General features: G+C 43.8%; 1 protein-coding gene and 1 long non-coding RNA gene across 2 annotated transcripts; one reads left to right on the top strand and one right to left on the bottom strand.

Moving 5' to 3' along the window:
• Positions 1 to 7,718: 7,718 nt before the first annotated feature.
• Positions 7,719 to 40,325, top strand: UGCG (UDP-glucose ceramide glucosyltransferase). Its single transcript, XM_081176766.1, has 9 exons — positions 7,719 to 8,189; positions 21,572 to 21,713; positions 24,352 to 24,454; positions 26,548 to 26,649; positions 28,656 to 28,768; positions 30,095 to 30,273; positions 32,343 to 32,429; positions 35,557 to 35,746; positions 37,746 to 40,325. Exons 1-9 carry the CDS (start codon positions 8,092 to 8,094, stop codon positions 37,914 to 37,916), a joined length of 1,185 nt encoding a protein of 394 aa, XP_081032892.1. The 5' UTR covers positions 7,719 to 8,091; the 3' UTR covers positions 37,917 to 40,325.
• Positions 38,765 to 44,236, bottom strand: LOC308577120. Its single transcript, XR_014003458.1, has 2 exons — positions 43,356 to 44,236; positions 38,765 to 41,935 (listed from the first exon to the last, which is right to left on the bottom strand). It is a non-coding gene; the product is annotated as an uncharacterized lncRNA (long non-coding RNA).
• Positions 44,237 to 72,089: the final 27,853 nt, after the last annotated feature.

The following is a 72,089-nucleotide window of genomic DNA, read 5'->3' on the forward strand; positions in this document are numbered from 1 at the left end:
AGGGATCCTGGGGGAGTGGCCATGTCCGCATGCCCAGGGGGGCCAGGGCCAAAGGCACTTCCCCAGACGGCGGTCCCTGTGGGGGTCTCCCTATTGGGTCTTAGGAACCCCCACCTGGATTGACCACGCGTCACTTCCCGCGGGCGGGAGTGCCCCATGCCCAAGCCAAACCTCTTTCATCTGTATTCTCATTGGTCTCTTGTTACAGTGGTACCTCTGGTTGCAAATGGGATCCGTTCCAGAGGCCCATTCACAACATGAAAAGAACACAACCCACAATGGCGCGTCTGCGCATGCGCGGGTTGTGATTCTCCACTTCTGCGCATGCGCGTGACATCATTTTGTGCGTCTGTGCATGCGTGACCCTTTCCTGTACTTCCGGGACACCACGGGACGTAACCTGAAAGAACGTAACATGAAGTGGATGTACCATGAGGTATGATTGTATTTGGGTTGGGCTATGGAAAGTCCAATGCCTGGTCCTGCAAGGGGCAGTTGGAGCCTATGCTGTTATGGATTGGGTAGGGGTGTATTGCTGAAGAAGCAGGAGCCAGCCAATCAACACCATGCGCTACCATTTTTTGTTGCTAACTTGCATACCTATCTTGGCTTTTTATCCATTTGCAAGGCATTTTGAACAGAGGGAAGCAAGGTAAAAAATATTTCTAATCTACCCATCACTGTAAAGTAACCCTTGCCCTCCCCACACCAATGTGAATGGTTCTGAAATGATAAGCTCTTTTGTCCTTCCTTTCCCCACTTTTCCCCATAGATTTGCCAAGCTGGTGCCTTCCACATGTCAATGGACTACAATTCCTATCTTTCCTGACCATTTGCTATGCTGATTGGATTGGGGCTGATGGAAGTTGTAGTTCAACCATGTATGGAGGGCACCATATTGCCTAACCTTGTCTTATGCTCACCATAACCTGATGCCATCTACAATCTTGTAAAACATGAGGCTCTCGTCTAAAATATTCATCCTCCTCTGTTATGTAGGGACAAAAGAATGCCATTATAGGGTGCTATCAGTAAAATGAGAAAACATAATGATCTCTATAGAAAAATTATCTTTGTTTGGAAAGCCCCAAAGTTTGAACAATCGAGGGCAGTTTCCTACATGATATAGCAGCAAGTTTTTACAGAGAACTGCAATTAATTCTGGATCTCTGAAGAGTGCATTGTGTTTGCAAATATGAATGCACTGCATTCATATTTTAAATTTGTATATGGACCTGAAAACAAATACTCTAGTTCTCAGGCTCTTTCCTGCTTTCCAGTCTCTGAATCTTCACTGATCTAAGTGCTCTGCAAATGCAACACAAAATATAGTGGAATTACTTCTGCACATTATGTTTCCTGGCATTCAAACTTTTCTCTTAATGTGAACAGTTTTGATCATTGGCAAATGCCTCTGTCTGGGGCCCTTCAAAGCAGGGAAGGTCACCCTGCCTTTTAAAAATTGCTGTCAACCTCTGCCTGCCACAAACACACACTTCATCACACTTACCACTACCAGACAATGTTTCATGTGTGAATGTGAATAGGGGCAAAGCGTTTGCATCCATCATGTTAGCTGCTACTGCTATTTTTCTTTTTATTTATGTATTTACCCAGAAGATGCCTTCAGTGTTTCCCACCCTCATTGTTGCATCTTCCATATAAAAATAAGGGGGATAGGGGAATTAGCACCCAGTAGAAATGGGAAGTATGAGTGCCCCTACTGCCAGGAGGACAAAGATGGTGAAGGGGGGGGGTTATCTCCCTCTCTCCCCTTTTGAACTAAAAACAAAATTAGCTAAGAAGACCAAAAGCACTCTTGAACTAGTTTGTGAATAAATTATAGTGAGCTAGCTGCTTTTAAGGATACTTTGTCTCCCTTTTCATTTTTGAAACAAATCAAATCAAATATCTTTAATACGGTCAATGACCAACAAGCAATTTATAAATAAAATAAAATTGGCAATATGAGTACTATTGTACTACAGATAACAGTGGAGATATGGCCAAATCACAAAATTGGTACTTATGTTTATGACCAGGTTTCGACTTTTAAGGTTTTGAAAATTCAATTCAAATGTCATTACTGTTTATTATCGTTCCTTCGATGTTTGCAATTTGAACTCCGTTGCTGTCATCATTGCTCGTCTTATTCTTGTTGCAATGTAACAGTACTTCGCCACAGGCCTGTTGATTTCGGGGTCTTTGACAATTTTAGATAAGATGCAAACATACTAAATGAAGAAGAAGATGATGAAGAAGAAGAAAAGGCTTGATGGATTTTGACTGTGTTCAGAAGGCTTGTAGACTGTATACACTAGGATGTTTAGGATTCAGGTACAACTGCTGAGCCTCCCTTATTATTTTTGCTACTGCCAGGAGGTATAACATTGCTGCATTTTAGTCTTGAAATGTTGTTGTATGCTGTGTAGTGGTTAAGAGCGGTAGTCACGTAATCTGGGGAACCGGGTTCGTGTCTCCGCTCCTCCACATGCAGCTGCTGGGTGACCTTGGGCCAGTCACACTTCTCTGAAGTCTCTCAGCCCCACTCACCTCACAGAGTGTTTGTTGTGGGGGAGGAAGGGAAAGGAGACTGTTAGCCGCTTTGAGACTCCTTAAAGGGAGTGAAAGGCGGGATATCAAATCCAAACTCTTCTTCTTCTTCTTCTTCTTATTACTGCTGTTACTATGAAATTATTCACGGTAGATTTTGTGATGTATCGGTCTCAGTGTTGTAAGCCACTTGAGCCAAATTTTTGTGTGTGTGGAAAAGGTAGCATACAAATAAAGTGATGCTGGTATTCACTGATGGAAAGAATTGCATTCTAGATGATTTACAAATTAATTCATCCTAGATAGGCAGAGGGGTGTGCTTTGCGTAGTGAAATACATTGGCTTGCTGGCTTGCTTGAGTTGGCAAGAACACAATGCCTTCACGTCCGTCCTCCGTCCCCCACCTGAGATCTGGATTGCATGGATTCATCCATAAGGGTTGGTGGTCAGGTGACCCTTCCTTGAGACATGCAACAGGACAGGCCTAGAAGACGGCTATTTTATGAAGCAGTACGTCAGCTTGGTAACAACATGAGGCTCAAAGAGTGTTCTATTTTAAGACGTCTCTACCAGCTACAGATTGGCATCTGTCACAGTCACAAAAATGGTATGCAGTTGGACATGCAATTCGGATATATCAGTAAGTCGGTGGCTATTCCTGATATATCTGTGACACTGGCTTTAGATTTCCCATCAAGAGTGAACAAAGTTCCCCAGCCCAGAACTGTTTCTCCTCTCTTAAAAACATAAAAAGAGCCCTGCTGGATCGAGCCAGCATCGTGTTCTCATGATAGCCAACCAGATCCCACCCCCCTTTTTTAAAGTATATCTTTATTGATTTAAAATAAATACATTTATGGGAAAACTGACAAGCAAACAAATAATGAAGTCAAACAAACAACCACAATATAAGAAACAACAAAATTAGTATGACTATATATAAAATACAGTGAGATTAATTGGAAGTCATTTTTAATTTCTTTCTTTATAAGTTTTATAATTGATTTCAGTATCGGGAGTATAAATGATGTTAGATAGCCAACCAGATCCCTATGGGAAGCCCAAAAGCATGACCTGAGTGCAACAGCACCCTCCCCACTTGCCGTTTCCAGCATAGAATCATAGTATTGTAGAGTTGAAAGGGGTCACAAGGATCCCCTAGTCCAGTCCCCTGAAATGCAGGAATCTTTTTGCCCAGCCTGGGTCTCGAACCCATAACCCTGAGATTAAGAGTCTTGTGCTTTATTGTGCTTGCTGCCTCAGACAGTGGAAGTAGAACATAGCCATTGTGGCTTCACGAATATGTCTAATCTTCTTTTAAAGCCATCCATGTTGGTGGTCGTTACTATGTCTTATAGGAGTGAATTGTTCAACTGTGCACTTTGTGAAAAACTGCTTTGTTTTGTTTGACCCGAATTTTCCAACACTGGATGTCCCTAATTTCGAGTATTATGAGAGAAGGAGAGAAACCTTTCCCTATCTGTTTTCTCTACACAGTGCATAGTTTTATATACCATTTCCATGTCCCCTCTTTCTTCCCTTTTCTCTAAACAAAAAGTCCCACATGTTGCAGCTATGGATTGTGGGCGGGGGGGGGGGGGAGATTTGATTCAGTTCACAACTAAAGGTCAGTCTACCCAATTCACACCTTCTGAAACAAATGCAAACCAAAACAACCATCGTTCAAAATTAGTAGTTTTCCAAATTCTGCAATACAGTTCTCCAGCCAATATGTACCAAAACAGACTAAGGTAAAGTGTGCATAGAATGCATATATGTTAGTGAAAATCATGTGCAGAAATGCATTTTACTATGGGAAATGTAAATATTAGGGAAAATAAGCTGTGCAAAAATGTGTATATTGGGCAAAAATGCATACAATACCTTAGGAGGCAGTTACACTGAAATCCTGGTTCATTTTTGTAAGGACTTTAAAAGAATCATACTGCTGTGGTAGTGTGGAGAACTGAACTTTTAAGATAGGAGAAACAAGAAACTGAGAGAAACTAAAAATAACAGAGTTGCCCATTCCTATTTGCAACCTTTCCTGATAGGTGAATTGCTCCAGCCTGTTAATCATTTTGGTTGCCTCTTTTCTGAATTTTCTTTTGGCTTGTAGTTTTCTAATTTGCCTCTTTCCCCCCATCTATAATTGGAACTCTGCTTCCTCTTTCTACGCCAACTCCTTTTTCTGTTCTGGTGCTCCTCCTGCTTGCAACAGCCAATCTCTTATCTTTCAGACCTCCTCTCCCTTTTCAAGTTCTTCCTCAAAATTATTGTCTTGATAAGGTGTTTTGTGAACCATCCTACCATCATTCTTCCTGCTCTCCACAGTCATCATACTCAATCCTCAGAACTCACAATTCCCTGGCCCCTCCTTCTCCCATCTTTCTGATAATGCCATTTCCTTTTTAGAAATGGTCCCTGCAAAATTCCAAAGCTGCTGTCTAAATTTCTTGAGCTGAAAGTGGGAAGCAAATGGAAAAAAGCAGCACTGGAGTTCAGAGAAGGGGTTACAGTTTGAAACTGGAGATATATAACTGCTTTGTACAAGGAAACTTCCCGCTTCTTACTACAGTATATTGTTAACAACAGCCATAGTAATGGTGGTGGAAGCATATACATAAAGGCTCCTGACTCCTCTGGAGCAATCCTTTTAGAGGATGCAACAAGAATGGGATAGGACTTTCAGTCTTACTCTACTAACTCAATGTGTTCCAGAAGCTGGCTTCTGTTGAATGAAACTTGTGTGGTTTTCTTCTCTTCTGTCCTTTTAGAAGCAAGCTATTGCCAAACGTGGGAGTCTGAAACTGATGATGTACTTCTTCTCTATTTCAACCACAAAGGATATTTCAGACAAATTTTGATTTTGAAACGCAATGATAAGGAAACAGCTTGGGTTCAGCGGATTGAATCTAGACTTATTGTTATGCTTAGAATGACTAATTTATAGCGCAATCCTAGGCATGTCTGTGGAACTTTCTCTCTAGTGAGTGGGCTTAGGGTTTCAGTCTTAAGTTCCATTGATTTCAGTGGGTCTGCGCTAAGCATGACCAAGGAAGCGATTCTAACTCCCATTCTTGCTGGAAAAAACACTTCTCCATCCACTCGCCTGCTGCTCATGGCAGCCATGGCAAAAAAAGACAAATGGCAGTAGGGTCAAACCGTATCTGGAAGCAATCACTGCACCAGTGGGCCTTCTGCCTGCATGTCTGGCAGCCAGCAGGAGATTGGCTAAGCTGAATGAAAGGACACCTAATCCACATACACCCCTCACAGCCTGATGTATGGGGGAACTGAACCAGACAAGCCATTGACCAAAGCCAGCAGGCTTGTCTTACGTTCACCAGGTTTATCTACCATCCTATCCCATTTGCCACATCTTTTGAAGAAGGAGTTCCAGAAAAGCATCTCACCCATATTAATCACTAAGCTTAAATGTGCCATTGCAACACCATGAGTTTTGCTACAGCAAACAATCCACTTTTTCTTTGTCGGAGGCTCTGCGCTGGAAAGGGTTCCCTTACAGAGGACATAATGAGGGATTTGCATGTGTGGTGTGGGGTTTCCTGCTTTAAAAACTACCCACCAACTCACCTTTCTGTCTGCCCCCTTCAAGACTTTTTACAGTGCTATATGAGGTTTCTCCTTTAATTGATTTGTGGGATATCTGTTAATTTCTGGAATGGCACAGGTACTTCCTTTTGCTCTTTGCTCTCTTGCTACAACAGAGAGGGTTGTGTTACTACAGCCATCAAGAGAATGTCTTTGTGTGGGTATATATAAAATACATATGTGTGTGTGTGTGTATGGACATGGCCAGGATTTTTATTAGGGAGGGCCAGGCTTTCTGTGGGGGGGGGGACCTCAGATTTGTATTTGTATTGTTATGCCCATGTATGTGTCTATGTCAGTGTTTCCCAACCGGTGTTCCGCGGCACACTAGTGTGCCGTGAGACATCGGCTGGTGTGCCGTGGGAGGGAGGCGGGCGAGTCGGGCGGCGAGAGGCGGCGGCGGCGAGGATCCGCGTCGAGCCGGGGGCGGCTCCGTGGTGGTGGTGCCGAGCGGCGGGGCAGCGCGCGCAAAAGGGAGGAGCGCGAGACAGCGGAGGAGGAGGAGGCCGGCATGTCCGGGCAGCAGCAGCAACAGCAGCAGCAGCAACTCCCGGCGACGGCTCCTCAAGCCCCGCCGCCGCCCCCTCCTCCGCCCGCTATCGCCGCCACCACCACAACAGCCGCCGCCGCCTCAGCTGCCGCCGTCCCTCAGTCCCTCGCTCTGCTGCCTCCTCCCACCCCGGCAAGGGGGAGGGAAAAAACTTTCACTTTTGTGCGTCCCTCCCGGCGTGACGCTGCGCGCTGACGTCACGGGGCGGGGCTTTAATGGTGGTGTGCCGCGAGATTTTTTTCCGGTAAACAGGTGTGCCGTTGCCCAAAAACGTTTGGGAAACACTGGTCTATGTGTGTAAAATCAGGGAAAGGTTGGGCGCGGAGACATGACGCTGTGACGGACAGAAAGAAAAAACAAAAGTGCTTCCTTCCATACGCTTTTGACCCCAAGTGCCCAGAAAAATATGCCCAAATCTTTCCACAAGTATTTTTAATTATCTACTTGATTCAGGGGCGCAGCTGACCCCTCCCGACCCCTGGCTACTCCCATGAGTGTGTGTGTGTGTGTGTCTACACACATACACACGTGTGCATGTACGTGTTTGTGTACAGATATATTAAAATGTGTGTGCATGTGTGTAAAATCTGGGAAAGGTGGGGCGGTGGAGACCTGGCACTGGGAAGGACGGAAAGGACAAAAAAAACCACAAACCCAAATCCCTTCCTGCTTGTCCTTCCCCTCCCGCGCGCGCCCCTCTCTCCTCCCCACGCCAGTCCGGCTGCGGATGACATCACCGCCCCCTTTCCCGCCCACGGTGACTCACCCTCACTCACTCTCTGTGGCCTTTCCCCGCCCCTCCCTGTGACGTGAGGAGGGCGGGGCTTCCCTTGAAGCGGACGGCGATGACGTCAGCATCGCCTGGGGAAGAGAAACTTAAACGGAGAGAGAGGGGTGAAAGGAAAGAAAGGGAGGGTAGGGGGCGTGGCTTCGGAGGCTGACAGCATCGGGGCGGGGCGAAGGGCGCGAGGCAAGTCCGTTTGGCTCAGCGGGGAGGCAGTCAGTTGCGCGCGGGAGCGAGCGGGCTGCAGCAGGAGCAGGAGTAGCAGTAGCGCTAAGCGGGAGGCGGCGGCGGGGCGAGAGCGAGCGAGCCCGAAGGGAGGGGGAGAGAGGAAGGGAGAAGCGGCCGCCGTCAGGGGAGGAAGCGGCCTGGCAGGCGAAGAAGCAGCAGGAGGAGGAGGAGCGGGGGAAAGGAGCGAGGCAGAGGGGGAAGGAGGCGGGTGGGCGTCCGCCTGAGGGGCTACGTGAGGGCAGCCGGCGAGTGGGAGGGGCCTCCTCGCTGCCGATTCTTCCGCTGCTCGTGTTGAGGAGGACCGACTCCCTTTCCTCCTTCTTCCTCCTCCTCCTCCTCCCGCGTGTGGCCCACGGCGGGGATGGCGGTGCTGGATCTGGCCCTGGAGGGACTCGCCATCTTCGGGCTCATCCTCTTCCTGGTGCTGTGGCTCATGCACTTCATGTCCATCATCTACACGTAAGTGAGGCCTCCCTCCCCTGTGTGAGGGTCTCTCCTCCGTTTCCACAAAAGGTGGGAAGGAAGGAAGTGGGGAATTTGGGGTGGTGCCAAAATATTAAGGGGTGGGTGGGGGTCGCCCAGGTAATACCCGCCCTGCATAATCGATCACAAGGCCACACACCATTTGAATGGCAATGGTCATCCCCTTGTGTGTGTGTGGGGGGGAGGGCTCTCTGGCTCCTTCAAATATTTTATTTGGGGGGTGGGCGAAGGTGGAAATGTGCCCCCAGGCTCCTATGGGGGGGATTGAGGTTTCTGGATCTCGGTGTGCTTGCCCCCCCCTTCAGAAACCTCCATGCATTCTTCCTCCCTCTCTGGTTACATAGCTGAGGCACCTGCTTCGCCCTGCCCTGCCCAGCCCATAATACTGATAAAGGCATGAATGTTGCCCTGTAACCGCAGGTGTGTCCCCTTGCCTTGCCAGTCTATCGTGTTTTTGGCCATCGCCGAAAGTCACCCACTCCTTTCATGTGGGTCCTGGGGTGCAGGGTGAATGAAAAATCGGGGGGAGGTAAGCTCTGCCTGCATAACTGATGTGGCGCATGCACACCTTTTGAACGACAACACCCATCAACAATTTTATTGGGAGGTGGGCCAAAAGGACCTTGGGGCCCTAGGAGTTGGGTCCTATGGCTGTCCCCCTAAAGTGCCACATACCTCAAGCCGGCTTTCTCCTCCCATTTTCACACGCATGCTTTGCACACACCAATGAACCTCGCTTGTGTTCAGTGTATCTGTAGTCGCGCTGTCCCTTTGGATTAACATAGCCTGTGCTAAGCAAGAGCAGAGGAACAAGTGGAGTGCCAGCTACAGAGTTGATGCTGATAGTCATAATCATAGTCCCTTTCAATTCGTCTTGTTTGCCAGCTCAGCTCATTCCTGTATCACAATGTACATAGTTATTTGAACCTGTTCCTTATGGCGTCTGTCCAGATGGCCACCTACACAGTTGCCTTTATTGCAGTGTAAGTGGTCTATGCATGTGAATTTCATAATGAACATTTTTATGATACTGTGCTTTGTTGTTGTTCACCTGTCTTACCTATTTAGAGGCAATGGCTATGGAGCAACCATGGCAGACTTTGATGATCAGTGCTCAACTGCAAGCCTACCTCTTAACTCCCATTTCAAAATACTTATGCTGTTCAGTGGAATTTTATGTTGCCGTTGTATCGGTAGCCTGTCTTTCCTCCTAGATCCTCAAGGCAGTGCCTATATTCATCCCCCCTTTCAGTAAAGGCTATAGCTGACAACTTGTTTCTGGTTTCCTTGTTAGTGCTAATATTGCAGGCATGTGTGTGTTCTTCACTCTTCATTATAGTCATATAATGCTCTTAATGTTCACTGCAACCTTGCATGGATTCATCGTGCATACATACATTTAAGGGTATTCTGTGAAGACAAGGTGTTCATTGTCCTTCTATGCTTACTTCAGCTTGTACAAGCAAAGTGTGAAATAGAACAAATGATTTCAAAGTAGGACATGTTCTGCTTCTCAGTGAGGAGCCAAAAAGATGTGACAGTACAATGTTATATACTGTACATTACATTGGCTTATCACCGAAGAGATTGCTACTCATAGCTATGTTGCAGTGGAGGTGTAAGCAAATGTTGGAATATTGAAATATTATGGAATTAATCTAATATTGAGAGAAAAAGTGGCTAGAATATTTTACGAGGTAAAATATGTTTTGTTCTTGAGAAACTGATTTGGTGGTGTGTTTGAGGAAGAAAATAGCATATAGGAAAAAAGATTGAGAGATTACTATTTGTTAGTGTTGATTCTTACTTGAATGAAGCACTGGATTTCTCATGCCTGCCACTAATTACTACAGATGGATTCCTGACTTACACATGATGTATTGAAATGAATCCAGTGTCACTAAAGTTCTCTTGTTTGACCTTTTTGGGGACTCTATTGAAAAATTATATGGCTGTATGTGTGTGTTTACAGGACTGAAGTAGTAATGATTTGATAATAAAGCAATAATTAGTTTGGAACTGTAAGCCTATTTATGAGCCTTAATACTGCGATTGTGACAGATCTCTCTGGTTTTCCCAGGAAGCCTCCGGATGTAAATACAATACACCACACTCCTCTGTACTCTGTCATAAACTTTAGCGTAAGGAGTGTCATCCTTCTTGTGCAACAGAATTCTGCCTGTGCAATAAAATTTATTCTTCTGCAGCCTCCTGTGCCTCCCAAATTTGTTTTGCAGGGTTAGGTGATGGGGGGGGGAGGGAGGGATGTCTTGTTGCAGCCTATGGTGTGTTGTTGGCTATTGCCTTAAAAGTGCTGCCAAAGCTTTCTCTCTTTTTTCCCTTTTAGTTTGCTAAAAACTGCTGTGAAAGGCAATAGGACTTAAGCTGCAAAATTACAACAGGGTGCCATTAAACAGATCTGCTAATTATGAACTTTTTTTTGGTGTGGTGTTCATGGGAAGGAAATATTCCTTTTCATTTGGTGTGTATGGCACACTAATAAAAGTTAATGCACTGTGAACAAAAATATCCATCATCATCAAACATCTTGGATGACTCCAATTATCGTGCAGTGTATATATGAGTACAGCTGCAGAAAGCAGTTGAGGAATTGCCATACAAGCAACTATGCCAGTGAATTTGTTACTCCCTCTTTAGCATGCTTGAAATTTCCTTGAGCAGCATGCATATAGCAACCTATGCATGGTGGTTATATGAGGGCAGGTAGCTGCTAGCATACTAGGTTTGTGTAATGCACAAAAATAAACTTGTGCATGAAAATGCATATGTCCCTGTATGTCTGAGTATTAGTACTGTCCTTTTACTGTTAAATGATTTGCTTTCAAGGATTATTAGTTCTAAAGTCCTGTCAGTGACTTCTTCAGCAGTTTATCAATCAGTTTTAAAGTTAAAAACAAATCTGCTACTGCATCTGCTGAATTTTCTTTAAGTCTACAAGGAAGAAACATATGCACAATGTTTCCAGAAATAATGGTTGTTGCAATAATACAGCCAAGTACTGTAGCAAAAACTGTATCTTATTTGAACACCTTTAAGATAATTTGTAGCATAGCACTCTCATACTATAATAGCTAATGGTTCTATTATAAAATGGATAAATTTGTTGTTCAGGTGTCGGACAATGGCCTAAAATAGGTATGTAATGCTCAGGGAATAAAAATATTGCCTTCTAATACTTGTTTTAAATGCTTTTCACATATTAAGTTATATAGTGGGTCTGTTTGAAATTGTGACTCTTTCTATACTTTATGTATTTAGATGTATTATCTACCCTTTTGATCCTGCATTTTCTAAATATCACCCCATTTTGGAATTCTTTTAATTTTATATTAATAGTGCATGGATTGTGTTGTCATTAAACAGCATCCCGGTAATCGGGAGACCATGCTTGCAGACATCATAAACACAGCCCTATAAGCTGCATTTAAAACCACCATCATACAGTTTTGTGCACTTTAAGCTACAGGATGTGTGCAAGTAAAAATAGGGTTGTCTTTATACAGAATTCCTTCCATGTAACACTATGATTCACTGATAACGGATTGGGGAAGTGCTTGAATTAAAACAAAATATGGGACAGGGATACTAAAAAGACAATTGAATACTAGAACACTCATCTGTAGTCCCTCTGTAGGAATGGATACACTCCTTTGCTCTGGGTCTCTACATGCATGCTGATCAGAAGCGTTTGCAGTACTGATCTGTTTGGGATATGAGGAGCATCCCACTTATCCCCCTTCATTGATGTCAGAGCTGACTATACATTGGGGTGATAGTAGCTCTAGTTCCAAATGAGCACACCCCACCTTTAAAAAATAATAGTGAAAAGTGGCTAGTAGTGATTACCGTCTACAGAGGAATAGTGTTAAGGGAAGGTGGTTTACTTAATCCTTTCTCTTAAGGCCATTTAAATGCTCAGTATTATCCCTCAGTTGCTTTTCCCTGTAGGAGAAAGATAACAGATCTTAGTGTATTTTGCCCTGTGGGGACTGGAGATAAGCAGCTTGAAAGGCATGCAATTTGTGCAGGGAAAAAATCACCTGGAGAGAAAGAGCCCCTAGCCCAAAGGTACTCTCTAGCATTATGAGGTTATTACTGATGGCAAATAAGTGGATGCTGATATAAATCTAGGGGGAAATCCGAATAAAAATGGTAACTCTCCTAGCATTAATAATGCTTGAGAATAGTTTTTAAGGAAGAATAGATTTTTTAAAAACCCAGAATGGTACTTATATTAATTTATCAGACTCAAAAGGCTGTTAATACAGACAGGAGATGCTTCTGAATAGTAAAGCTCTTGAAACATTAAATGAATGTCTAATGTATTGTAAGAAAGGAAAATGTGCTTCCCTACATAATATACGTTGACTTCTGTAATATACTGCAACATCACATCTGAGCATAACATCTTGCTAAGGTGGGACTTGTGAACAGCCCTCTGATTTTTTTCTATAGCAAATACACCCCCCCCATAAAGGTATTTATGTTCAGTCTAGAGGCTTAAAAGGGGGGGTGGGAATGGAGTGAATGGAAGTGAATGAATAACGTAGCAGAGTTTGGTTGCCTACCTTGCAGTGCTGAGGGTGCCTTACTGCTATCCTTTGAGCCGATCTGTTCCTCTGTAGCAGCATGTGTTGCTGCTAATAAAATTACATTTATTGCACACATACTATGCAAGGAGCTTTATTTGGTGCAGAGGAAGTAGAAGGTGGATAGAGTCTCAGAATAGCATCCAAAGGGCTGAGAGGAGCAGTCCTGCCCATCACCCTAAAAAGTATTGCTGAACAGTTTTGGCCACCAGTGATAAACTCTCCTTGAGCTGTATTCTTACTTGTGTTGAGTAAGCAGTATTGAGTAGGCTTGCAAATAACTGCCTAGTCCTCTGATCAGCATTAGAAATTAGCCAGGTGTGCTTTGTGACTAGTGTGGGTCCAGTTGCGACCATATGGAGATCTCTGGATGCCAGGTTGGTAACTGACATCTCCATCTGGCTGGCCTCTCCAGCTTTCTTAAGCAGGTAAGCAGAAGAGCTTATTTATTGCATTTATAGCCCACCTTTTTCTCCAATGAGTACATGGTTCACCCCTCCCCCTCTGCAGTTAATCCCTACAACAACTCTGTGAGATTGAGGCTGATCTTCCAGGTCCTAGCCTGACACGCTAACCACTCTCCCACAATGGCTTCCTAGGGTACTTCTGCTATGGGGCAGCTATATAAATTAAGCAGGTAAATAAATATCGAGAAAGCAAATTGTCCCTTGGAGAAGGATCTGAAATACTTTTCTTGAAGCTTGAATTTGTTTTATTCTGTATTGCTTTATTTGGTGTTTTAATGTGTTGTAAACCAATTTGAGATTTTTTTCTTTAGAATATAAAGCAGTATAGAAATGAAATGAATAACAATAAAAATAAAAGGTGCCTAGACATTTCATTGTGACAACCACAAACTCTGTTTAGGGTGCCATTTGGTGATTAGCTTATATATCTAGTTTCTAATACTGCTTCTGAGGCTTCTGATAATTTTCTCTAGGTGGCCAAGTGGGATAGCTCTTGTGCAGTCCCAGCCCCCCTTGTAGAAATAAGGGAACTGCCTGGAGGGATAGTCTTAGTCCTATTTAACACAGATATATCTTCTGAATTAGGTAGATGAGAATGTTTCCCTTCTTGCAAGTGTGAGAGAAATAACTAAGTGAGTTTTCTTTAGAGTCTCTCCTGAAGATTGCATAAAGGGCTTGCTCCCTCTGTCTATTCTGGGCTGTGGAAGATGGGGATGTTCTTACATGGTTACTCCAGAATGGAGCTCCATTTTAAGTAGAATTCTGCATACAATATGCCAACTGGCAGGACTGTCTTCCTTTTCCATCCCTGCAATAGGAACAGAAAGAGGATGCAATTTCTGCCAGACCCACTTGTTCACCCAGTCAGACAGACACAGAGGAGCTGGCTGCTTTATTTCTTTCTGCCTCTCACCTCCTGCTAGAGTGAAAGAGACAAAAAGGCCTGGATGGCTATATTTTGCTTTCTGTCTCTTTCCCTGGTAGTAAGAATAGAAGGTTGTACACTCTCTCTATAGCAGGATTATGCACTTCTGGCATTTCCATTCCTTCCTGACTTCCCATGTCTTCTAGGATGCTGTGGCATAAGAGCGCAGCATATTTTCAGGTTTTATTGTACAGTTTCTATTTCCTTCTGAGACGGGATTATGGTTCTAGTTATTTCTGTTTTTCTGCTGCTGAGCTAATGGAAGTTTTGGAGTTTATTTACACCCATAAAAGAGCATCAGGGAAAGGTTGAATACTCTTGCTCAGCACTATTGCTCTAGTCAAATTCATACTCTTGTGGCTGCTTTCAAAGTTGTTTCTAAATGCAAAATTAGATAGCTGATTTTGCTCCCACAGATTGAGCAGTTTGGCTTTTAGTTCTCTCCTAGTGCATTTTGGTGTTTTCCTTTTAATGTCATTGTATAGTTTTTACTGTCTGCAAATCTATCCAAGATTAGGTGTTTTTTAATTTTTTAAAAAGATAATCTTAAATATTTCACTTCATTTTCTGACTTTTACTCTGCAAGTCTGGTAAGCATACATTTAATTAATTCAACAAGTTATTGACAAGGATACTGAATACCATTGAATCCTTAATATTCCCACATTCATCTTTCCCAGTTTGTTGTGTATTACATTCTGTACTTCCATCTTCACGTAATTTTGGTCAGCTCTGTAATTTCTCAAGCTTGCTTATGAGAATGATATCTGGAACTGCAATAAAAAAAACTTACTGGGATCTATGCACATTGTAGGAACTGAATTGCATAATGGACCAATTATTTTTCCAAGTAAGGTAAATGGGCTAGTCTGCCAGATCAAATGGTATTGATCACTAATATTCAGTTTCATCCAGTGTTTGAATATTAATATTTCCCTGGTATCTTCTAAGTAAAATAAAATTACTAAGTCTGTAATTTTTGGCTTTTCTCTTTTTAAAACCCTTTTCCTGAGACCCTTTAAGGTACCATATATACATAATAGTGATTCCAATTTAAATGAATTCAGATTTTCTTGATGCAAATGTCCTTATCATTTCATGATCATCTGCTTCTCTCTTAGTGTTCTTTTGTAAAGGATGAACCAAAGTAGGTGAGAGTCCACCGTTCATTCTTTTCAGCATTTCAGCTCCCTACAGTTCACCTAACCATCCAGTATATTCTCTAGTCTCTTCCTTTGTTTCTAGCATATTTCTAAACACTTTAAACACATATTTTTAAACACTATTTTTAAACTTTGGCCTTTGGGTAGTGTAATACTTTTTGGGAAGGTATTTTCCCTCTAGATAAATCCCATTATTGTACCATTCTTTCCACATTCTGTAACATTTCCCCCCTCTTGAGATAATTAAAAAGATTCCAGTCCTAACTGCATTAGTTTTATGCTGTAATTTTCCATGTGGATATAATTTAGCATGTGCAGCTTCAAATATAGATTTATTCAAAACCTAGCAGACCTTTTGGAAACAACTTGTACAATAACAATATAATTTATATAGTGCTTTCAGACGTTCAGAATAGCTTCACAAGCATTACTAAAATCCCATAAGATACATTACTGTTACTATCCCCCATGCTGCAAATCGGGAGAGGAGGTTGAAAATAGTGGCTTGCCTAAGCTCCCTAGTGATTTCACTAGGGACTTCCTCATTTGCATGCACCAGCTCTATGGAAAATTATTATAATGAAGATGAGCTTGTTTTCTACAGAAATCCGCTGCTTAGGAAGTTTTTTTAATGGAATTTTGCTTGCATATTTCACACACATGTACCCTAAGTATGATCTACTTACCAGAATATAAAGAAGCAGCATAGGGGCTTTAGAACAATATTTTGGAGTTTGCAAACCTCTGTAATACCATCCTAGGCCATCGGTGTTATGCAAGTGTAAAAATTTCAGGGGGCTCAGTTTGGCTGACAGTGTGTTGAGATTCCAGATTCTATTATTCTACCACTTGTCATGTTTTATATCTATGCCATTCCTTTTATATCTTATATATGCACCAAAGTTGCATGAAATAGCTGTTGTCTTTAAATACCAACTGGAGAGTTGCATTAGATCACATCAAAGGCTAACATGACCCTATAGGCACTTCTTTCCCTTTTTGGAATGCTGTGTCCTCAGGCTGTAAAACAAATTGTTTCTAAAACTCTCCTGGGTTCTTTTGAACCTGACTCTCTTTTCCGATATAGGTGCGGTTAAGAAAAGTGCACCTGTGTACACTTGTTTCTGTTTTGCTATTTATAAATATCTGGCAGCTTTGAGTACACAGTGAGGATCCTTGGGAAAACAGCATTGGTTAAGGGAGAAATTGCCCTTGGACGAAATTCACCTTTGATCAATGCTATCCACCTCACCTGTTGGTTAAAGGGGCACGCCCTGCTGTAGTTTACAGATTATGATGGACTGATCCCCTATGGCAAAACTTTATCTCCAATAATGCTCTTAACCTTTGAAGGGGATTGGTCCTTTACAGTTTAGAAAGCTTTGGGGAGCATTCGACAGGTGTCTTAAAAGATAATCCCTTTTCAGCTAAGCCTAAAATGTTTGCTTCCCTTTGTCCTCACTCCCAGTCCAGGCTGACTGTAGGGAGGAAAAAATGCCAGTTTTCTGAAAAATGCAAAGTTTGTGCTTTACTATTGAATCACAGCCCTTCCCCTATGATTTAATGGGCATTACCTCTGAATAGAATTAAACATTGATTTTGGTGTCCTCCCTTTAATGTTTTGTATGGAATTTCATTTGAGTGGGGTGGTTGTTGCTGTTCTAATTATATTGTACTTTTATAAACTGTAACCTGCCCTGGGATTTTTCTGGTGAGGGGGGTGGCCAAGAAATATTGTTACTACTAATAAGCATTTGATTACACCCTTAGTTCCTCATGCAAAGGTTCTTAGTCAAGCTACAGAGCAGGGGTGGGGAGTTTGTGGTCCTCCAGATGTTATTGAATGATAACTCTTTTCATTCCTGACAATTGGTCACAGTGGCTTAGACTGATGGGAAATGGGGTTAATATAATCTGGAAGGCTATAGATTTCCCACCCCTATATAGAACATTTTTTTGGTTCCACCTCTCCTTGCTACTCAAGAGGTTACTTATGGGAATGGGTCATTTCCCACTGACTCTTCCAGCTGACCCTTAGGTAAAGTTAGTTGGAAACAGGGGGTTTTTTTAATTAAAAAAACCTTTCAAAATGTAGGTCTTTTTTGTATGTATTGTCATCCAGACAGGGTTTGTTTTAAGTTTGTGTGGGTGAAAAGATGTGATAGTCACCTCCTTTGTACACTTTGCAACATCATCTTAGTACACAGGATTTCAGTTTAGTCATGCAAAGCCAAAGTTGCTAGCAAGAAAAATAAGCTGGACTAAAATTGTTTATATCTCTGTAGTGGGTGAAATATGGTGCAAGTGAGATGAGATCATAAATGCCTTCTCCATCTGCTCAGTGCATCTTGTTAAATCATTAACAGTAACATAATAAAAAGCAATCACAAACATAATGCTTAGAATTAAACATCATGAACCATACAAATATTGGAGAAGCTGGCAGCTAAGTCTTGCATATCTTTCAATGAGAAAAGTGCATCCCTGCACTTTATCTTGGAGCCCATCTCAGATCCAAAGCCTATCGCAGAAAAGGCCCTGATATTGTTTGCTAAAATAATTTTAATTGTGGGCTGACCTGCTTATCATAAAGGTGTGCACACACTCACAAAGTCACTTGACTTTGGACTGTGGTTATCACAATATGCAGAATGATGGCAAGTACTTGGGTGTCTCATTAAGCTGTTCTGAATATACCATAATAGGGTATAGGGTGGTGATTTGAACATTCCTTTATTTGTGAGTCTTTCAGTGCAATCCAAACCCAAGATCTGCCAGAATGAGTGAGTTTGTATTTGGGTCTTGGGCTTGCCTGGCTAAACTGGGGCTAAGATAGCATAAATCCCTCAATTTAGCTCATCCAATGGAACTGAGCACTGGCAGAACATGGCCTTAATTCCTGAAAGGGCATTCTATGGGTAGGTCCAGGAACAACTTGCACCTGTTTTTAAACCCTTTCAGTTCTGTGATGTGACTTAGCAATGCAGTGGAACTTAGCCAACACCAATGGTGGTATATTTCAAATTCCTCCTGAACAGAGTTTGGAACAGCAGTAACTAAGTGCTACTTTCTGTAGTTAGGTTTGGTCTGTTGGTCACTCACCCCCAATGCAATGGCATGCACAGTATGGACACAAGGGAAGAATTGCCCTATTAACTTTGGTGTTGAGGAGTTCTTCTGCATGCATCACATAATGGAAAATTGTCTTCTTCAGAACATGGCTGAACTGCTGATGTTTGGAAATTTAGATGATGCTTAAAATGCAGAATCTTGAGGTTACAAACCATGAATGGTTTTCATATAGGTTTTACTCAGAGGAGACCTGTTGGAATTAGTGGACACAGCTTGGCCATGTACATTCATTTTAGTGAATCTGCTCGAAGTAAACTTGGTTGAAATACTGCCCTCTTTGCATGGATAATATGTTTGTGCAAACAATGTGCCAATCCTTAGAGAAATATGAGATGTTCTGTTGTTAGAACAGCCTGTCTAAACAAAACTTCGTTAGTAGCTATGCTTCTATTAGTGTTTTGTGTGGAACTGCTGCACCTCATGTTTATTAGGCATCCACATTACATCATCCAAGTATTAGCCAGTCTTCCTGTGCTTTCTCTCAGTTTCTTCCATCATTTCTCATTGTGTACAAATCTGACTTATTTGGAGAATTGGAACAGTAATGCAAACTCCATAGGTGTAAGTGATTTTTATTGCTATTTTCTGCCTCACCATAAGGTGTGCTTTCCATTTATATAATGTATCAGGAAGGTAAACCTCTAGCACCTTAACATGTCTGCACTCTAAACTTTGTGATGGGCCATTTGAGCACCATATTTATTTTCAATCTAAAAATAATTTCTTTATATTCAGCTGACCACGAATAAAGTTGTAATGCGGCAGCGGGGGGGGGGGGGTCAAAAGGCAAAATCAAAAGGGAATATTTGATTATCCAAGTGAAATAGCTGCATTTAGGAATTTTGCAACTTGCCCTTTGATTGAAGAGTCCTCCAGTACAGTATAAGAAAAGATAAACAGATTCTTCAGTATAAACTGCATTTAAAAAGATGTACACATAACTGACACACAACAAAGTGGCAGTTAAATTTCAGGGTAGCAGTTGGAAAGAATGGTAGATAGAGTCAGATAAAATGATTATTTTTCGTAACTGATATTGTGAATGATGACAGTGAACTTGCATCAAGAACAAAGAAAGTGGATTCTAAAGCAGCATATCTACTTTTGGGCCACCCTGTATTTAGGAGTAGATAGTCAGTTTAAATAAGGCACTCCATTCATAGAATTAATACATGGCAAACCTAGTAATGAGGGAGTTTTAGTTAATTCTAAAACTCCTTTCTGGCATTAATCTGTCTCCTGGCCCTTGCAGTAGACCTTAAGGAAAAGTGTGTTAATGTGTGTTTGAGATTGGCAAAAGGGACAAATGCTTCATTTCTTGTCACCAATATTTTAGCAACTTTTTTTTCTTAATTAAACACTTCTGATCTACAATTCCACTCCAAAACATATTGAGCACATTGAATAAATGACCAGCCACTTAATGCTGACTTAAATGGACACGGATGTGGCTCCTCTTTTCCTCTTGGATAGCCTTGTGGAAAGAGACGCTCCTGGCAGGGATGTTGCTAGAAAGGGTGCATGAAAGAGGGTTGATATTCCAACCAGTGTATGGAAGGTTTTTAAATGCTGGGCTTGCTGGGTTTTGTGATTTGTGATGGAAGCTTTATGAAACTTGGTTCTTTTCTTTTAGAGCATACAAATCCTTTAAGGCAGAAATATGTGGGAGGACTGCTGAAAATGTTTGTAACCTAAGCTTATTTGTGAACCTACTTGCAAGTCTACTAATTAAGCTCCATCAACTCTCTGCATCCCAAATTGCTGGAACAGTTTTGCCTCAAATTTACTTATTTAAAGGCATTTCTAAACCACTTATTTAAAAATCTGTAAGTGGTATTCAAAAATAACGTAATATAAAATATCATAAAAATCATAAAACATTATCAGAAAGACCATAAAATACTTTTAAAAACAGACCATCTCATGAATCTGGCACAGAATTGCCTTCTTTTGACCATGAGGGGGGAAATGGTACTCATATCTCAGCTTCAGATTGTTTTCCACATTTCAGCTGTTCTAAAAACCAGCTGACTTGGCTGTAGAAATAACTTCAGGGAGTGTGTGTAAAAGGGGTGGGGGTAAATTAATGGTTGGGTTTGCGGGTCCTTTCATAGTTAACCTTCTGCTACATTATAAGGAAACCTCAACAGTTATTTTGCAGTATAAACTCTATAGACATCTAATTTATGGCAACTCCCCAAATGTTTTTGTGCTCTGTTCTAGAAAGTTACCAGCCTCTGTGCATGCAACTTAAAAACACAGGACTTACAAACATCTCCTTTTTTAGTGTGAGCCTGTTTAAAGTACAGTATAGATATGGATTAATAACTCATGATTAATATAATCACTAGGATGATTTTGTACCAAACTAGATGCGACATAAAATGCCAAGTGGCATTTTTTAAAAAAAAACACCCTGTCAGCTGGAGATGGCTGATAATTAATTATCAGAGCAGGTGTGGAGAGGAAATTTAACACTTTTCTTCAATGCTTAAAGACTTGAGGGAAAACCCTTTTCTGCAACCAATAGAAAATATTTTTGGGGAAATTTGTCACTGTATAGAGAGGAAATATCTATTGCTGTAAAAAACTCAGAGGAGGGATTCAACATTAGCAAGCTAATTGGTTTAAAATTCTTACCTCCTTGGACAAAAACTGTGATCTGCAAAACACAGTTCTTATTTCTGCAAACAGTTCCTGTTTCAGCTGTTGGGAATGAAGAGCATTGGTCCCATAGTGCTGATTCACTCTATAGCTTGGTGGGCACTGAAAAAAGGGAGATCTCGACTGGTCCTGTGCATCCATTCTGCCCTTTGGGGTCCTAGTCAGATAAGTGCAGTCAGGTGTGTGTGCTGTACATAAACTTGTAGAATTGTTGGATGTGGTGTTTCCCTTGCGTCCTAACCTGCTATTTAGAGCACACCAGCATGCAGAAAGCTATTTTTGCAATCTCTACTACAGAAACTTAACTGTAATTAGCCTTACATCAAACTGTAAATGAACAGCAAAATACGAATGTTTAAATAACCAGTGTTCCTAACCAGCATTTTTCTTTTTTTAGGCACTTACACCTAAACAAGAAAGCGACAGACAAACAGCCATATAGCAAGCTTCCTGGCGTTTCACTTCTGAAGCCTTTAAAGGGTGTTGATCCAAACCTTATCAACAACTTGGAAACCTTCTTTGAATTGGATTATCCCAAAGTACGTATCAACAGTCTTCTTTTTTTAAAAGCTATCCTCTTGGTCTTCTCTCTTGCCTAATGGAATATTAAAATGCATAATACTTCAAAGCAGCCTTCTCCAACCTGGTGCCCTCCAATGGTGGTTGGTCTCCAGCTCCCATCAGACCCAACCAGTGTGGCCAGTGGGCTGGGCTGGTGCAAACTGTAGTCCAGCAACATCTAGAGGGCACCACACTAGGTAGGGATGGCTGTGGATTACTGTCAGAAGTCTTGCATCTGTAACAATAACCAAAATAGGTTGTAGCACGCATCTAATTCCATACCGATAAATGGACTGAACAATTTGTTTTCTATGCCCCCGCTGGGTAACAGGCCTTTGGGGTCAGAGTGCATAACAAGCTTACACTTGTTCCTGCATGGTTTGTTGGACTTGAGCTACTTTCATTTCAGTATTCTCCTCCAGTACAGAATACTGTGTTTCTCAGAAAGATCTTTTGCAGAAGCACTAGGAATAGAGTTTTTGCCAGCTCAGCTCCAGTTCATTTCAGTGGGTCTGGCAAAAGTGATCAGTGAATTTTAATGACTTTATCATTAATCCATGTTTTACTTTTATTTGTGCTTGATAAGATAGCTAATGTTGTAGATGAATAAATTCCATATAAGTACAGTATTATGTAAGCTCACAGATGTTGACAGCGTCTTCCCAGAACTTGTGATGTGAGTACGGGGTCAGTTGTTTCCCTTACTACATAAAACTTGTTCAGACCTGCCTACTATATGCTTTGAACTGTAATTTGCTGGCCAAGTGCTCTTACTCTTATCTGTCTTAGCTGATACTGACCTATATGAACTGAAGGAATTCCCCTGGATGAGCCAAGCACTGTAGCATATAAAGTTACAATGTGCTACCCGGAATCTTGGCAATATCTGACAATCCCTCGATTCATTTTCTGGGATACAGATGTCTTGTTCTTAATTTCTTCTGTCTTTTCCCTTTCTTTGTAATTTTATTTTTCTTGGTTTTCTCTAGTGCTTAAAATTGCGGTAGCAGTGACTGGCTTGTTTCCTAAGAGAAGGGGGAAAGTCCTAATATCATGAAGAGCTAATTTGAATAAGTGCAGTATGAGAAGAGCCATATTTTATTTCTTTTTAGATATTGTATTATATTTGGCCCAGATTCTAAACTTTTATTTACTGCAGCTTTGTATAACATCACAAGTTTCATAGAATTGTAGATAATCCCAAGGGTCATCTACTCTAGCCCCCTGCAATGTAAGAATCAACATTCTTAGAACAACATTCTTCAGGGTTGTTGTTTTTTAAATGGAAATATTTATATAATGCCCTCTATGTAAAAAACATTTAAAAGAACACTAAAAGCAATGGAAAACAATAATTAAAACGATTGGCTACTCAAAACAGCTATATTTGCCTGTTAGCATAAAGTCTTCTAGCTTGAAAGTCAAATGCACGGTTTCTCCTAAATCTCCTGGAAAAATGTTCCACAGTATGGGACTGTTGACTTTAAATTCCTGACTTCTGGCTGAGGCTAATTGGGCCTTTGTAACATTGGGAAGGGGGGGGGGCGGTGGGACTAACAGCCCTCCTCCAAATAATCTCAGTGATTGAGCTAAGATAGAAGGGCCCAAGCAGTCTTTAAGGTATTTTGGACCTAAGTTCAAATCCAAGTGATGGTGACATTTATTGTAATGGTAGAGTTTTAGAAAGGTGTGTCAGTTAAACATTATTGTCTGCTATCAAAATTGCTGATTCAGAATGTTAAGATCAACCTTCCCCATCCCCATTCACATTTATGCAAAATCAATACTTAAGGATAATTTGCAGTATATACTTTATGTAGAATATATCTAGCCTCGTTAGCTTACCCATCTTAGGTATGAGTATCATTTTTTCAGAAGCTTTTTGGGTAAGCAGGAACTGTATATTTATGTTAAAATCTTACTCACCTCAGCTCTCTTCTGGGAAAGTAGTTGAATTACCGGTATATCCTGAGTAAAATTAAGTCTGCACTATTACTCTATGTCTCTTGATTATTTTTCCTAATTGGAACAAAAGATACAGTCACATCCTGAAATGAATGAATGCATTTCATTGGTTTCTGGAGGGCAAGGGGAAAGGGCTTGATGGCTGCATTATTAGTGGCTGAATTTGTGAAACCATCAAATGAAATATTATCAAGAAGAAAAGGGAAGCACTGGCACATTCTGTTTTATAGAATGGATGTTTTCTATCAACTTATCTGAATGCTGCTGCTCTAGGATTTCTGTGGCATAGGACTCATGGAAAACAGATTTATTTATTTTTATTCAACTAGGGAAACTGTTGGGCAAATTATGGCAGCAGCACACGTAGAACTCCTGTCAGAAATGTAAACCTTCTGTGAAGTTCCATTTCTGTTTATAGAAAAGCTTGTGTCTAAGGTTTTCTAGAGGAAACAAATGTTATCTTCTCATGGGGAAAGCTTAAGAATATTGCTTTTACATACAAGATAGTGTAATATCTAATATCTTACATCTTACACCCTTCTCCTTTTTTATTTTTGTCATTAAACATTAAACTGTTTTCTCATATATATGTGTGTGTGTGTGTGTGTGTGTGTGTGTGTATCTCAATTTGCACTGTATCTCTTTTCACAGTTTGAAGTGCTTCTTTGTGTACAAGATCATGATGATCCAGCCATCGATGTGTGTAAAAAGCTCCTTGGCAAATATCCCAATGTTGATGCGAGGCTATTTATAGGTGAGTGAGGAAAGAGTTCTGTCATGCTGTTGCCTTTGAATAGATTGGACCAGTTGGCACAGAACCCAAAAGATTTAAAAAAAGCTTAATATGTTAATATGCAAGTACTGTTGGTCAAGAAGTATGTAAAGCATTCTTGCTGCAGAGTTGAAGATCAGTAAATCAAATTCAAACAGCGCTGAAAATAACTTTTCTGTGCAGGTGACTCCTTCCATATAAATCTAGAATTAAAAGATTCCTACCATTTTGAAATGTATCTCTGTCATACACTGTTCCAAATGGAAATAGCTTGAATGCCCTATTTATCCATCCATTCTTGTATGTGTATACTGCCCTTCCTTCAATATATCCCAAGACATTTCACAGTCAGATTTAACAATAAAGTACAATTATACTTAAATTAGTACAAAACAATTTAAAAAAGAAATTGAGTTTTCAGGAAAGCATCCATGTAGCAGTAACAATTCTGGATCTGCGTTGACAATGGCTGCTTTCTTTAAATTTTAAATTTTCTTTAAGTTTTGTATCAGCAAGTTCTCTGTTGTAAAGGGAAAGGGAGGGAACCTGATCTGCAGTTTCTCTTCTCTAACCACTCCTTTTGTAAAATGTCTTGCAAGTATATGTGGAAATCAGCTGTGGAAATGCAGCAAAGGTGTTTGCAAACATGTTTGCTATAAAGGATGATATTATTCTCAGCTTTCCAACAAAATACACTTAGTGGCAAAATAGAGAAGTTGACCGTGCCCCTTATTGCTTATTGTAGTATCAGCTGAGCTGTTTAGTAAATAGAAGATGATGGGCTTGATTTGTACAGCAGCACCATTTAAGAGATGTGGATGCAGTTAGCAAGATGCTATCTTATCTTATGTCTCTGTGCTGCTTGCTGCAGGCATCCATAGACGACTGCAGATTATGCATAAACATCCTAGAGCTCTATCACTTATTCCCAATCCCAGTCTTACTCAACCCATCTTTACGCTGATATTAGGAATCGGCCGACTATTGTCTCCTCAGCTAGATCAAAATGTAACATTAAGGTTGAGAACCTGGTCAGATAGCAGAGCACCTTAACGTTGAGCTGAGAAGTATCCTTTCATCTCCATTTTTGTTTGCAGAGTAATATCACTGGTGCAACTGGGGAATTTTAAACCAGGACTTAATGGCTTTGTTGGGTGGTGGTGGTTTAGATAGCTCCACATATTAATTAGTTTGCTTGTGAAGCAAAGCACAATTTTAACATTTCTGTTCTCACCCTGTCCCCCACATCATATATTAGAGGAAAGAGAGAAATGTAAAACAGTTTGCTAACCCTGTAAAAAGAAAGAAAAAGTTTCACATTTTAAATCATAGCACCATCTTGATTACAGAATAATAATAATAATACCCCTCCCATCTGGGTGGCTCCCAACAGAATTAAAAGCACAATAAACCATCAAACATGTAAAACTTCGCTAAACAGGGCTGCCTCCAGATGTCTTCTAAAAGTCAGATGCTTGTTTATTTCCTTGACATCTGATAGGAGGGCATTCCACTGGGCAGGCGCCACTACCGAGAAGGCCCTTTGCTTGATTCCCTGGAACTTGCTCCTGGTGCCCTGATGCCAGTGCTTTTTTTCTGGGGGGGGGGATGCAGGGGTACGCATACCCCTAAACATTTTTGTGAAACTAAGTTTGGCCTCATTGAGGGGCAGTAGGAAAATGAGAGCACCTCTAAACATTTATTTTTAGAAAAAACGCCCTGCCTGGTGCTAAATATGCTTACCTGAGAATAAGCACCATTTTGTTGCAGAAAAGGGTGGTATGTTTTAAAGCAAAAAGAATGAAACGAGCACCTGTAATTCTGTACATAGTTGACCAGCTGCCTCTGATTATGCAAGAACAAAAGGATGCTGTAGTCCTGGTGGGCCCTAGTGTCAGCTGAGCTGCTGATGCAGGGCCTGTTTGCTGCTGTCCCCACATGCCAAACTCCAGGTGGTAATTTAGGAGGGCTCCCAACCTCAGCCATAGTTTTCAGCCCTCACCTCACTACTGAGCAGTATATTCTGAAAACATATGCATGATTTGTGCAAATAACTAAAATTTTGTATTTTTCAGGTGGGAAGAAGGTTGGAATAAACCCAAAGATCAACAATTTAATGCCAGCGTATGAAGTTGCCAAGTATGATCTCATATGGATCTGTGATAGTGGTATAAGAGGTAAGTGTGTACCATCAGCAGTAGTAGGTTTTTTAAAAATGTTTCCTCATTACGTGCTCTTAAAGATATTGCTGCTGTTTGAACACTATCCATGTGCATAGCACTTGACAGAGTAAAGTAAGACAGGTAAAAAAGACAGGAGAATTTAGAATTCAGATTTCAGAGTAACTAGTTAATAGTAGGGCATAGACAGAAAGGGGTAGGGAAAAGCAAGAATAGCGTGGTTCTAATGTGAACAAGTGAAGTTGTGTTAAGATTAGAGTATTTTGTCTTTAGGGATGCGGGTGGCACTGTGGTCTAAACCACAGAGCCTAGGGCTTGTCGATCGGAAGGTCGGCAGTTCGAATCCCCGCGACGGGGTGAGCTCCCGTTGTTTGGTCCCAGCTCCTGCCCACTTAGCAGTTCAAAAGCATGTCAAGTGCAAGTAGATAAATAGTACCGCTCTGGCAGGAAGGTAAACGGCGCTTCCGTGCACTGCTCTGGTTCGCCAGAAGAATCGTCCGCAACTGGTATTATAAGGAATGGCATGTAAATGGAAAATAAGTTCTCTCAATTTACAGCACGGATTAGTTCTGCTGCCAGCTTTGCTTTATGTATTACACTTGGATGAAGCTTGAGTAATAAACCTGTATTTCCTTGAATCAGCATTAGAGTAGAACATCTTGCACCTTTTGCTTGCTGTATCTAGTGTAGCGGGTGCATCTTGTGAAAAGTTTTTTATGGCCCAGTGTTTTACTGTAGCTACTGGGATCCTGAAATCCACCTCAGAAATAAACAGCAAGCTTCCTCCTTTCTCACTATTGCTGTTTCAATCAAGATCTCATTATGGTAGGTGTCAGCAGGCTGGCCAGAGCTTTGGAAGACACATTACTTAACCAACTATCTGACAAAGTCTTCTAGATCCAACACTTCCAGGCCTGAGCAACACTTTAAGCAGTTGAATTTGAATTTTAGAGTTTGCCTCTTACTCTTAAAATTGAAGCGTCTGTAATGGTTGTCTTTATCTTCTACTGCAGTGGGGGACAGACCTCCAGCCCACATGCCTCCTCACCTGCCCTGCACCTGATGTCATATTGGATTTGAGGTGTGGGCAGATAGAGACATGGAAACATGGGCTAAAGCGGTGCTGATCAGTGATTGGCAGTGCTTACAAAGCAGAGCAGGGCTTTGTAAGTTCCACAGATCAGTTCATCATCAGTGCTTGCCTTAAAGTCCATTTGCAACTGTAATTTGGATTCAAACCATGCCTGCAAACAGAGGAAAATGTCTGTCTGCAGATGCAGTTTGAATCCAAACTGTGCCTGAGGATGGACTTCAAAGAGGGCCTTTAAGTGTGCACTGTCAGTCAACTGATTGGTGCTGACAGCATACCTGTGAAGCAGCATGCTGTCATCACTGATCAGTAGTTGATGCCAAGAGTGATCCCTTTTGAAGCTGTTGCCTGACTTATTATGTCAGGTGATTGACAGGTGGGTGGGGGGAGGTAAGGATCCAGGTCCCAACCCTGATTCTAGTATTCCCCCCCACCCCGTGATTTCAACCTAATACTCATATTCAGAATATTGTCACCAACTATAAACAAAGAGTAAAGGATTTCTTGGAATTATCACTCTTTCCTGTTACTATTTTGCAAACAATATGTAATAATCTACTGCTGTTTGAAAACTTGGATATTATTGAGAAGACCAATATTTTACCAAACATATAAGGATTGTATCTAGTGGTGTTGCTCAATGGATGGTAAATCTTCCATCAGCAGAATGGGAGGGAAGCCACTTTAAGCAATTCCCTTCTCCCCTGAGCTCCCCACCCCCATAAATCTTCTGCAGAGGGTTGGATGCCCTTCAGAGCAAATTTAGGGATGGGGAGTAGCTGAAAATGGCTTCCTTTACCATTCTGTGGACAGAAGCTTTCTGCCAGTTAAGAGACACAATTGGGATGTAAATCCATAAGCTTTTAAAAACATTAATCCATGGATGTAAACCACAGTCACATTTCATTTTTAGTAACGCCAGATACACTAACTGATATGGCCAATCAAATGACTGAAAAAGTTGGACTGGTCCATGGCCTGCCCTATGTTGCAGATAGACAGGGCTTTGCTGCCACTCTAGAACAGGTGAGTTTCTTTTTGTCCTCTTCATTTCTTTCCAAATTGTTCCACTCCTCCTATTTTATATACTTAATTTCCATGAGTTAGTCACATTTTCAAGCTCAAAAAGTATAGAAGAAGCACTGCTATTTGAGTAGGAAAAATGTGCATGACTAATAACAGGTTTTTGGTCTTTCACTTCTATTGTAATCCAAATTCCAACAAATTCCAGATTACTTGTTATCGTTGAAGAATAAACACATTGAAATGTTTTATTGCTTACAATTCCATATAGAAAAAGGATAATAGCAGCAGCCCTTTCATCTGGGCTTTCAAATGACATTTAAGTGAGAAATCCATTAGAATTTGTCTTTTTTCTCTTGTCCACATGTCTTTTGTTTTGTTCTTCTGCGCCCTGTATTTTTGTGTAAGCAATATATGGGGTGAGAGACCATTAGTCTACACTCTTGAATTCTGATCTACTGGTAGTTAGTACAACAAAGCCTGTAACATTTCCTTTAGGTGAATTGTTATATTTGCGGACATGACTGAGATTTTGCTCAGGGGCAAATATACTAGACTTAATTTATGTGCAGTGGCATGGAGCAGTAAAGGAACAAAAGTTTCTTTAGCGGCTGCTGGTCTAATCACAGGGCATTTGTTGCTTGCTTGATTTGATGTTTCATTGCTTTTTGTGTTGCTGTTCTAACTTTTATGTCTTAACACTTTTTGCCATGGAAAGCCTGTTTCGGACCTGACACTTTATGTCAAACAATGTATTGTTTAGTGTAATTTCAGATGAATGTTACTAAGTGAAAAGAAACATTTTGAGGCATTTCTTTCCTTGTCTGCATCCAACTCTTATCTGTCATACCTCTTTCCCTCATCTTATCCCTTGTCATCCTTCTCCATTTTTTCTACTAGAAAACTCTTGTTATAGAAATTTTGCTCAGGCTACTGTAGCAGGTGCTACAGCTTCTATCCTGTCTGAATAATGTTGACCTTCATAGATCCATACCTGCCATTTTAGCATGTGATAGATCTTTGATGCTCTAGCTTTATGGATCGTAGAAGAAAATTTCCTGAGTAAGGAAAGTTGCATTTGGGATTCCTGCAGTGCTTGCAGCAGATGTTACTATAGCTATAAATGGTTGCATAAGGGTAAGAGGTTTCTTTTCAGAACAAAACTTTACAAACAGTTGCAGAATTTCAAGATGACTAATTATGCATCTGTCTCTGCACTGATTAGAATTCATAATGATTGGTAAGCAAAGAATGCAAGTCTTAAAGAAAACTGCCATGATAGGAGAGAACCATAGATGATTACTTAGCCCTGCCTTTTTCTTTTAACAGGTATATTTTGGCACTTCCCATCCAAGGACATATATTTCTGCCCATATAACTGGTTTCAAATGTGTAACAGGAATGTCTTGCTTGATGAGAAAAGATGTCTTGGACCAGGCTGGAGGACTCATAGCTTTTGCACAGTACATTGCTGAGGATTACTTTATGGCCAAAGCGATAGCTGACAGGTAAGATGATATTCAGATAAAGTTCTCCTTGGAGTACATTATTTCAAGCTGACTGCATCCTTTGCTTAAATTTCTTTGCATACGTAGTCAAGCCCAGCCATAACCCACAGCCTTCATGTTATTGGTTCATGCCTATTGGATTGTATCCATTCTCAAGAGTAGACCCATTAAAATGAATAGCTGTGATTAACTTGGCCATTGATTTCAGCAGGTCTACTGTTGAATATGATTTGTTTGAATACAACCCAGTGACTTCTGAAGCCTAAGTAGTACAATGGAGCACAGTTACCAGTGTTAAAGGGAGTGAACGAGTAATAATTGACTCACATCAATATAATGCTAAACTGATTAAACTAATCTGTAAGCTATTTAAATAAAGATTCTTTGTTCAGTGAAGCTAGTGAACCATTCTTCTAAACCTATTTATAAGAAAGAGTTCACCCTCTGGCCATCTGTCATGGATGCTTTAGCTGAGTTTCCTGCATTGCAGGCGGTTGGACTAGACAACCCTTGGGTCTCTTCCTACTCTACAATTCTATAATTCTATGAACTTCTTGACTAGTGTAGCAAATGGTCTGGTTGGTTCATATAAAAATAATTTAACATATCAACAGTTTCAAAACCAGCAGCAATTAAGACCTTCAAGACAAACAAGCAAATGCGTTTTTAAAGCCCATTTAAACAGTTGTATAGAAGAGGCCACATAATTTGGCAGGGAGGGAGTTCTGTAACCAAGGAACAAGAGCTGAAAAGACTTTCTCTCTTCTGCCTGCCAGCTTAAATTGATGTTGCTGTCAGCCCTATAATCGGAGCCTCCAAAGCTAATATTAACATATGGGCTAGTTTACATAGGTGAAGGTACTCTTTCTTCTAACTTAGTTCAAAATATATAGTCGTACCTTGGATCCCAAACTCTCTGGAACTTGGACGTTTTGGCTCCTGAACGCTGCAAACCTGGAAGTGATTGTTCTGGTTTGCTAATGTTCTTTTGGAAACCAAACATCCAACGGGGCTTCCGGGGCTTCTGATTGGCTGCAGGAGCTTCCTGCAGCCAATCAGAAGCCGCACTTTGGTTTCTGAACGTTTTGGAAGTTGAATGGACTTCTGGAATGGATTCTGTTTGATTTCCACGGTATGACTGTATGTCTTTAAAGTAGAGGTGGGAAACCTCTGGCCTGCCGGCCTTATTTGGCCCACCAGGCCATGTGCAAAGTGCCCTTGTGAAAGGTGCTACAATCAGATGATTGGTTTTGCAGAATGCTTTGAAACTAGCTTCACAACATTCAACAATCAGCTGAATAGCACATCTTGATAAAGACTTCCACAATGGAGTCTTGCAGAGCACTTTGCTGGGTCTTGCGAAACTTACTGCAGTCAGCTAATTATTGGGTCTTGCGGAGACGATTGCAAACTTGCAGAGTGCTTTGAAAAGCAGTTTGTGAGGCTGTGCATTCACCAACACTGTTTGATTTCAAAATAGTCAGGTGACTGGCAAGTGAGTGGCTTCACCCACCTATCAAGTTTGGCCCACAGGGTGGGGGAGGAGAATCATCTGGTTCCCTGGCCAAACCCAATTCCATCACCAGCACTTTGAACTGAGCTCACCAGAAAACTCCTGGGTGTATCTGCTTACAACTTTGCAGATTAAATCTGCTTTGGAGAGGCTGCTACACTTGCAAACTATATCTGCTTCTGTGAAAAGAAAAGTTATAGTTGTTTTATAAATTCTCCATTATAGTGAATGGGAAGGAGAACAAATTCATCTTTAACAGATCTAATTCTGTCCCAAATAATAAGTTGAATTGAAAAGACAGATAGTAACTGCAAAACAAATTGGACAGCTTCCCCAAACTAGAGATACAAGTAGAATCTTCTGATCTTTGCATACCCCTAGTAGTAGAGTAATAAGCTACATTCAGAAGCACTGTTAACAGCTGTAATAAACATTTAAGAGACGTATTCAGTAAACGAATTTAGTGTTTGTCCTTGACAAGTGTACAGAAGTAAAATGGTCACAAGAACTGTTGCCTGTTATCTTGGTTACATTCTTGGTGTGCATTCATTTTCAGGGGCTGGAAATTTGGAATGGCCACACAAGTTGCAATGCAGAACTCTGGTTCCTATTCAATTTCCCAGTTTCAATCCAGAATGATCAGGTAAAAATTTGAACTTTTTATTATTTCGTTTTCTGGTATCTTCAATTGTAGATCATAGTTTTGATCCAATCTGCAACAGTGCTAAATACCAGTTTACTATTTCACATAAAGTTTTATGCAGGAATTAGCATTAAAAGCAATATAGAACAAGAGATTGTTTGAAACATTAACGCAAAGTAATTACAAACTGGGCCCTGCAGCAACTGTTGCAGCATGGAGTGCTTCTCTTCGAGGTCGTAGCCCCTTCCTTGTCCCCGCCCCACATTCCTGCTTCTCCTCCTAAACAAGGTAGCATTCTGTGCTCCCTGAGCAATCTCAGTCATCGTTGAGTCATCATTTTTAAAATCCATTTTGGATGTGTGTTTGTGTGGAAAGACTTGTGTCTGATCTTGGCTATGTTTATTTAATTCTTCCATTGATGCCCCTCCCAGCCACCCAGTTGTCACCCCACCAAAAAAACCACACACATAAGAACTCTGCTGGTTCAGGTCAAAAGCCTGACATAATCCTTTTCTCACAGTGGTCCCCCAGATGGCTATGGGAAGGCCCACAAACAGGATCTGAGTGCAACAGTGCTCTCTACACTTGTGGTTCCCAACAACTTGTATTGGGGCATGGGGCTAGTCTTTGAGATTCCCCTCAGCTTTTTCCTGGCAGATTTTTCTGTACTTGGGCATAGGTCAGAGTTACCTTGAGTCTGTTAGTACTTTTCTATTATGTATTAGTGGTGGTATGGCTACATGAGTATGGGAAGGCTTGGTATTGGCATATAAATATGATCAGTTTTCAATTTCTGACTGCCAACCTGCTGGTTTTTCTACCTTTTCCAATATAGTGTGATTAAAATTGTAGCAGTCATTAAACTAATGATAAATCAATTCAGTTTCATTAATGAGCCCTTGTTTAGTTTATTTTGTAAACAATTCTCAAGAATTAGAACGGAGGAAATCACTTATTTCTTGATGAGGTAACTCTGCCTTCTTCAACTAAGTGCATTGATAGATGGTGGTGTCATCTATTCTAAATAGCTTATCCTGCCTGATCTATTACAATGATTCACAGAGTGGTAGTAACCTTGTTTTTGTTCCACACTCTTAATATTGACATTGTCAAAGTGATCAGTTTTCTTAGTTTACTAGATCTTGGGTAAATACATTTGATGTCTTGTTCAAAGGAACACAGGTGAATAGTAAAGAGAACCTGCACAAGCGACGCTGACACAAAACCCCACACATACATTAAGTAAAATAGAAACACCGCCACCCGACCCCACCCCCACTCACCATCCCCCCCGCCTCTTTCCCCCTTTATTTCCTAATGTAACACTAATGAATCTATCTTAATCCATTTTAACCTGATTTGTAGATAGTTATGCTGTATCATAATGACCATTTCCTCTTTTACCACTGATTAAGAGACAGTGCCAGTCCTTATATAGCCAGAATGGTATTTTCACTTGAAAAACGTGGATATATACCTGTGCCATCTTGCAAAATGTCACTGTATAGAAATGAATTAGGTTAAACCAGAGAGAGAGAAATAAGTTAAAGGACACTCTTCTCAATCCTCTTATTTTTTCAAAAGAGATGAGGCTTTTCAAAGACAAAATGGGGAAAGCATCTGTTTTATAAATGTCTACCTTGAGAAAGTGTTTGGGTCATGCAGCTACTTAGGAGTGAAACACATCTTAATCAATAATGATGCTTTCACCCATGATACATTAAGGGCTTCCCACTCAGCATGAGTGGGATTCAACCTCTTCTGGAGGAGTCGCACCCTCTCTGAAATATCCATCATTGTCATTAGAGGCTCAAGTATCCTCATTTTAGGCTAGTATCCTGGCTTGAAGCCTATTTAGGGATGGATACCTGTCACCATGCATGATTTGGTAATGGCTTGGGTTGCTGTAATGTATTATATGACACTTCGGCTGGTGCAAAATATGGCAGTGAGTATGTTACCTGTGAGCAGGCACGATGAATGCAACTCACTGGTCCTTTCTTTCCTGCGCTTGCTTCAGATTCATTTCTGGGCCTAGTTTATGTGCCGGTTTGGACCTATAAAGCCCTGCACTGTGTGGGAACTTAGTACTTCCTGTATGTACCTACCTGTAGTGCAAAGACCCTTCTGTATCCTCTCTCAATCTGAAGCTCAGAGGATGGACACAAAAAAGAAGGCATTTTGATGATGGCCTTACAACTCTGAAATGCTCTCTCTAGAGAAGCTTGGCTGGTACCCGCATTAATGTCTTTTTGATGCTGTGTTAAATCCTGTGCTACTGTTGGTGGTTTTAGTGTACATAGGTATTTGAGAGCCGTTTTATCTTTGTACTTTCTATATAGTATTGTTTGCTGGCTTTATTGTGCCAGTTTTACATTCGGGTATTTATGTTGACTGTGCTTTTATTATAGTGGGTTTTTATGCTCCTCCTGGATAAATTATTTTATGAGAAGTCTTCTAAATAGAATAAATAAACTTGAAAGCAAGTCCCACTGAGTTCAGTGGGAATTTTTCTCAAGAAAGTGTGTGCATAATTGCAGCCTAAGTCCTTTTTAACAGTTATTAAACAAAACAAAACTAGGGCATTTGTCTCCTGTTGGTTCTTCAATTATTATTCTCACTTCCTCCTAGGTAACATTGGCATTCAAAAAGACAATGTTCGTTCTTTTTGAGTAGCTCTCCTTCCATATTGATTCCTTTGTATTCTCAAAGTGGTAGAATTCCAGCTGTTTTTCCTTCACTTGTTTAGCAGTCTGTACCAGCATTTTCCCTGGCTTGTCTCTACATCCCAGATATTTTTTGTGTTGTGCATGCCAAATACTAGGTTAGCTATTGCCTTCAGACCCCAAACACAGAAATGCAATGGGGAAATAAGGTGCAGGTGTTCTACTGGCTGGTAAAAACCTAACTAACAGACATTTCCGGGCACTGATCATTCATACCAACACTACTGAACTTTGGATATGTTTGTATATCGCTGCATTGTGTTGATTTTATTTTGTTAACAACCTTGGTATTTGCAATGGAAACGCATTCTATAAATGATCTTAAATAAAATAGCATCTTGTTAATCTAACTTGACAAGTATTGTCAGTTTTAAAATACATTTCCCCCTTTTTAATTCTAGATGGGCCAAGCTACGGATCAACATGGTTCCAGCCACAATAATCTGTGAGCCGATATCGGAGTGCTTTGTTGCAAGCTTGATAATTGGATGGGCAGTTCACCATGTGTTCAGATGGGATATAATGGTGTTTTTTATGTGTCACTGTTTGGCATGGTTTATATTTGACTACATTCAACTCAGGGGTGTCCAGGTAGGTTGTATTGATCAGAGCATTATATTTAACATGTGTATTGTTTTAAATTATCTGAAATCATTGACGTAACTTTTTAAAAATGTGTTAGAACTTTTTCATCCTGGTTAGAAGACGTACTGTAAATAGCTGTGTATAGAGGTAATGAGAGCTGTAGTCTGACATCACTTGGAGGAAACTGCACTGACAGCCTCTTATGTAATTAATGCTTTCACTGAATGAATTGGCTGGCTGACCAAACGGTATGCTCATTAGACAGGCAAGAGTATATTTAAACTTCAAGAGTGATAAATTAATTTGCTGGCAGGCCTCACTGAAACAATGTTGCTTCAACTATGCCAATACCCCTCTGGGATGTTAGTTCTGACACAATTTTGTGAAGCTTCATGTCTTCTTCAGCTACTTTCTCTCTGCTTTATATATTACTTGACTAGAAAAACTGCACAGGCACCTGTTGTCTTCACCTTCAGCTAACAATAGAAGGATTAGCTGCTCTGAGTAGCCATAGTCCTGCTACTTCTGAATACATGCAGAAGGTCCCAAATCCAGTTTTTTTATCACCAGTTGAGAGGAATCTCTGGTAGCAGGATTGAAAGACTAGTATTTAGCATTTTGAAGACCTTCTCAACTCAGAGTGAACAGTTCTGAACTAGAAAAACCAATAGTTTATTCCTAAGAAGAATCAGTAAGCATCAATTATGAAATGCATGTATACCCTTGGAAAGATTCCTTATCAAATTGAGTTTAGCCTGATTTGCATGTCATGCTCAGTCAAACCATAGCTTACTGCAAACATGTCAGTGTGTGGGATCTGTGAGAGAAGATTGCGGCTGCTATCCTCCGCTGCCGTTGTGTTGCTGTGCTGATGCCGTTGTGTGTCATCCAAATTTAAGCTCATGGTTTACTGTTCTCCAGAGTAACGATATGTAGCCAAAATTTATCGTATGGGTTACAACATATAGTTTGTCTGGCAGACAAGTTCAGACAGCATAATAAGCCATGCCATAGCAGTGTGGCAGTAGAATGGCCAGGGAAGACAGTGTGTCCAATATAGGATGGGGGGGACGGACACCTGGCTTGCTAGTAGTAAATGTGAAAAGAATCTAGCAGGCTTAACATGAGTCAACGGTATAATGCAGAAAAAAGCTACTGCTATTCTAGGCTTCATCAACAGAAGTCTAGTGTCTAGTGTGGTGTTAAGGGAATTAATAGCACCACTCTATTTTCACTTGGTCAGACCACACCTGGAGCACTGTGTCCAATTTTGGGCACCACAATTTAAGAAGGATATTGACAAGCTGGAATGTGTGCAGAGGAGGACGAGCAAGATAATCAAGGGTCTGGAAACCTTATGAGGAATGGTTGAGGGAGTTTGGTATGTTTGGCCTGGGAAAGTGGAATCTGAGAAGAGAGATGATAGCATCTTCAGATATCTCAAGGGCTGTCACATGGAAGATGGAGCAAACTTGTTTTCTCCACCCTGGAGGCTAGGACCCGATCCAATGGATTCCAGTTAAAAGAAAGGAGATTCTGACTAAACATCAGGAAGAACCTTCTCATAGTAATAGCTATTTGACAGCGGAATGGTCTCCCTCGGGAGGTGGTGGTCTCTGATTTTTAAGCAGAGGTTGGATGCCCATCTGTCATGGATGCTTTAGTTGAGATTCTTACATTGCACTAGATGACCCTCTGGGTCCCTTCCAACTCTACAGTTCTGTGATTCTATTATTGTAGTCTCCTCTTCCAGAGCCCATGTGTTCACACTGTGCCGTGGTTTGGCTTAGTGTGATGTGCGAACTAGCCTATGTTTCTCAAGTGTTAGCTTGGGTTTTGCATGGAATAGTGGCACCATAGTGTTGCAGAGCTAAAGAGCAATTGCTTAAGTTTTTCTATGTTAAAGTAATGTTATTTTTGATTAAGTTATGTTCATTAAATAATTATTTATTTTAGTTGTTGGCATCATCACTAAATGTGAACATCTGTTTTGTCTATTCCCCAGGGCGGTGCTCTGTGTTTTTCAAAACTTGACTATGCAGTAGCATGGTTCATCAGAGAGTCTATGACGATATACATTTTCCTATCGGCCTTGTGGGATCCTACTATTAGCTGGAGGACAGGACGCTACAGATTACGCTGTGGGGGCACAGCAGAGGAAATTCTGGATGTATAGCCACAGCTTTATGACTGTGTATTTCGAGAAAAGAAAAAGGAGAAAAAAAGAAAGTATTATAAATTATGTTTATATAAAATGCTTTTAAAAAATCTACCTTCAATAGTTTTATTACCTGTATGTTTTCATATCTGTTCTTTAATTTATTTTGCATGGCACTTGCATCTGTGAAAAAGTACATCTGTAGTCTTGGCCAAATGGTATCTTGTTTTTATGTACAAAATCAAATCAAGAGAATTGGTTTCAGGATTCATTTTTCTTGGGAATGTTCTGCAGCAAGTTCTAAAGACAGTATCCTTCAGTATAGTAAAAGCTACTCTTTGTTAATCAAAGGACATAATCCACTGGGAATAAGTTCTACACTAGTCCCCTGGAAATGAAAGGGAGTTGTGCAAGAGCGCAGCTATGACTCTGTCCCCAAGGGTCTTCTGGCCACTGGATTTTATCCACTGAAAGGCTAGCAGCATTTTTATTTAAGTGCAGTTAGCTTTGGGAAGCACAAGTGGCGGGGCACAAGGAGAGAAGCCTTTTAGATGATCTATGCCTACCTCTTGTAGTTGCTGCAGAGCAAGTATAAATAGGTAACTAGGCCTTACAAGTTGAAGCTGGAAATTTGTATCTATCTGTGTGTATGTATATAGATATATATATTAAACAACTTTGGTCTCGCCGCAATGAGCCAAAAGTGGACAGAGTTTGATGTTGTGGGTGGGATGAATTAATGGTTAGCTATGCCTAGAGGGCATTTTTTGGCCAACTCTAATCGGTTCTGTCTCGAACCATTTTAAATCACTGTGCTGTAATTAGCCAAGCTAATCTCCTTCATTCCCATTTTGACTTTTTTAAAAGGGTAGGGTTTTTTGTGTTTTTTGTGTGTGTGAGTGAACGTTTGATAGTTATGGGGAGAGGGGGAATGCATTTCAGAAACATTTCACATACGAGCTATTTTCTTACACACTGTGTCTTCTTAAGAATGTAATTTCATGATGCAGGTATTTAGTGTCTTTTTTTAAGTGGGCATAGGTCTCTCTCTTACACTAGTCATCCTTAAATCTCTGATTGCAATAGATACTTGTCAGTATATTAAAATGCAAGATGAGTTTGCTGTTACTGATATGGAATGGTAAGCTTTAACTATCAAACTAGGTCCGCTCTAGGCTTTTTTTCTTCCTTTAGTTAATCTGGTCTCTCAATTGGGTTTTTTATATTCAAGTTGTAACAACTGAAAAGACTAGGTTATAAGCAAGTTGTAAATGCATGCTGTCTCTTACCCTGTTTCCTCCTGTTGGCTTGTTTTTCACTGTGGGGTAGCTGTTAATGTGGTGAACTGGACTTGTTTAAAACAGACTCTGGTTGCAAAGCAAAATGGAGAGGGGCACAACATAAGCCTTTGTTTTCTTTTTATAACCGTATTTATGTTGCTTTTTCCTCCAAATGGGCATGGCATGCTGTCACCATAAAAGTATGTGTATTCCAGTATGGCAGCTTTAAATCCTAAGTTTTGGTACTTCTGTGACAAAGAGCTTACTCTGTAGCATATTAGCAATAACTCTGAGCATTTATAGAAGTACATTTTTTCCAGTTTACTGAGCCAGTCCATTTAATTGTCCTGTACACACACCGTGTAATATAATAATGTGCGTGTGTGAACGCGCATGTTTGTGTGTAGACAGATCCTATGAAACATTCCCTAGACCAAAACCTTTCATCCTGCATTCTCTTTATTTGCCTTATGACATTACAGAATATGTTTTGAAGGGCATCTAATTTCCACAAACAGAGGCTTTTTAATGTGTGTTCCATTATTTACATGTGAATTGGGAAGAAATTCCCGAGGAAGGCTGCACACAGCAAACTAGTCTGGTTATGACCCACTCAAGTTGCGTTTTTGTCATCTTCATTGTTTTATCACTGTTGTCTTGATTAATTTTGCTTATAATGTTTGTGTGGGGTTATTTTGTGTGAAGTTTGGTTGATGCCATCCATTATACTGCTAAAGTGAAGCTTAGCTGGTCTAGCTTGATGCTAATCACCATGTCAGCAGTGTAACAGAAAAACCAAAAAGGCCTGACAGACTTCAGTGTGTATGTGTGCGTGTGTGTTGTCACTATGAAGAATTGTGTCAAATAGGTGTGTGTGTGTGTATGTGTGTTTGCATTAGTGAAACCTTTATAATTAAAGGAAACTGATGCTTCACTCAGATGAACAACTTGATTTCTTATATAAGAAATCTGGGTTGATTATGAAATGGAAATACTTTGAAAATATTGTAGTATGGCACTGTGACAGAACAGAGCAACGGTTCACAATGGCTAATTTAAACTGTCTGTCAACATGTTAAGAATACCATGTTTATTTAAAATCATTGTCTTGTTTTTTGTTTAAAAATAAATTTTGAATACAATCAAATGTTTTGAGAAAGTAAATCTATTTATCGCCTTTCTCTCTCTCCATTACATCCTTTTAAATGCATTTCATATACAACATGTGTGTGACTGTTTCATTAGAAGACCAAAACTTAGTGTCTCTCTCCCCCCTCCCCCGCCAATCTTGTATCATTTACATTGTTCTATAAAATGCACTCTGGATAATTACATTTTCTGATATCAAATTAGGGTTTTTAATATCCATTCACAAGGAGTTTGTCTCTAAAACTTCAAAGTTCCTTAGAAGCCCAACAAGCTGGAAACCTGTAAATACGTCACTACAAGCGTCTTGCACTCTGGGAGTTTCACTGAATACACTTGTTTCCCATCTCAGCTGCAGAATGGGTGGACCCCTGTAGCTTTGCTACAGAAACATGATTTATTGTTCTTATACCATGTTGTTCAGTCGTTTAGTCGTGTCCGACTCTTCGTGACCCCATGGACCAGAGCACGCCAGGCACTCCTGTCTTCCACTGCCTCCCGCAGCTTGGTCAAACTCATGCTGGTAGTTTCGAGAACACTGTCCAACCATCTCGTCCTCTGTCGTCCCCTTCTCCTTGTGCCCTCCATCTTTCCCAACATCAGGGTCTTTTCCAGGGAGTCTTCTCTTCTCATGAGGTGGCCAAAGTATTGGAGCCTCAGCTTCAGGATCTGTCCTTCCAGTGAGCACTCAGGGCTGATTTCCTTACGAATGGATAGGTTTGATCATCTTACACCATACTAACACTTGAATACCTTGTCTGGGAGATGTATTTCAATTGGCAAACCTGCAATTATTTAATTTAATTTGTTATATTTAAATATATATCTGCACTTAATTGGGATTCATAGTGGATATTTTTCACGATTGTACCTTTTTCAATTGCTTGTTTGCGTTTGTGCAAGCTCCTGTTCTAATTCTGTGCCCTTCCTTAGTTTGGCATTTATCTACGTTCTGATTTAAGCATCAGATGAAATGCTGTGGGGTTTTATGTTGTTGCATCTCAAGGAAGTAGCAGCATAACTGAGGTTTCAAAGGAGCAAACATGTATTATCTTTACAAGTCCATGATGCAGAGATAAGGGCTGAAGAACATATGGTTATCTTTAAAGGGGGGGTGGTTTGAGGAGGGTGCGAAACATTCTACTAAGATTTGCCACAAAGAGAAGAGTGTAAGCCTGCCGGCAGGGCCCTGTAGTTTTTGTTAATTTTTGGTTGTACACAGCACCTAGAGACCTGTTAGGTAATTTCTAAATAAAGTACGATGACACCTTGCTTAAAGCCACTCAATGACTGCTGTGGTTGAATTGGTATTTGAATATCCAGTCATCTTCCTTTTATGGAGCTATGCTAGGGAGAAAGCTGACTGGGAAAGATATAAAATGAACGACAGTTCACTAGCTTTTGAAAAAGAAATGAAATATAATTCAGTAGCTTTTCACTCTCAGATCAATTTTGGCTTTAGTCACACCATTGTATTTTAACATTTGAAATTGCTATTGCAGTTGAGAAGGGTTGTTTATTTTAAAACTCCTCATAGAGGCTGATGGGGCTGAGCCTAGAAGGCCTAATCCGTGTTGAAAGGGCACACACAGTTTTAACAAAAGGCATGCTCTGTTCCATCAGCCTGGACTTACATTCGCACATCAGCACAGAGGATGGATTTTCCTTCAGCTAAGTGGCTTGTCTTCCTTAACAATTGCTTCATGCTGACTAGTCAGCATTGTGTTTGTGAAAGACATCAAATGCAACATATTGGATAGACATGCTTCTGGTGCAGATGCTGGAAATGGTGTTGCAACTTGCCTGCTGCAACTCATGGCAGCAAAGGAAATCTATTAAAGTGCATTATACCCAGCACTACACTCATAAGAGTTGCACCCAAGCAACGGGACTTCCCCTTTCTCTCTCTTCCCTGTGCACCCTCAAAATCTGTTCTGTTGGAGTCCTCCAACCCTTTGGAGCAAATTGAGGGTAGGGGAGAGTACCAGGGAGGAAGAGAGGGAATGGTGATGATGATGATGATAAGAATAAGAATACCCCACCCATCTGGCTGGATTTCCCCAGCCACTATGGGTCTCATTCAGCACATATAAAAACATAATAAAAGTCAGACATTAAAAACTTCCCCATACAGGGCTGACTTCAGATGTCTTCTAAAAGTTGTGTACAGTGGTACCTTGGGTTACAGATACTTCAGGTTACGCGTTTTCGGGTTGCGCACTGCACCGAACCCAGAAGTATCGGAACGGGTTACTTCCAGGTTTCGGCCAATAAAGCAAGATGAGAGCCGCAACCCCAGAGTCGGCCACAACTGGACTTAATGGTCAGGGGTCCCTTTACCTTTACTATATTGTAAAGCCTGGTACATCAAGGACCCTTGTCTTCAATCTGCAGCCGTAAAAAGCCATGCTGCAGTTGGGACAACTTCATGCTATCCCAGCATCAAAAGCCCACCTAATTAAAAGTTTGCACTTGTTTCTGGGAGGATGCCAAGGAGAGGCAACGCTGGGATCCAGTAATATAGTTGGGACACAACCTTGATGTGCCTGAGTGGAAAGTGCTTCCTCATGAGGACCCTTTTGCGTCTTGCAGGGCTGCTCCAGAGGGTTGGCTGGCCTTGGATGTAAATTGGCAGGTCAAGGCTGAGAGCAGAACACTCTCGGTTTGGATCTGAGCCCAGTATCTCTATGAAGCACATAGAGGGCTTTGCAACTTAAAGCTGGTGACCAGTAATGAAACCAGATAATGTATGAAAGCGATAAAACAAATTACAAACAATAGGGAACAGTAACAAAATTCAAACCGACATAGGACAATAGTTGTTTTGGAGGGCTTATGGAATAGGTAAAGAAAACGCCGTATCTTTGGTATTTCCTTTTAATTTGAAACAGGGTGAAGACTGACCAGAACCCTGGCCATAAAGCAGGACGCAACTTGGAGAAATCCACATCCATGGCCTGAAAGCATACAAAATCATTTCACCTGTTAGTGAAAGAAAAACAGGGAACCTGTGCACCTATTATCATATGACTGGTGCCATGAAAAAGAGAGATCTTAAGCTCTTCTGGATATTGGCTGTCTGTCTCTTTGCAAAATTCCCCTGCTAAAAGCTTTGTCCCACCTTACTTGCTTTTTCATGACTCTAGTCCATAATACAATTTGCTAGTCTCTTAAAGTACTGTAGGGCTTTTCGTTTACACAATACCCCTCCTAACATCTGTCCAAGTTACATTCTGCCTATAACAATGAGGCCTTCTGTGTCCATTCTTAGATCTAGCTAGTGAACGGCTGCATTATAGAAGTCAGACTGTCATTATTTTGGGCATTCAGCAAGCCAGCTACGCTTTATTGGAAACATGCAGTAAGAGCTGTCGGGATAATTTTTTCCTTCAAGTTTTAAAGGGAAACAAGATACTGTTCTGGATACTGGAAGCTTTCAGTTGTGTTTAAAACATTCTTCTTAATGGCTTTTAAATGATAACGAATTCTGAGGGGACTTAAATGACTTCTGGGGAAAGTTTAACCCGTCCTGGTTTTTCCTCTTTCTAGAGAATGTGAGTTTATGCATCACATCTGGCTCTTATGGCTGCCACCTGTTGAGACGCATTATTTTCTTTCTTTGAAAGCTTTCAGTGACATTCTCTCCCCGTCCACCCTGCCCCAAGCGAAGGAAGCTATGAACTATTGGGTGAGCAGGGGCCTGTAAGGGAGAGTAACCACTGTGTAAACAAAATTTTGTTTAAAAGTTCCTGGCTTTGCACAGTTGTTTCCCCCGACGTTGCCTCTTTTTAATGCTATAAATCGAGAGAGAAAACCCCTCAGAAGATGCAGACCATTAAAAGATCTCTGCTTGATCAGACCAAAGGCTCGTCTAGTCCACAGTGGCTGGCCTATGGGAAGCCACAAGCAGAAGAAGAAGAAGAAGAAGAAGAAGGAGGAGGAGGAGGAGGAGGAGGAGGAGGAGGAGGAGGAGGAGGAGTTTGGATTTGATATCCCGCTTTATCACTACCCTAGGGAGTCTCAAAGCGGCTAACATTCTCCTTTCCCTTCCTCCCTCACAACAAACACTCTGTGAGGTGAGTGGGGCTGAGAGACTTCAAAGAAGTGTGACTAGCCCAAGGTCACCCAGCAGCTGCCTGTGGAGGAGCGGAGACGCAAACCCGGTTCCCCAGATTACGGGACTACCGCTCTTAACCACTACACCACACTGGCTCTCCAGTGCACTCTTACTTCTGATCATGCTAGCTATGATGCTGGAGGGGTATAGGCTCCCCTTTCTTTCGTCTCCAGTGAAAGAGAGCCTACCAACCCTCTAGGCAATTGGTTCCATTGCCAAACACAAACATCTCCTATTTAACTGGAATCCAACCTCCAGTGACTTAAACCCATGGAGAACTAACCCCATACCTTTGAGGCAGCAACAAGCCAGTCTCTGCCCTCTGCTACATGGCAGCTCTCAGGTATTTGAAAGAATGCTATCCCCTCCTTGCCCAGTCTTCCCAAAGCTGAACATGCCCAGTTCCTCCAGCCTTTCCTTGTTTTCCATATTGCTGGCCATCTCTGTTGCCCTCCTCTGAACCCATTCCAGTTAGATGAGAACCTTCTTAAACCTGTGATGCCTGAAGGGCCATTTATACAGTCTTTCCATGCCTGTTTCTTTAAAGAAGAGGCAGGACCAAAGGTGAAGAACGTGTGTATTGATTGTAGCCAGAAAAGAACAAATTGAACTACAAAAGCACGACCATCGTATGTGCACCATTATCCCACCCCCACCAACACACCATTTTTCCATGTACCTTTTTTATCATTTCTCCATGTGATACAGGTAATCCTGCTAGCCAGGCTTTAGAGATGACTGATAACTAGCAAGTACAGTATGTGAAGCAAAGTGATCCATGGGAAGGCGATTGAAGGGTTACTAGCAGTTGCATTTACAGCTCCTGCACCTTAAGGCTCCAGCTTTCAGTGCATGAAACGAAAAGGAATTGAGAGCCTGAATATTAATCGTTCACTTCCAATATGCCTTTGTTGTAGCCACAAAAAGAATCTTAGGTAACTGAGAACACAGACTTCAGAAACGATGCTATCTGAAAGGGCTCGCTCATAATGGCAAGCCACAATAGGCTCTTTGACTAAAGGGAGCCTGAGCTGCAGGGAGGATGGAGCTAGAAAGCTTGACATTCCTGGGAAAATGTTGAGTGTTCGTTTTAACTGTTAGATGACATACCTAGGTTATAGAGTCCTGCGCATGCTTTTCTGGGCAAAAGCCCAATTGAACAGAGTGGGACTGGCTTCTGAGTGGTGCTGACAGATGTGCAGGTTGCCTTATTGCCAGCAGTTTGCCCTGTAAAAAGTCTAATGCTGCAATAATAACCTCTGGCCAGCAGCAGGGAGACTTGACAGAGCAGCACACCCAGCACTATATCTGTAACCCAAGTGTCCTGATCAAGACAGAAGATTAAGGGGGCAGGTAGGGGGAAATGCCCCTTTGCTGTGCAGCAAAGAAGTCTGGGTTGGCCCTATCCCTTCCCCAAATTCCGTGTTTTTTGCTTCCCCTCACAAAGCTACAATTGTCAGAGTTCCCTGGGAAGATCCACTGTAGACAAGTGGAGCAGAGGGGACTTAACTTTTGTGATTGCAGTCTCTTTAGGAGACATACCTGATGTGTTGTTGTTAATACATTTATTACTCCCCTCTCTTCTCTTGAGTGTTGTTCCCTTCATACCTCAGGGGGGAACTGCTGGGAACCTTAGTCTTGCCTGGTTAGCAAGTTCTAGCTGCTAGGCTCAGTTGCCTTTCCGTTGTTCATAAATAAATACAACTTCCCAAGATTAGGGCAAATCCATTGTAAGGTTTTCCTTACAAAGTGAGGAATTCCCATGGGATACTACAGGGATGGCCAACTTAGCCAGCATTTTTAGAACACTACAAGGGAAGGTATGATTTGACTGAAATTGGAGAGGGGGAGTTGGGTAAGTAGGGCTTGTGGCTTTCATTAAAGGTAAAGGTAAAAGGGCCCCTGACCATTAGGTCCAGTCATGGCCGACTCTGGGGTTGCGGCACTCATCTTGCTTTATTGGCCAAGGGAGCCGGCGTACAGCTTCCGGGTCATGTGGCCAGCATGACTAAGCCGCTTCTGGCGAACCAGAGCAGTGCACAGAAACGCTGTTTACCTTCCCGCCGGAGCGGTACCTATTTATCTACTTGCACTTTGACGTGCTTTCGAACTGCTAGGTTGGCAGGAGCAGGGACCGAGCAATGGGAGCTCACCCCATCGTGGGGATTCGAACCGCCGACCTTCTGATCGGCAAGTCCTAGGCTCTGTGGTTTAGACCACAGCGCCACCCGCGTCCCGTGGCTTTCATTAAGAGCCCCCTAATGTTCTCTCCTATAATGTAAATACTGAAATGGCTTCTGCCTCATACCTTGATGATTTGTGTGGTGTGGAAGCCTGCGCCCCAAATTTAGTAGCATCACCTGACCTATAAACACACACACTCTTTTATTTCCTGACAAACTCATGTGTGGGTAGGCCGTCACCCATATAACATCGCAAGCAGATCTTTCATGTTCTCTTAATGGTACTATTTGATTCTGCTGATACTCTTCTCGCTCTTTTTTTTTTAACCTGCTCCTGTGACTATATACATTTTTAGAAGTGCAGTGCTTTTTTCTGGGGGTACTCAAGAGTATGTAGTATTGTCACCTTCCCCACCCCACCCCCCAACTTTAAAAGTGTGGCACTTACCGTAAAAACTTCATAGTGAATATGGGCACCTTTTTGCTTTCTTTCTTTTTTTTAAAGGACTGTATAAGTGCATATTTTTAAGTCTGTGCTTTTTTATGATCTAAAGTTTGTTATAGACTGTGTTTAAATATGCGAGCTGCCTTGAGAGGGGGTGATCCTGAAAGACAATCCAGAAACATCTCAATAAGTAAGTAAATAAAACACATTGTGCACGGTTTTCCAGTTGCATCTGTCCACACATGCAGAGGTTAGTGATCCAAATATTAGTTATAGGTAAAAAAGGTAAAGGACCCCTGGATGGTTAAGTCCAGTCAAAGGTAACTATGGGGTTGCGATGCTCATCTGAGGCCGAGGGAGCCGGCGTTTGTCCACGGACAGCTTTCTGGGTCATGTGGCCAGCATGACTAAACCGCTTCTGGTGCAACGGGACACTGTGACAGAAACCAAAAGCACATGGAAATGCCGTTTACCTTCCTGCCACAGCGGTACCTGTTTATCTACTTGCACTGGCGTGCTTTCAAACTGCTAGGTTGGCAGGAGCTGGGACAGAGCAACGGGAGCTCACCCCGTTGTGGGGATTCGAACTGCCGACCTTCTGATCGGCAAGCCCAAGAGGCTCTGTGGTTTAGACCACAGCGCCACCCGCATCCCTTTTGTTAATTATAACAATTACATGTAGATGTGCATGCACCTGCAGTCAAGTGATGTGCATACGTGAGCCCATCCATAGGTTTGAAAGACTCCAACCCATCGTGTTAGCCCTTTTTCCTGCCGTGTTCTTTGTTTCTCCAGACACTTACCCGCCTTGCCCCTTCTGACTCCTCATTCTGCATTTCCTTCCTTTCCTGGTTTCCACAGCTGAGCTAGCAGCTGAAGCAGAAATCTGCTTTTGCTGTGAAATCTGTGTTGCCTTGGGGAGGCAGCTGGGAAAAGGCAGGCAGCAGAGCCAATGCCACCGTTCCCCTTTGCAGCTGATGCCTCTGGCGATGCCCTTCAGATCTGGAGTTGTAACAATTTAACTTTGGATCCTGTGGCGGCGACAGCAGCCGCTGCTGCTCTACTTATTCTTGGAGGCGGAAGTGTGAAGGCTCCTGGCAAGTTAAGGGATTTAATCGGTAGGCTGGAGCATTATTAATGTCTTATTTCCTCTGGGACACCACAGGACCAAATGGAGCTGTCCGCTTTTAAGAAAGACTCTCGGAAAAGTTCACTGGCAATCTCATAGGCCAGATGTTGTTACCTTTTTGTGGAACTTTGCTTAGCTGGCCATGTGCAGAAATAAAGCTGCTGCCATAGCTAGGACAAGACAGGCGACTTCAGTGACACTTCAGTCTCATTTTGTAAATTTTCTCCCATAGAGATAGTAAAATTTCTCCCATAGAGATAGAAAGGGAAATGGACAAGCAGAATCTGTTCTCCAGAACCACTGAGTAAAAAAAGACACCCCAACACAGTTATGCTTTGAAATTCACACTTTTCTGAATTTTGCAGCACACTTCTCCTGCCAAGAAATGTGCCTATTAGGGGAAAGTGAACAGAAAACACACTTATTAATGGAAATAACATAAACAAGTTCAGATACAAATAGCAGAGTTGCAGTTGTCAGGATCTCTGTAGTTGGGTGAGATTCATGAAGTAAGGCAGACAGAAGTGAGGAGGGTGGCATTCTCTCTTTACCTGGCCTGAGGAAGGAGGAACAGAGACAAGAAGTTAAGTTTAGGTGTCCACCGTGACCTAAAGGTGCATTGTCACTGTTGGGTTGCTGGCTGGCTGTTTCTTTGGGTGGTGGTATTCCTGACACTGAAGCAGAGACGGCTTACTATCTCTCTGCTTACTGCCCAGAACATCCAGGCAGCCTTCAGACTTCGCTTGCTCACTTAGGGTTATACAAGCCAAGCCTAACTTCCTTGGGTTTCTAGACACCCTCCTAATATGGTTAAGACTAAGTTGGCGGCTAACATTCTCCTTTCCCTTCCTCCCCCACAATAAACACTCTGTGAGGTGAGTGGGGCTAAGAGACTTCAGAGAAATGTGACTAGCCCAAGGTCACCCATGTGGAAGAGCTGCATGTGGAGGAGCGGGGACGCGAACCCGGTTCACCAGATTACAAGTCCACTGCTCTTAACCACTACACCACACTGGCTCTCACTGGTAGTGAGCTGCTGTGTGTTATCATGCAACGGAGAGTGTCAAGGAGGTTGCAAGAAGTTTCTGGGCTAATCGCAGCATGCAGTTAGGATATAACTCTTTTTTTCCATTGGGGAGATGCAAATTTAGGCTATCCAGCTTTCAGGTGAAAGTGCTTGCTAGATGATGTTATTTGATAACTTCTCAGAATTAATTTAATGCTGAATGAAGGGTGTTTACTTGCATTACATGATGCAGAAGTTCCAGGAACAATTTAGGCATGCATTTACATGTCCAATTATGTGTTTTTGTCACTGTGGGAAATTAACCGGTCTAGGGTAGGGTTGCCATATTACAAGTGAAAAGCCAGACAAAAAAGTTGTTGAGCAAACATGTATCCTGGTTGGAGGGTGTGATAAACAGACTTAAACTAGTTTAGCAGTGGATGATGACAGCAATGCCATTTTGATGTACGGTACATCCGCTGCCTTCTAGAGGGACAACACAGTTCTGTACATTTCCAGCTTATTGGAAGGCAACCGTGGCGTGTGCCCATTGAGAAGCACCTGAAATGTCACAAACAAGCCCTGCAATACCTGGAACAATTTTGCAACTGTCTTTGAAGTGCACCTTGTGTCTTTTTTTAAAAAAGAAATGATGAGGAATTTGCATATAAATGAACAAATGCGCATCTGCCACTGTGTGTGGAGGTGTGTGTGTGTGTGTGTGTGTGTGTGTTAAAGGGCAGACATTCTGTATGAAGCTCAGGGAGGAAAGAATCTCTCTCTTTGGCGATCACTCGTAGAAGAAGGGGCAAGGTTGATCCAGCATTTGACCTGGGAGACTTGTATGTGAGCAAAGGAAAAGGCAAAATGACAGGTTCACCCATTCACACTATGAGAAGTGAGGTTACAGGGAACCAGGCAGAGGGCCTTCTCAGCAGTGGCTCCCTCCCTGTGGAACACCATCCCAGCAGATGTCAAGGAAATGAACAACCATCTAACTTTTAGAAAACATCTGAAGGCAACCCTGTTTAGGGAAGATTTTAATGTTTGATGTTTTAGCGTGTTTTTAATATTCTGTTGGGAGCCGCCTAGAGTGGCTATGGAAACCCAGCAGAATGGGAGGGGCATAAATAGTAAATTATTATTATTATTATTATTATTATTATTATTATTATTATTATTATTAACTTAAGATGTGAGAGCCAGGCTTGAATCTCCTATCATTAAAAATGAGGAGGTTATGGGGTGATATGATAGCCACCTAAACATTAGGAAGAACTTCCTGACAGTAAGAGCTGTTCGCCAGTGGAATTTGCTGCCAAGGAGTGTGGTGGAGTCTCCTTCTTTGGAGGTCTTTAAGCAGAGGCTTGACAACCATATGTTAGGAGTGCTCTGATGGTGTTTCCTGCTTGGCAGGGGGTTGGACTCGATGGCCCTTGTGGTCTCTTCCAACTCTATGATTCTATGATTCTATGAAAAACAACAACACCAAACCCTGAATCAGATTGAGGCTTTCCTGCATGCTCTTAGTGATAAAAATGATACCTTGTGCATTGGGCTACAAAGCTGAGCACCATACATGCATCTCCCCACACATCACCCCCGCAGAGGTAAATTGCAGCTTCTGGGGCAAATTCAACCAGGAAAACAATGCAAAGGGGAAAGATTAAGTGCCTATCATACATATGTATGCTACAACAGCAGCAAGAATACTCATCGCAAAGTATTGGAAGACACAAGATCTACCCACTCTGGAAGAATGGCAGATGGTGACAGACTACATGGGACTGGCTGAAATGACTGGCAGAATCCGAGATCAGGGGAAAGAGACGGCGGAAGAAGATTGGAAGAAATTTAAGACCTATCTTAAGAGACATTGTAAAATTAATGAGTGTTAAACTGTTGCGGCTATAGAAGTAAGCGGATTACAGATGTAAAGATTAGGTTAAAGGAAAAGAAAGGATTATAATTAGATTAAATTAAGGGTGAGGATTTGCGGAACTAAATATTTGAAATTGGAATGCAGAAAGGGGAGGTATGAGGAGGTCGGTGAAGTAAGTTTTAAGAGAATAAGGATTTGAAATTATATTTGTTTGTCTTTGTGTGTGTTTGTTTGTATTGTGTGTGATTTTATAATTTGTGAAAACTTAATAAATATCTTTAAAAAAAAAAAGATTAAGTGCCTATTCTGCAGTGCTACATCTCTTTGCCATACAAGGTGGGGAGTCTGTGACTGCTTTTGAGTTTCAAAACAAGTCAAGCGATCCAACTGCAGATTTCCCGTACTGGGTGGAGTTTGGTCTGAAGAGTGAGGCAAGCCTCCGGTTTGAAATCAGGGAGAAACATCACACTCACTTCCAGGTTAGGAAACAATGTTATGAACTTCTTGCCTCAGATGAAAATTCAGTGCTCTGTTGTCTGTTTCAAGGGTGGCTGTTGGATCAAAGCTCAGCTGTATGCATTTTAATAATGTCTCTAAAACAGTTGATGTCAAGAATTGTGTGCATGAATAGTTTCTTGCAAGGATGCCAAAATCTAAATTAATAATAATAATAATAATAATAATAATAATGTGCCAAAGCAACACCATCAGTTCAAAAATTGGACCTTTACAGGCCTTTCCTCGCCACTCCCCATATAATCATTTTACTTAGTATGGGTAACATAAGATTCTCAAGTGTGAATTAAGAATGGAAATAGATTTATTATTTGGGTTGATTGCTTTGCCCTCCTGGAAGCATTATGTTAGACCAAATTTGTTTGTCTTGTTTTCTACTGTCTGAAAAACTCCTATATTGGAGAAAGCTCCAGAGCCAAGAAAAGGGCGCTCAGAGATGGAGCTTTAAAACATGGGCAGTGTTGCAAAGAGAATATAAGGCTGGCCTTTTTGTTTACGCAACAAAGTTAGCTTGGCTACACTGGCAGATTTGTGCAGCTTTCTAGCAGCATGTCCTTTGAATTTTAATTCTCTGTCTTTATCTCAGGAGTCATAAATCAACAAATTGCTCAGCTGGGCAATTGCAGTTGACATTTATTATCCACGACTGCAATGAGTGAAACTGCTTGCGCCACTAGTTTTGAACATGAGTGCAATGCTTTCCCCAGCCACTATTTCCAGTGTGCAGCATGGGAACATTGATATTCTAATGGGACCTGCTTTCATTATGCACGGAGGCCGTCAAAGTCTCACCAAATACCTCCAGCGAGCTAAGCATGCAATACGTGGTAGGCTGGCATGGGAAACGACGTAAAGAACAAAATTGTGTTCCGCAATGACAGCATAAAAAAGAGATAAATGCAATGGAAGGATCCTTTAACTGCCAGCAGAGGTGTCATAGGTCAGTGGCATCATGCATGCTTTGCTTTAGAAAGCCTCAGGTTCAATTCATGTCATGTCAGGCAAATCACAAGTAGAGGAAGGGCTGAGAAGACCTCCATCTCAAGTCATGGGGTAGAAGCCAACTAACTTGCTCCACCAGCGTAAGGATTTCTGCTTGTGCAACCAGTGGCGTAGCGTGGGTTGTCAGCACCCGGGGCAAGGCAAGTAATTTGCGCCTCCTAACCCATGGATTTGCGCCCCCTAACCCGTGGATTTGCGCCCCCTAACCCTAACCCCCAGAGGTTGCGCCCGGTGCGGCCGGGCCCCCCTGCACCCCCCACGCTACGCCACTGTGTGCAACAGAAACTCCCCTCTCCTTCCTGCACCCAATGCCCCCTAAATTTGTTGTGGGGGGATTTTCTGCTGCCCAAGTGAAAATCTTTGCACTGATGGAATGAGCTAGCAGGATAGCACCCTTGAAGAGTAGCCACAGTCAGAATAGATACTTTCAGTTGAGGGCCTTATATGAAAGTCCTTAGCAAAATTCACCAGCATTTTAGTGCAGATTTATTCTAGTATGCACCTTTTTTATGTCATTTATGACACACACACACACACAACAACAACTCAAGTTTATTAAATTTGTGAGGTCTATGCCTTTACACAAAATACCATAAAACATTATTAAAAGATAAACTATAAAATTATGAAAGTAAGCTAAAATTCATGCCATGCTGTCCCAGCAAGGAAACTACCCAATAAACCCCACCATTCAGGGAAGAAGATACAGCAACAGGTTAGGAGAGCAATGGGAGGGACCTCACCGTTTCATCCAGGAACCATACCCTAGTTTTCATAGCCTTCACCACAAAGACCGCTACCACGTGAGAAATCCGTGGATCAGCGTCCACCAGTAAAAACTTTACTTGGTCCTCAGAGTTGACTATTGATTTGGGAATAGTTTGTAACATCGCATCCCTGAAAGCCGAATAGATAGGACAATACAACATGTAATGTATGAGATCCTCTTTGGTTCTCATATAACAAGGACATATACGCTGCTCTACTGGGATTTTTGCATATCTGCCTGACAGATAGGCCGTAGGAATGGTTTGAAAACGGGCCATAGTAAAGGCTCTCCGAAGAGTGGGATTGATGATATTCGCCAAATAATTGGCGCAGATTTTGACTGCTTTCAGTCGGGGAAACCAGTGGGAGGACCCTAGAATCTGTATTTTTGTGATATCTAACAAAGCGTCTCTCTCCAGGATCCATTTCCGGACTTTGTCCGGGCTCCACAGTTTAAGGATATTAAACTCCGGTAGGGTGTATCTAACCAGGATCTCAGATAAGTTTTGGCGCCAAGTGGTGTTCTTTTGAAAAGATACAAAGGCTTGTTTGGCCAATAAGGTGTTTGAAGTGTTTGCAAGGTTGATGTAAAATCGTAGGAATCTTAAGTGGGCCCTGGCAGATACAGAGGGTAATCCAACCTCCACCCTCAAGAAAGCTGCTGGGGTTCCTTGAGGAAGGCCTGGAATCCTCTTGAGATAATAATTTTGCAAAATTTCAAGCCGTTCCAACAGCCTCTGGTTCCACCCCCAGAGTTCTATCCCATATAACATCTGGGGGATAGCTTTCCCAACAAAAGCTCTTAGTGCCGGGATCACCAGTTGTCCCCCCCTGGAATGGAAGAAACTAAGCAAAACACCAATTGTTCTTCGTGTTAGAATGGTTACAGCCTTAAAGTGGGCTAGCCAACTAGATGTAGCCTGGAATGTAACACCCAGATATTTAAAAAAAGGACACTGTTCAATCACATGTCCATCTAAGGACCATCTAAAGATGTGGCGAGCTCTAGTGAACACCACAATTTTTGTTTTATCATAGTTTATCTTTAGTGAGTTATGGGAACAGTAGACTGCGATCCCCTCCAGTATGCTGCGTAAGCCTCTTCGGGTGAGTGCCATTAAAGCCATGTCATCAGCATATAGCAATATATTCAGGCGTTTACCTTCAAGGGCTGGAGCCGATGACTTGTACTTTGCCATGTACTGAACAATGTCGTTTATATAAAAGTTAAAAAGGAATGGGGCTAGCAGGCATCCCTGTTTGACCCCTTTCCCCAATGGCAGTGGGTCCGTAAGAGTTCCCGATGGCCCAGTTCTGATTTTGACTGTAATGTCTGTGTGTAACTCTCTGAGAATTTTTAAAAGTCGTCTATCAATATCCGTTTCATATAATTTTTTTCCATAGTCTATGTCTACAGATTCAATCGAAGGCAGATGTCAAGTCAACAAAGGCCACAAAGAGTCTGCTCTTATACGCTTTTGCATATTTAGCTACCAGGGTCTGTAGTACCATGCAGTGACCTATCGTATTGTGGCCCTTTCTAAATCCTGCCTGTTCCTGGTTGAACAGGTTAGAATGGTCCACCCAATCTGTCAGCTTGTTTAATAAGTACCGGGTATAAAGTTAACACACACACACACACACACACACACACACACACACACATATATATATATAATTTTTATTAATATTTATACAAAATGTATATACATAAATACAAATACGTACAAAGCATTGTTCTCTAATATTTATATTTCCCACAATATATTGCATTTCTGCAATATATTGCAGAACAAGCATTTCTGCTTGTTAATGTCGCTAACACACTCATTTCTATTCATACTTTATCTTAGTGTACAGAATTTTGTTCTGCATTGCAAGATTTGGAGAAGTACAAATTTCGAGGGATAACAGAGTTTCAGTTCATGTACTGTTTTGGAAAGTACAAATTAGGCAGAATTGCCTTTAAGAAAGCACCAAATCATATTTCTCCCCCATGCCATGTTGTAAGTGGATGTCAGTCCTGAAATTATCATGCCAAAGATTTGTCAGCCACCAGTTCCAATGAAGTGGATTTGTTCACTATGAATTCTTGGGGTTCACTTTACATAAAATAAGTGCAACTCCTGCCAAGTGTTAGAGGTCAAGTGGCGGCAAAGTTTTGTTTAGCCCCTGCTATCTCTCATCTCCTCCTCCATTCCTGTTTACCAAGCCCTCCGATAACTCTCGCCGTGACTCATCCCTATCCAGAATGTTGGTAGAAAACCTCTGTGGTGTTTCAGCTGTTGCTGACCAGCTGAGAAAACCAGAGAGAGAGAGAGAGTGCATAGCAATGCCATTACTCCTGCTCTTACTGTATTCCAATAATTGCCTGTGGCCAATAAGTCAGCAGTACTGGAAAGAACACTCTTGAATTTCCCCTCACAGCAACGTGGAAATGCATTGCAGCCCTGAGAAAGGGTCATTTTACAGTGTCGGTTGCATTTTCCGGTAATTGAAAAGTGAGCAGAAGGAATGTCATGTTCCTCCTCTTCTTGTGCTGTCCATTGCATCGTGGAACAACACAACAATCACATTCTTCTTCACAGACGCAAGATCGTCACAACAGTTGCATTACGCTTCGGAATCTACCACCAGTTCACTGTATGAGCTGAGGGAGGTTTAACCATGAAGGAGTGTTTAAACATGGGACAATCCCCCCTCCATCCATTAAATGGTACTGCCCAGGAAAACCTACCCCTAATGGCTTGGTTCTGCTGAACGTATTGTTATAGGTGTGTGTGTGGCTAAACCCTAGAAATTAATAAATGGTAGGGTTTTGGTTATTAGGGCTGCAGAGGACTTCCTGGGCTAGCCTATGCAAAGCAACCTGGCCAAGCTAGAGCCATTAAGAAACAATACAGGGCCATTGAGGGCCACTTGCAAGGCAAGAGAACTGTCCTCCTCCATTGCCCTGGGTGTGAACAGAGCCTGGGCATTTGGAAGGTTGTCAGGTAACTGGGTGAGAAGAAATTCCTTCACATGCACAACAGCAACGCTACCACGGAGGCCAGTACTCTCAGCCCTAGCTTTCATGGTTTGGGCAGGGCGCAAGGCAACAGTGCCTTGTGCTATAAGATTAAGGGCTTCTCCGCGATTCTGCTTCTGTGCCTGGAAAGCATGGGTCCAATCAGTTTTGCATTCGCCCCATGACTTTCCACTGGAAAAATCTACTGCTTAGTGCTAAATCAGAATGCATCTGCGGAAAACCCAATTGTCGTTTCCAATCCAGTGCTAAACCATGGGTTTTCCTGGGAGAAAGCAATGGGCCAAACGGAAGTGTGGATCAACCCCGTATTTAGTCAGTTGGAGGCCGAGTTGTAGCCCTTCCACTGCACCAGGTGTTCAGCCACATTCCCAGCCCTGGTAACCAAACTCTCGTGCCTCAAATTCTCTCTGTAATTTCAGTCAGGTAGGCTGATCTTCATTTCCTGCACATTGAACAGCTGTCACGTTCTAGGAGGGAACTGATACTTGCATATGGAGAGCCATTTGGTACGCCAGGCTCTCTTGACCACGGTTATTTTTTGTGAAAGCCTGTCCCACAGCCTGACAGAAGAGTAAATAACAGGGCTCAGGAAGAAAATATGTATGCAAACACAGATTCTCACATCACTAGTTATTGGCTTGGACTAATTTTCCAGGCACAGGCAAAGTACAGCATCTATTCAGGTGAAATGGCCTTTTCGATAATAGCTTTCCTAAAAGGGCTTTCTGTATATACCTGCATGCAAAGTGACAGGGTCACCCAAGAATGACTGGTGACATGAATGAAATAGAGGCCTGCATGCTAAAAGAGAAATATAACAGTGCCCAAAGACATTAATTTCTTTTAAAAAAAATTATTTTAAAATTGGATCATCAATCATTTTGACTGATTGTTCAAAATAAATATGTTTCAGCATCAAGATGGAAGACCAACATATATTATGAATTTTCTATAATTGTTTTAGCAACAGCAACAACCAAAAGGTGGTTATACATTATCTTGTAATTTGCTTCTGTTTAGTACAGAGAGCACCTCCCCACATTGACACTGGCAGAAACTTGTAAAAGCTTTGTAGAGAGTCAACTCCCCATTTTTCAAACAATAGCTTCCTATGTCTATTTCCATATAAATATTAAGTTGTGACCATCAAAGCCAGAAAGCAAATGGTGATAACATCTTAGCAGTAAAATAAAGTAACACTGAGTATTTAATATTTCCAATAAAGTGAAATAAAGGGAAATGGTCTATTACTAAAAGTTTAAATTTGGCATTTAGGTTAACTAAAAACAATGCACAGCACATGGGAAGGGGGGAAGCTTTTGTTCACTCAATTGAAATTTAAAGTGGCCTTCAAAATGTTTTCCATCCCTGCCAGAAGGCTGGACACACACAATGCCTTTAGAGCACTTTTGAAGCACCTTTTCCCCCTCAACGACTTCTGGGAACTGTAGTTTCTTAAGGGCTGCTGGCAATTGTAACTCGGTGAGGGACAAACTACAGTGCCCAGAATTCTTTGAGTGAAATAATTTGCTCCAAATGTGTCAGAGGACAAGACAATACCATAAGTGTGAGAGGAGCCAGAGAAATACACTTGTGACCTAAAGACCCTGGAGATTTACCACCTGACCGTCTGTGCGCCTCTGCGTTCCCTAGTACAATGTGCACCCAAGTATTTTCTTTCTTTTTTGGCTGTTTTATTCAAGTGTGATTCAAGTTATTAAATACACATTTTCACAGCTGTAAGGCATCTTGTCAAAGGTGTTTAATGACATATATTGAGCAAGCCATGAGTAAATTCCAGGGAACAGTGACAAAACCAGCATGTGTACAAACATTTACCTTTACACACTGAAACGGCCTCTTCACTTCCCTGTGTTGCAAGTAGGCTGCTTGATTATAGAAAATGGCTCCCCCTTGTTAAGATATTTTTCCCCCATAGCATGATATTGAGGTGGTCTGGATGAGCAGATCATCCTGATTTATGACCTTGGCTAGCTAGTGGCTACTCCCAGCTTCTAGGATTTGTATCGTACTTTGCCTATGTCGGCAGATGTTGAAAGAACAATCTTTTGCAGTTTGAATGCAGGCGGAATCATAGAACTGTAGAGTTGGAATGGACCATGCAGCCATCTTTTGCCCAACCTGGGGCTCAAACCCATAACCCTGAGATTCAGACTCTCACATTCTGCCAACTGAGCTATTCCAGACAAAGGGTCTTGAGTTTGAAACTCCCTGGGCAAAGTTGCTACAAGGCATCTGGCTGGCAGAAGCAGCTTCTAGATCCTAAGTTATCAGGGTTGGTCCTTATTTGTGAGCCTGCTCCCTTCCCATCTGCTCAACCTATGCATTTTTAAACAGTTTGTTACAAAAGGCATAGTAAAGTCTTCTCTTTTTGTTCCTTGTAAAGGAAGGTGATTCTGTAAAATGCTGCCCTGGAATCTCTCAGAGGAGTGTGTCCAATGTTGATGTGTGAACAGAAGATGAGCAAAGTTGGAAGTGAGTGTCCCTATATTAGCCAAGCTAGAATGTTAAAAGAGAACTGTTGCTATACAATCCCTTCACGCAAAAGAGGGCTATAACAGGAAAAAAAATGTGCTAGTACTCATCATTAAGTTGTTACAGTTATGCCACACTTTTCATAGCACAATTCAAAGTGTTGGTGCTGACCTTTAAAGCCCTAAACAGCCTTGGCCCAGTATACCCGAAGGAGCGTCTCCACTCCCATCGCTCAGCCTGGACACTGAGATCCAGCTCCGAGGGCCTTCTGGCGGTTCCCTCACTGTGAGAATTGAGGTTACAGGGAACCAGGCAGAGGGCCTTCTCGGTAGTGGCGTCTGTCCTGTGGAACGCCCTCCCATCAGATGTCAAGGAAATAAACAACTATTGGACTTTTAGAAGACAACTGAAGGCAGTTCTGTATACGTTTTTAATTGATGTTTTACTGTGTTTGATGCTAGAAGCTGCCCAGAGTGGCTGGGGTAAACAAGTCTGATGAGTAGCACAACAACAACAACAACAACAACAACAACAACAACAACAACAACAACAACAACATGGGGGGGAGCTGCTGGTACAGTGGTACCTCGGGTTAAGTACTTAATACGTTCCGGAGGTCCGTTCTTAACCTGAAACTGTTCTTAATCTGAAGCACCACTTTAGCTAATGGGGCCTCCTGCTGCTGCCACTCCACCGGAGCCCGATTTCTGTTCTCATCCTGAAACAAAGTTCTTAATGAGGTACTATTTCTGGGTTAGTGGAGTCTGTAACCTGAAGCATATGTAACCTGAAGCGTATGTAACCCGAGGTACCACTGTACTGAGTATCTTCTTCCAGTTTTGGAAACAGTTCTTAAATAGAACAAATCTCTCCCCCCCCCCTCTCTCTCTCTCTGTGTGTGTGTAAATCTTTCCTTTACATAATACTCACTGGAACAATTCTACTGAAATATATTCAGTAAAAATATTGTCCTGGCTGAACTTTCTTCTTCCATGAAATAGAAGAAGATTGCTCAGTTGAGCACTGATGGACCTTAATGGTTGACAGCTACTGATTACCTATTACTCACTGCCTGCTTGGGCGTGGTCTAGGAAGAAACATTGGCAGCTGGATTATAGCCAGTGAGTTTTACTGCTGACTGGGAAGAAAGACTCCCAGGAGGACTCCAGGTTTCCTTGTTGCCATTGTTGCTGCATTGCAGAGTAGCACCCTTGATGCAACTTGCATACTTTGCAAATAAACAGATATCACAAAAGTTTCTGGTGCTCATTCCTGACCCGGCCCTGTCAAATGCTGACGTTCAGGTAAACGGGGAGTACAAAGCAATGCTGTTTCATAGCAAGGTGTGAACGAGACGTGCTGTGTTATCAGAGAGATGCAGTGAGCAGCATAATAATAATAATAATAATAATAATAATAATAATAATAATAATAATATATTTATACCCCGCCCATCTTGCTGGTCCTCCCCAGCCACTCTGGGCAGCTTCCAACAGGATATTAAAAACACAATAAGACATCAAACATTAAAAACTTCCCTAAACAGGTCTGTCTTCAGCAGTGGTTATGGGCAGTGGCGTAGCGTGGGGGGTGCCAGGGGTGCCGGCCGCACCGGGCACAACATCTGGGGGGGCGCGAGTCCAGAGGGCCCAGCCCCGTCGTGCCCTCAGCCCGCCCCTATTGTCAGAGCGGCTGGCCAGCCTCCGCCTGCTCCTACCTTGCCCACCCGAGGACTGCGGCAGCGCCCACCCCCGTGGCCACCTACCCCCGCCTTGCCCATTGGCTTGCCTCCCTCGGCCCCGCCTCTCTCCGATGGCCGCGGGGGTGTCCTGCTCGGCGCCGGCGCCTTTTTTCAGGAGGTAGGGAGGCTGGACGGGGAGGTGGGGTCGGAAGCGGGCAGAGAAGGAGGGGAGCTCGTAGCCAAAAGGGCTGCACCGGCCGGCAAAGGGCCAGGGAAAGTTTGGAGAGGAGAAACGCACCGTCATGATTTCCCGTTGGAAGCGGCAGGATTAGGGATGGCGAAGCGTAATTACGCACGAATTTCGCTGGGTGAGAGCTTCGAGGATCGATCGGCGGAAATGGGAATCAATTGGAATATGAGAAAGAGAGAGAGAGAGGGACAATCATTCATAGGCATAGATTTGTAGGGTTAGGGGGCGCAAATTACTTGCCTTGCCCCGGGTTAGGGGGCACAAATTACTTGCCTTGCCCCGGGTGCTGACAACCCACGCTACGCCGCTGGTTATGGGTGCTGGATTAAAGCACTTGGGAGTCCAGGCATCAAACTTGGCCATGAAGCCCATCGTGTGACTGTCACTGTCTCTCAACCTATCCTACCTCACAGGGTTGTTGTCAGCATGCATTGGGGAGGGAGTCCCATGTTCCACCCTGAGGTCGTTGGGAGGGGAAACTGGTTGGAAACATAGCAGCAGCAGCAACATTTTTTAAACAGCAAAACAAGCACATCGCATTCTCGTGTTTGCAACTGTGACTTTTCTTTTCCCCCTGCTCCAGAACACAAACTTGTTTTTCGAGAGTTTGCTCAACCTGCCTTCCACTAAGGCAGTGGCGTAGCGTGGGTTGTCAGCACCCGGGGCAAGGCAAGTAATTTGCGCCCCCTAACCCGTGGATTTGCGCCCCCTAACCCTAACCCCCAGATGTTGCGCCCGGTGCGGCCGGCCCCCCCTGCACCCCCCACGCTACGCCACTGCACTAAGGTGTTTCTATTATATGCTAAGGAAACAGCCCACAACACAGCCAACCGTGTAACAAAAGCCTTGTTTTGTGGCGAGAGGGAGGTCCCCAGCTCCAAGAAGCCACCTGCTTCCTGAGTGACAGAGCAGCAGGGAGCCTGGTGGCCTGATGTGTCCAATTACATCTGTGGGAACATCTCGTTTCCTGTAATGGGGCCACAGCTTACGCCAGAGCAGCCAATCAGTACTGATGAGGTTACCTGCGGGGCGAGCTGCCTTGCCACTGTTTGACAAGAAATCTAATTACACACCAAAGCGCCCAGTCTGGCTTGGACCTTCTCCCGCCCCCACAACTTGCTCCTTGAACAGCTACCAGTGTGAAATTAGCCGCTGGCTCTTGTGATGTGCCTGACTAACAATGGAAGTAGACTTGATGATGGGCAGCGGGGGAGTGGGGGGTGGGGGAGGGGGTAGACCCGTGACTTCAAACTCAAACTTCAAAGCTCAGCAGCTGTAAAATGAGAACACAAAGGGGGAGAGTTTGAGGTGGAAAAATGGAGGGGAAGGATCGGGGTGGGCAAATCTCTGGGTTTCTCTCGGTTTCTCATTATTCCAGTTTTCAAATTCTTAACAGTTCAACATCATTTTGTTATTTGCAGGGTGGGGGTGGGGACCATGAAAATTCACCAGCATTTTTAATGCAATTTTCTCCTAATGTTGTACAGTGGTACCTTGGTTTAAGAACAGCTTAGTTTATGAACAACTTGGATGAAGAACGCTGCAAACCTGGAAGTAGTTGTTTTGGTTTGTGGACTTTGCCTTGGAAGCAGAACACGTTCCGCTTCCTGTTGAGTGTGTTCCATTTGTAAATTGAGTCCTCCGCTGCTATGGGAAAGCATGCCTAGGTTTAAGAACGCTTTGGTTTAAGAACGGACTTCTGGAATGGATTAAGTTCGTAAACTAAGGTACCATTGTACACAGGTTTGCCTAAAATACAGTTCTTTGCAAAGCATTTTCCCCTAATGCACTTTTGTTCGTTATTTTCAGAAATTATCATCATCATCATCATTATTATTATTATACACTTGACCCCTAGTATATGCATTGCTGGCTGCAGAAATGGCCACTCAGGGGGTGAAGGTTGCAGCCACTTAACTCCACCTTCATCCCCGGAGACCAGAGCATGCTCGCCCACCCGCCATTGTTGAGGAATTCCCCTCGGCCGCTGGTATTAAGGGGTAGCCTTCCCGCCAAAGAGTGCTAATTTGAATGGGCCAGTCGGAGGCCCCCTTGGAGGGCAGTGCACCACAAAATCCAGAGGAGTGCAGATTTCAAAGGAAGGCTGTGTTTAGGTTCCCATCTCTGCTTTGTGAATGGAGAGTTAGATAGGTCTATCTATAAATGGGTACTGAATCATTTCTCTCTCCCATTCCTACTGCAGATGATGCTAAAACATCTTCCATTTCTAGCTTTCCCCTCTACATCCCATCCTCTTCCGGCTTGGTTTTCTTCTGACTGGGTTTTGTTCTGGTCTTGGAGCTCAGCGAAGAGAAAAGCAACTGAGGGGAGGGATTGAAGCAGGGGGAGATTTGAAGATCCTGCCACTACACCAACTCCTATTGCCATCCATTCTTTCAGCAAACTATTCGCTTAATGTCAATTGATTTCTCCAGCATGCATGGCCATGCCCTTAGTTCATCCCATCAGCCCACGTTGTATATACTGATGGACTACAACTCCCATCATCCCCAATTATTGGCTATGCTGACTGAGGCTGGTGGGAGAACAACTGGAAGGCCACATGTTCTGCCATTACTGTCCGAAGAGGAAGGTGATGGGAGTTTTACCACAGCTGCAGCAAATGGAGCATCACAAGGAGAGAGAAGGAAAAGAAGAAAAGGAAAGAAAGAAAGACAGGAAAGAAACAAGAGGTAGAAAACAAAAGAGGTAGGCAGAGCACACTGAAGATCCACAGAGGAAAATATAGCCAACAAGCTGGCAAATCAGTGCTGGTACAAGCTATTGCACCAAGCTCCTGCAAATAAGTCTGGAATATATGCTCCAATGATAATGGAGTCCTTGTCGAAGCCACCTAGAGCCTCAATGTACTGTGGAGGTGGGTAATAGGAACTGAGAAGAGAATAACACAAGAACTGCAGCACCTGTGATGCATCTTGGCAGAACAGATGCCCCACACCTAATCTGAAAATAAATGCAGGAGAACCTATCTGTGTATCCTGTATGCTGGATCCTGTGGTCATCTGGAGACCACAACTTTCCATACCGTCACCCTTGAACACAGCTGCTTCTACATGTGGCACAATGGCCAAAGCAAGTGCAACCAACTACTGCCATGCCAGGCCTGGTCGTAAGAATGGCTCATCGATCAGAGCAAAAGCATTCCAAACTGACTCCAAACACCTTGTTAAAATCCATTACAATTTTAAACTGAAACGGATGACTGGAGTAACCAGATGTCGATTTACACCACCAGATTGGCACATTCAGTGTTTGGATTCCATTGGATACCCATAAGCAGTTGGGTATGTGGTGAAGCATATGCGTGATTGCGTAGTAACTATGGGGCTTGAGTCAGTGGGCACCTAATGGGAAGATGACAGAACTGCTGGCGGAAAACTCACTCTGAATCGGACCAGACACGGGTTAGAGCTCAATGTCGAGCCTACCAAGTGGTGATAGCAACGGTGAAGAGGACCTTCTTCGCCGCCTCTATTGCATCTGCCGAAAACAGCAGCAGAAGACTCTTTCAGCTGGTTCGCAATCTATCAGAACCACCTTCATCATCGGGGCCTGGTAGGATCCCCAAGATCGCCTGCAAAGCTTTTGCAAAGTTTTTTTGCGGATAAAGTCTCTCAGATTCAGAAGGAGGTAGACACCACCGTGGGAGCAGGGCCGGGGCATGAGAGTGTCGGAGTCCTGTCTAGTCATGTTATATGGGATCAATTTCAATCGGTTACCTCCAAGGATGTGGACAGGCTGCTTGGGCGACTGAAACCAACCACCTGTCTTCTTGATCCTTGTCCATCCTGGCTGATAAAAGCAAGCCAGCAAGGGCTGGGTGATGGGCTCTGTGGAGTGGTGAATGCTTCCCTCTGTGAGGGAGCCTTCCCAGACCCACTGAAAGAGGTGGTCATTAAACCGCTTCTTAAAAAAATATCTTTACACCCGGCCAATATGGCCAACTATCACCCAGTCTCAAATCTTCCATTCCTGGGCAAGGTGATTGAGCGAGCGGTTGCTGAACAACTCCAAGCACACCTGGAGGATGCAGACCATGTGGATCCCTTCCAATTGGGATTCAGACCTCACCATGGGACTGAAACTGCCTTGGTCACGCTGGTCGATGATTTCCGGTGGGCTAGGGACAAAGGTGAGAGCTGTTTCCTAGTTCTGCTCGATCTCTCAGCGGCTTTTGATACTATAGACCATAACATCCTTATTGGACCGTCTTGAGGGGCTGGGAGCTAGAGGCAGTTATACAGTGGTTCCACTCCTTTCCCCTGGGCCGTGTCCAGAAAGTGGTGGGGGGGATGAGTGTTCAGACTCCTGGGCTCTCACTTGTGGGGTGCCTCAGGGTTCTGTCCTCTCCCCCATGCTTGAAGCTGCTGGGAGAGATCATCAGGGGGTTTGGGTTGGGTGTTCATCAATATGCGGATGATACCCAAGTCTACCTCTCTTTTAAATCAGAACCAGTGAAGGTCCTGTGTGAGTGTCTGGAGGCGGTTAGAGAATGGATCGTGGCTAACGGACTGAGGTTGAATCCTGACAAGACAGAAGTACTGTTCTTGGGGGACAGGGGACGGGCTGGTGTGGAGGATTCCCTGATCCTGAATGGGGTAACTGTGCCCCTGAAGGACCAGGTGCGCAGCCTGGGAGTCAATTTAGACTCACAGCTGTCCATGGAGACACAGGTTAATTATGTGTCCAGGGCAGCTGTCAACCAGCTCCACCTGGTACGCAGGCTGAGACCCTACCTGGCCGAAGACTGTCTTGCCAGAGTGGTGCATGCTCTAGTTATCTCCCGCTTGGACTACTGCAATGCGCTCTACGTGGGGCTACCTTTGAAGGTGACTTGGAAACTGCAACTAATCCAGAATGCAGCAGCCAGACTGGTGACTGCCGAGACCATATAACACCGGTCCTGAAAGATCTTCATTGGCTCCCAGTACGTATCTGAGCACAATTCAAAGTGTTGGTGCTGACCTTTAAAGCTCTAAAAGGCCTCGGCCCAGTATACCTGAAGGAGCGTCTCCACCCCCATCGTCCAGCCCAGACACTGAGGTCCAGCGCCAAGGGCCTTCTGGCGGTTCCCTCACTGTGAGAAGTGAGGATACAGGGAACCAGGCAGAGGGCCTTCTCGGTAGTGGCGCCTGCCCTGTGGAACACCCTCCCAGCAGATGTCAAGGCAATAAGCAACTATTTTACTTTTAAAAGACAACTGAATCGTTTAGAATCGTTTTTAATGTTTGATGCTGTATTGTTTTTAATATTAGGTTGGAAGCCACCCAGAGTGGCTGGGGAGGCCCAGCCAGATGGGCGGGGTATAAATAATAAATTATTATATAAATTATTATTATATTTCCCACAGGGCAAGCAGCTGCACTGGTGTGTTGACCAAGAGGGAAGCGAAACCAGACAATCAAACCACAGGCACATATATCAGATGGCAAACATAGATTAGCAGCAGGAACCACATGCTTCCCATTACACACACACACACACACACTGTCAGAGCTGCTTCAAGATCCTAGCTCACAGAGGATCACGCTAGCCAGCGGTCATTAAGTAAAAGTCTTTATTGAATTACAGTTTCCATTCTCACGCTGCTGTCTGCAACTCTACGTCTACTAGCTAGATCGGCGAGGCTCCGTCTGAGTCTCCGCCCCGTGCGCACCAACTTAATATCCTAGCCTTGCTCCACCTTTTCCTTCTGACTGTCCTCCTCTGGGTCCCTCTACCCCCCGGGGCTTCTTCCTTCCGGGATTCTTCTGACGCTGACCCGGACCCTTCTGCCTCCTTGCGCCGGGCTTTAGGACCCGGTTCCCTTTCGGGGCTGCTCACTGCGCCGCCTTCCTCTGCATTTGAACTTGGCGCGCGCGCCCAACCTTCCACTTTCCTCTTAACCGTTTCCTCGCTCCCCGATGGAGGTGTGGCCACTCCTGACTCCTGCCCTCCCTCCTGTGGTGAGCTGCCAGCGCTTCCCTCCTGGCTCCTTTCCTCTTCCCTGCTTCCTGGCGGTGACGCTGGTCCCGATCTCCAGCTGCTCCCCCCTGAGTCTCCTCTGGCTCTATCTTCCTGGGGTGCCTCCCTAGACTCCCCCCTTGCCCTGGCCACTGGTGCTCCTTTCTGTGAATCCTCTGATTCACTGGAAAGACTGGGAGATCTCGGGTCGTCGTCATCACTCATCCTTTCCTCTGTCTCCTCCCCTTCGCTCTCTGTTTCCTCCCTTGCCCGTGCCTCTGCACCTAAACCCCTGACATCCATCCCCCCCTCGAAGCCCCCCAGTCCCCCCTCCCCTCCTTCCGGTGCTGGAGCTGGGGGCTGCTGTTGCAAAGGGACGAACGTCGGATATCGGTCGCTTCCCGTGGCAGGCCTCCAGCGGAACTCTTCCAGGTCTTCCTCTCTGCTCTCGTTGACGACAGTCACCTCCTCTTCCATCTCTGTGCCGCCGTGCTCGAAACCAGGGTCGTCCCCGAAAATGTCCATGTCCGTCTCTCCCGCACTTCCTCCAGGCGGCGTTGCTCTGCCGGAACAGTCCAGCCACTTCCTGCGGAACTGCTCCTCCGGCCTATCGTCCCACCAATACGAGGGTTCTGAGACCGATCCCGAGGGTGACCCCTCCGGGGAACGGACGTCTCGTGTTGGTTCCTCGTCCGAGTCGAACCCCCTGAACGTGCTGTCCGAAAGCGTGGGCGTGAAAAGCCAGTCGTCGAAAAAGTCTGCTGGCATAGGTCTATGTGGGAAGAGGGCATGAAACTCGTCTTTGAGCAGAGGTTCGTCTAAAGCGTAGCCCGGCACCCAGCTGTTCGCACTGGCCGGGGTGCCCTCCCTGGCGAGAAAGTATTCTACTCCCTCTTCCCCCCATCTGGAGTCCAAAATCTCCGTGACTTCGTTGATGCGCTCCTCCTGTGCCACTCCCGCGTGCCCCGTTCCTTCTCTGAGCGGACTCGGCGCCGTTCCGGGTTCCTGGAACCTGTGCGGTGCCTTGTAGGGAGTGAGCACCGATCTGTGGAACACCGGATGCATTCTGGAACCCTCCGGAAGTGCCAGCTTGAAAGCCACCGGGTTGACCTGCTCTTCGACTTGGTAGGGCCCCAGTTGTTTATGCCCTAGTTTCTTCTTGGCCAACGACCTGGCCGGCACTGCGTGGGCTGCTAACCAGACCCAGTCTCCCACGTGGAGCTCTTCACCAACCCTTCTGTGTTTGTCCGCTTGTACCTTGTATGCGTGTTTAGCCAGCTCCAGGTGGCGCCGCAGCTGATCGTGGACTTCCTGCAGCTCCGACGCGAACGCATCTGCTGACTGCGGCTCCCCTTCTCCCCTGCATTCCAGTCCCGGAAAGGTTCTAGGGTGCCGCCCGTTGTTGGCGAAGAACGGCGTGACGCCCGTGGATACGTGCTTCGTGTTGTTGTAGGCAAACTCTGCAAGCGGCAGGTAATCTACCCACGTCGCAGGCTGTTGGTTTGCATAACATCTCAGGTACTGCTGCATGATGGCATTGGCTCGCTCCGCTTGCCCGTTGGTCTGCGGGTGTCTCGCCGACGCCAGATTGATCTTGACGTTTAGGAAGCCCATCAGTTTCTGCCAGAAGTTCGAGATGAACTGCCGCCCGCGGTCGGACAGAATAGACCGTGGCAGACCGTGAACCTTGAACACGTGGTCTATGAACAGTTTGGCGGTTTGCTCCGCCGTGGCCACCTTAGCACACGGAATGAAATGCGCCATCTTGGAGAACAGGTCCACCACCACCAACACTGCCGTCTTGCCCCTTGAGCTGGGCAGATCCGTGACAAAGTCCAGAGCCACCCTTTCCCAAGGTTCGACCGGAGTTTGCAGCGGCTCCAACAGTCCAGCCGGCGGTTTGTGCACCGGCTTTGCCCTCTGGCAGGTGTCACACCTCGCTACGTAGTCTGCGACCTCCCCTCTCATTCCAGGCCACCAGAAATCCCTGGCTACTAATTCCACCGTCTTCTCCTTGCCAAAGTGCCCGGCCGTGGGTGCGTCGTGCAGCTGCTGTAGCACCTTGGCTCGAAGTTCGTCACCCGGCACGTAGATGGCCCCTTTACGGATGAGCAAGCCATCTCGTAGCTGGAAACCGTCGGCCGCTGCCTTGCCCCCTCGCACCTCTGCCATCTTCGTTCGTGCGAAGGAGTCCCCCTGCAACGCTCGCCGCACCGCCTCTAGGTCCACGGTCGCCGCGGCGCACGCCCACACTGTCGGTGCAAAGATGTGCATGGCGGCCGCTGGTGTTGCGTCCTCCAGATACTGTGGCTTGCGGGAGAGAGCGTCTGCCATGATGTTGGTGTCCCCCGGGACATACTCTATTCGGAAGTCGAAGTCCGCAAAGAACTCAGCCCAACGTATCTGCCTCTGGTTCAGGAACTGTGCCGTGCGCCAGTGTTCCAGATTCTTGTGGTCCGTGCAAACCTGCACCGTGTGCTTGGCGCCGATCAGAAAGTGCCTCCACGCCTTGAACGCTGCATGAATGGCCAGCAACTCCCTGTCCCATATGGTGTAGTTCTGCTCGGACTTGCTGAGCTTCCTGGAGTAAAACGCTCCCGGCCGCCACACGCCCTGCGGGTCCTTCTGCAGCAGGACCGCCCCCACTGCTCTGTCCGAAGCGTCTGTCTCCACCCTCATCGGCATGCTGGGGTTGACATGAAGCAGCTGCTCTTCCGACGCGAAGAGACGCTTGAGGGCCTGAAAGGACTGCTCCGCCTGCTCTGTCCAGATGAACTTCTTCTTCTTGGAGCTAAGGGTGTCAGTGATGGCCGCCGTCTGCATCGCGAAGCCCTTGATAAACTTGCGATAGAAGTTCGCAAAGCCGACAAACCGTTGGACCTCCTTCCGGTTGCGTGGGCTCTTCCAATCCAACACCGCTCGAACCTTGGCGCTGTCCATGGCGAGCCCCTTGGCAGACAGCTTGTAGCCCAGAAAATCCACCTCCGGCACGTCAAATTGGCACTTCTCCAGCTTGGCGTAGAGCCTGTGTTGCTTTAGCCTGCCCAGCACTTCCTTGACGTGCTTGTCATGTTCTTGCTGCGACTCCGAAAAGATCAGGATGTCATCCAAGAAACAGACGCACGTCTTGTAGAGAAGTCCCGCCAACACGTGATGCATAAATGCTTGAAAAACGTGAGCGCCATTTTGCAGTCCAAAAGGCATAACTCTGTATTCGTAGGTACCCAGTGGCGTGAACATGGCTGTCTTCCACTCATCACCTTCCCGCATGCGAATGAGGTTGTACGCCCCCCGCAGGTCCAACTTGGTGAACACCTTTCCCTTCCGTACCTTCGCCAGGAGGTCGTCGATGCGGGGCATGGGGAAGTCCGACGGCTTGGTCACACTGTTCAAAATCCTGTAATCCACTACGAGTCTTTTTTGGGGCGTGTCTCGCTTCTTAACAAAGAATACAGGACTGCCCCCCACTGCCTTAGACTCCCGGATGAAACCGCGCTCCAAATTATGATCGATGAAGTCTTTGAGTTCCTGCAGTTCGTCCTCAGACATGGAATACAGCTTCCCTTTAGGCAGCGCCGCCCCCGGCAGCAGGTCAATTTTGCAGTCATATGGTCTGTGAGGGGGTAGCCTGTCCGCCTCCTTCTCGCAGAAAACTTCCAGAAATTCTGCGTACTTGTGGGGAATCGCTTGCAGTGTGCCTAGCAGCAGCTGTGACTCCTCTTCCTCTCCTTCCTGCCTGGGTACGATGCAGTGTTCAGCACAAAAGGAAGAGCCGAAGACCAGCTGCCTCTGGAACCAAGCCATCGTTGGGCTGTGCTTGTCCAGCCAACTCATACCCAATACAATGGGCGTGTCAGACAGTTGAGTGACGTTGAAGCTGATGACTTCCCTGTGATTCCCAAGTCGCATCACCATTGGTGGCGTCTGCTTCACCACTTGCCCCCCTAGCAGCTCCCTGCCATCCACCGTGACAACCTGCAGGGGCAGTGTGGCCGGCAGCAACTGCACAGCGTGCCTGTCGACAAATTCCTGCCCTATAAAGTCCGCGTTGCTGCCGGAGTCGATGGTGATTGGCACGTCCATGGTGATTCCATTGGGCAGCTGGAGAGATGCTGTGAGCCTCACTACTGGTTTGGGCGGGAGGGGGTTCACTGGCTGTAAAATTTCTGGGGACTGCTTCACTAACACGTCTGGCTGGGCCCCAGTGCCTCTTCCTCCAGCCAGACATTGTCGTTTCCCTGCTGTGGTCCTCCCTGCTGCGTTGCTGCAGTCACCATTGCTGAGGCTGCAGTAAGCTTGTGGGGCCTCTGGGGACACTCTTTCGCCATATGCCCTGGCTGCTCACAGACGTAACACTTCCTGGTCCCTCTAGGAGGCTTCGCCTTCACTGCTGCCGGTGCTAGGGCTCTGGTTGCTGACTGAGCCCTTGCACCTCCAACCTCCATAGGTTCGGCTCCTCCTCCTGGCGGAGGCGTGGATTGCGTTCGCGCTGCTTCTCTGGGAAAGAAGGAGGGGCCCCCGGCTGGTTCGCGCCCTCCACGTCCTTCGTCCTTGCTCCACGGACGTCCTTCCAGCCTCACCCCCACGGCCAGTGCCCTCTGAACGACCTCCTGGGTGGTTCGGGGTCTCTCCCCCCTCGCTATCTCATCTTTAATCGAGTTGTGCAGTCCCTCCCAAAAGAGGTCTCTTACAGGAGCCGAATCTCTGTCCCATTCCAGGGCGCTGACCAAGGCGAAAAAGCGTGCATGATACTGTCTGACGCTGGCCCTCCCTTGTCTCAGCCCATGCACCTCCTTCCGTGCAAGATCAATGTCAATACTTGATAAGAAACACCCATCCATCGCTTTAATAAAGGCATCCGCATTCTGGAGCGCCGGATCGTTATCTCTCCATAAATTGCGCAACCATGCTTTCGCCTCCCCATGCAGATGGGACATGATGAACCCCACTCTCTCCTGTTCATCTCTAAAGTCTTTATGCAACAGTTGCAGTGCGCACAGTACGTCGGCTCTAAAGTTGGGATACTGTTGCAGGTTCCCATCGAAGTGAGAGAGCAGCCCGCCTGTCCGTCTCGCCAACCCAATTCCCTCCTGCCGGGGTGGTTGCTTTGCCAGTACGTCTAACCTGACCTGGAGATCCCTGCAGGCGGCAGCTGCCTCGTCCTCTCTCTTCCTGGATGCGAGAACCTCGGCGGTCAGTTGTGCCACTGCTTTTCTGAGGTCCTCTATCTGCTGCTCAGCCGTCATGTCTCCTGCCGTTCGTGAGCTCGCTAGTGGGCGCCTGTTTCTCTCCTCTCCT

The sequence above is a fragment of the Podarcis bocagei genome (genome assembly GCF_964188305.1).
Source record: "Podarcis bocagei genome assembly, chromosome: 17".
NCBI lineage: Eukaryota > Metazoa > Chordata > Lepidosauria > Squamata > Lacertidae > Podarcis > Podarcis bocagei.

Excerpts from the sequence above, each read along its gene's own strand:
- UGCG (XM_081176766.1), top strand. The coding sequence starts at position 8,092 with ATGGCGGTGCTGGATCTGGCCCTGGAGGGACTCGCCATCTTCGGGCTC. Across the intron at positions 30,274-32,342 it reads GCCAAAGCGATAGCTGACAG|GGGCTGGAAATTTGGAATGG; the intron begins GTAAGATGATAT and ends ATTCATTTTCAG. Across the intron at positions 35,747-37,745 it reads TTCAACTCAGGGGTGTCCAG|GGCGGTGCTCTGTGTTTTTC; the intron begins GTAGGTTGTATT and ends TCTATTCCCCAG.